General features: G+C 40.6%; 2 protein-coding genes across 2 annotated transcripts in view; one reads left to right on the top strand and one right to left on the bottom strand.

The window, feature by feature from the left end:
• LOC308117672 (putative cytochrome P450 120) overlaps nt 1–10669 on the bottom strand; it is a 25064-nt gene extending 14395 nt beyond the window's left edge. Inside the window, exons 1-9 of the mRNA XM_080476715.1 lie at nt 10284–10669; nt 8915–8992; nt 8525–8609; nt 8269–8304; nt 7197–7336; nt 6665–6788; nt 6303–6447; nt 5091–5201; nt 1008–1135 (exon numbers count right to left, since the gene is read on the bottom strand). Coding sequence (XP_080332841.1) covers nt 1008–1135; nt 5091–5201; nt 6303–6447; nt 6665–6788; nt 7197–7336; nt 8269–8304; nt 8525–8609; nt 8915–8992; nt 10284–10473 — 1037 coding nt within the window. The 5' untranslated portion in view covers nt 10474–10669. The remainder of the gene's footprint in view (nt 1–1007; nt 1136–5090; nt 5202–6302; nt 6448–6664; nt 6789–7196; nt 7337–8268; nt 8305–8524; nt 8610–8914; nt 8993–10283) is intronic.
• Nucleotides 10670–13140: 2471 nt separating this feature from the next.
• Nucleotides 13141–66871, top strand: LOC308118091 (5-hydroxytryptamine receptor 4). The gene is made up of 7 exons (XM_080477325.1): nt 13141–13298; nt 28846–28927; nt 29387–29560; nt 31703–31903; nt 32172–32325; nt 34613–35277; nt 65263–66871. Exons 2-7 carry the CDS (start codon nt 28905–28907, stop codon nt 65354–65356), a joined length of 1311 nt encoding a protein of 436 aa, XP_080333451.1. The 5' UTR covers nt 13141–13298; nt 28846–28904; the 3' UTR covers nt 65357–66871.
• Nucleotides 66872–70772: the final 3901 nt, after the last annotated feature.

Raw genomic sequence — 70772 nt, 5'->3', positions numbered from 1 at the left:
AGCAGCTCCCTACCTACATACATACATACATACATACATTCATAGATTTCCTCGCCCCTCTGAGCCCCCCGCTGCTCTATCTCTCTCTCTCTCGCTCTCTCTTCCTCCACCGGGTGAACGAACATGAATGAGAATAAACAGGTGAATGGAGGAAGGGCATGAATAGGAAAATGGCTGACAAACAGCATGAATGAGTGAAGGAGACAGATCAGATAGCATTATGGGGTCTATCTTGGGTCTCGGGCTCTAGAATCTGATATTTTATAGGTGATTGCGGGGGTTTATGAAAAATGAATACATTTATTTGCACGAGATATTGGCAATATATTTCTAATTATATATATTCATGCTGGAATCCACTGGAAATGCTTTTTTCTTTTGTTTGTTTTGAGAACGGCTCCCAAGGTGCAACTTTTCAAAAACCCTCAGATCCCATCGTCATGTAAACGGGGGTGAAAAACTTCATTTAAAAAAACGAAGAAAAAAAAAAAGTTTGCACTAAATGGTGACCAAACACTTCTCCCACAAGATTCTATGAGTACTCGTACAGACTCCTGCTGAAGACATTTGTTTTGGGTTTGAACGTCTGGAATTCAGATGGGGAACATTAGGATGTTAAATCTCATTCTGGAGCAGAAATATAGAAATAATCTGTGTGACACTTTAAATATCAACTTTCATAGCACTCAGAGAGACACGCGGCGTCTGTGACTTCATCAGTTTCTTTTGGTTCCATTTAATTCAGATGGTTCTGTTTAATGCATGTCTTATCTCTTCATATGGTGTACCTGTCCAGATGTGCTCAGTCTGATCAGAATATTAATTCAAATAAGGAAGGGTGGTGGTGTGTGTTGATGGAGCTTCTCCTCCGTTTCCTCTTTCCCATGTTTCGGGCCTGGATGCCCGAACTGACGCCGCCATGAGTGTGAACCCACTCTGGAGAGGCGGGAAGGCTCCAAAGCTCTTTCTGCAAAGAGGTGGAAAGGAAACGTCCCGGGCATCCTCACCTTCCGCTCCATCTCTCCGGCAGGAAGGCGTCGGGCTGCTGAAACACCTCGGGGTCCCGGTGGACGGCGTGGCTGATATAGATCGCACCGTAGCCTTTTGGGACGTGAAACCCAGCGAGGGTGCAGTCCTGCAGCAACACACACACAATCACACGTCACATGACTTTATCTGATGTAATTCAGTTTCAACGCCTCTCCCCAGCACGTCTGAAGGTTGTACAGCTGTGATACGACCGACTCGACTTTATTAAAAAGTAGAAAACAGTTGCATAATGGCTTTGTTCACCGGTTGCTATGCTAACAGCTAACTACCCGCGCTTCAGTTGAATTACATAATGAGAAACATGGATTTTTGGAAGATTTGTTTGACTGCATAAGATGTCTGAAAACACTAATATGAAACAAGGCCGCACTCTCCCTAACTGGAGTATGTTTGTACCCCGACTGAAAAGCCAAAGTATGCTTTCAATAAAAGTTCTTTAGTCCTCCTTCTCTTCCCTTTAAGCTCTGGTCACCTTGGGGGCAAAAAGACTACTCGTCCAATTGTTGCGCTTTTAATTCATCTATTCACCACGTCCATTAGTAGCTGCACTAATGGCCCCGCTGCACCTCCTCCCCTCCGCCGTCATTTCTCTCTCCGCCTCTCTCTCTGCTGGAGTGGAAAATCTTTTACAAATCTCTCTCTTTTTTCTCTTGTTGAGCGATGCCTCTGCCCTCAATGACTTCACTCTCTCTGTCACACACACACACACACACACACACACCCATACACAGTGACACACACACACACACACACACACACACACACACACACACACACACACACACACACACACACACACACACACACACACACACACACACACACACACACACACACACACACACACACACACACACACACACACACACACACACACACACACACAGTGACACACACACACACTGCTGCATATCTTTGTTCCACCTGAAGGAGATTCCCCCTTTTTCCACCTGATGGTGAATACTAATCACCTCTCTGACACACATCAACATCTCACTGGCTCCTTTCAGAGGAGACAAAGCACCTTCCTTGTGCTTTTCTACTTCTCACTTGAAGTTCTTTAAAGATAAATTTGCGGGAGACGTGATAACTTCTTACTAATTAACTTTTAATGTTAGATCTCATATTTCTCAATCCAAATCACTGGCAATTGGTTTTTAAATATTCTAATGCTCTCTCCGAATCTGGCGGAAACACATGTGAAGCAATAACTGTACTTCAATAATTCCTCACCATGATAGTAAAATGTTTAACGCAGTGTCTTAACATCCATCACTTCTTTTAGTAACACACATCTCAACTTGTTTAAATAATGGATTTTGTCTATGTTTGATCTCATTATACCTGATATAATGCTTTCGTTAACATATTTCATTACATATATAGAAAATATTTAATACTTAGTTACTTACAGTTAATGGTGACCAAATATCAGATTCAATAAATAAACAAACAAACAGGTCGAAATTTGTGTCTTATTTGTTCACAAATCAAAAATGCAAAAACGACAGAAGTTAAGCTAACTAAAGAAAATCCAATTATATGTCTTGTAATACCACTTTGTACCTGAAGATGGTGCATTGAGTCAATTGAATATTTGGTATTTTCACATTAAAATGAGAGGAGTAACAGGTAATAACTAATCTGCAAATTCACCATAAACAAGACCTTTTAACCAAACATCATTTAAAGCATTTTTTATTTTTTTTTTCAAACTGCTACTGCAGTCCTGGACATGAAATGTTGAACCAGAACACCAAAGGAGAAATCTCTACAGCATCATTTTCACCCTCACATGACAGGTCATCTTTAGGTTGGCTCATTTGGATCATGTTTTCTGGGTATACCGATGCTAGGAGAGCGTCGCGGTCCCCATGGCAACCATCACCTTTCAATGAGAGAATGAGGCTGCGGGACAATAAACAATGCTGCTGCACTACATGTTCAACCAAGAGTCGCGGAACACGAGGGGTCTCCGGAAAAAATGAGAGAGAGAAGAATCAGGCCGTTCTTTCTCTGTCGTGCGCATGGCGAAGGCTCCTGTTAAAGGTTAACTTCTGGCCTGTGGGTGGCGAAAGATGTGTAATGCAAATTGTCTTGACTATTATGTAACACTGTTAAAAAAACAAAACAGCACATGGATTTCTTCCTTAGCAGCTTTCAGAATCCTGCTATTGCTGTATATAGTCATAGTTTAAGTGTCACACCGCATCATACATTAAAAAGTGATTTTTCTATGACAGGTTTCACTTTAACTTATAAAGGGTAGGAACAAAACAGGACTTTACTTTGGTTTCTAACTCTGAAGACAGTTAAGAAATCCACTTTAATGTTTAACTCAAAAGTCTCGCTTTAACTTTTGTGTAAACGGATGTTAATGCCAACATAGCTACCAGGACGTACCGACCATGGATGAACAATTTGTGAATTTGCTGCTGCAGTTTTCTTGGTACAAAGGTGTCGGTGTTGTCTGAGGCGAGAGGACTTTAATGTGAATGTTAAGCGGATGCCATATGAGAGGAAGATTGGTAATAGAATTCATAGTTGGCCGTGAAAATTCAATGCTTTGTTTGAAATTCTAACAATTTGTTTGGTGGTTTGGCGGGTCAGATTAGAGGCTCTTGCAGGCTGGTGTTGGCCCACGGGCCTTATGTTTGACACCCCTGCCACTTCCTTTGTCATTCCTTCCTTTCCTGAAACACTCCACAAGCTTGCGCGTCATGAAGCCGTGTCCCACCAGGGCCGCCATGAATCAACACTGCGTTTCCTAGAAGTGTCAAAACTTTCCACTCGGCCTCACAGCACCAACCCCCACCCCCCCACCCCATCAAAACACCCACACTTCCCTCCGCTGCCGTCCTTCCTTCCGGGGGGAAGCGGAGACGATCAATCACAGAAAGGGGTCGATGCCTGTGATTGGGAGGTTGCGTAAGCCGGTTTGATGAGGTCACAGTGATCGCTGATGGGTTTATGTGGGAGGAGGCAGCGGTGCCCTGAACGCATTGCCGTCAGAATGCATGGAATCCTATTGGCTTGTGTTTCTTTAATGAAAGAAAATCTAAAGTTTCAACATACGCAGTCGAGAATATAAGTATAGTGTGCCTTATACGTAAAGTAGGTACATTTTCAACCAGACTGCAACAACTATACATCCGAAAGATCACATTACAATGAAAGAGTAAATCTTTAAACAAGCTCATCGTGTGTGATTCTCAGGGCCTGTATTATTTTGCCTAATGATGTCTCGTGTGTGGCGTTTCCTTGAAAACACATGGAGGCACGCACACACACCGAGTACAGCTAAGTACACGCTAATTAGTAAACAACTCGCTTGAGTAGCTTCTCTAATCGATGTAGATTAAAACTGGACTTGCATGAACCCCCCTCCTTAAAATAAAACTATATGAGGACACATTTAAAACAGAAATGAATCACATCTTCAGAGATGCTCAAGACAAACTGAACCTTGTGTGTTTCTCCAGTTGGTAGAAAGGAGCACACACTGTCATTAAAAAACTGTTTTTGAAACACACACACAGCAGAGCAGAGCAGAGCCGAACCTGTCTCTCAATTAGTCATCTGTCGCCATCTAGAGGCCAACGCGATATCACAACTACTATTTTAACGCCACAAAACAAGACATAGGTAGTAATTAGAAAATGAGCAATAATGTAAATCACAGCATACAACAGGCGCTTCTATAATAACTAACTATATATTTAATAATAACTTTGTAAAGGTTTAACAAGTACATCAACAACATTTAACATATTTTGTGCCACAAATGAGCATTAAAAAAAGAGAAACTACAGTATTGCAACGGCAAGATGTTATTACTTGATTGATCATATGCATCAACTCTAAACTTATACTGTTATAAATACTTGAACTGACATCTAAAGCCGCACTGTCGAGACAAAACAGCACTCACAAGAGTTTACCCTTCGTGTAAATCTGTGAAATGACTAATTTTGTGGGCGATTACGCTGCAATCAAAGTGAAATGTGGCATGAAAGTGGTCACTGGGTGACCGATCGTACCTGTTCAGCTATCCTGCGTCCACCAACACACGGCGGCCATAACCTCTGCACCTCCAGCAAGACTCTGTGCAGGTAATCTGGGTCTTCCGTGGCTTGACGACGAGTTTCCACCTGGACGTGAAGAGAAAAGTTTCTTCTTAAAACAGAGTTTTTATTTTTCTATTTTATTTTTCCAAATAAAGCAGAAAAAACTAAGCCAACAATTATTTATCATGAATTGATCTGCAGGCCAGGCAAATTGATTCCTGTAGCACCACTCAGACACAAGGTAATTCACAGTGCTTTACAGAGGAATGCATTAAAACAATTATAGAATTTGGCACAAAGCGAACAATTAATAAAGCAAAAGCTTTATTAAGATGAAGACAACAAAAAAAGGTCAAATCTATTGTTTAAATTAAAGCTTGAGCAGATAATAGTGTTTTAAATTCTGATTTAAAAGAAGTGCATGAACAAAATCATTTACCTCCATTTTTTCTGGCTGAAGTTGTAAAAAAAGGTTCTGACACTTCCACTCATTCATTTCATTCATGCACTCACTCACTCAGCAGGTCATTCATCTTAGTAATTCTCCTCCAGTACTTGTTAACTCGTAAAATCCTGAGGTAATTTTCTTTTAACATAAATGCATCTTGATATTTGTTAGAAACAGAACAAAGCATTCTTTTACATTCATCTATTAACTTTAATTGAGGGGAAAAAAGATCTTTGAACATATAAATTTGAATGTAAATCTCTCTTCAAGTACAAGAGAGTAAAGTTGGGCCCAAACTTGTTGGGGAAAAAAAAATTTAATCAAAAAATACCGGATTAATTCAGGAAAAAAGATGACAGCTCTCCTTTTATCATAAATGTAACTTGTTATTCTGAAATTCAGCACTAAAAAGTATATCCATCATTCAAAAGCAAACCTAGTCTTACAAATTTGATTCCATCCATCCATCCATGGTTATTGGACGCTGTGGCGCACATGCGTCTCCTCCGTCTCCATGGAGACGGAGAGCGAGCATTTTCAGAAAGTCGCATTTTCAGTGGCTCTGACCAACACTGTAGTGTAAACGGACACACAAAAGTTTGGCGTTTTTGACTTGAAAACGGGACTTAAACCTTTTCTTCCCCTTCATCTTATAATCAAATCAACAGCGTCCACCTGCCACATTCATCCCTTGCATGAGGATCTTTGTCCTCGGTTCTTCTTCCAGCCTGGCGTACCTGCTGGTTCCCGCTGAGTGCCAGCGTGAAGGAGGTGAGCAGCGACGCCAGCGCTTTGGGGATCAGGGCGGAGATGAAGAGCAGGAGATGCTGGGCGGCACAACTGGAGTCGGGCAGAGGCAGAGACCCCAGAGAGCCCATGAACCTGGACGGAGAGACCACATGTTAGGCACGACAGACGATTAAAAGCAGACAGACAAACAAACAAAGCACAGATCAGAAGCCTCTGCTGGGCTTTGATTTGTAGAAAAAAGAAAGAAAGAAAAAACAAAAAGAGCTTCATGCATGAGAAATCCTTATTTTACAGCCATTCAGTTGTTCATCTTTGCTATAAAGCAAATTGTGTGCGTGTGTTGTCTCACCCCTCTCTGTCGTTCTGCAGTTTGTCTTTGATGATGTCCATCAGTTTGTCCCGGGCCTCCAGAGCCGTGGATAAACCCGACGACCACAGAGGAACCTTCACGTTCACCGGTGCAGAGATCAGACCTACACGCACACGCGCGCACACGCACACACACACACACACACACACACACACACACACACACACACACACACACACACACACACACACACACACACACACACACACACACACACACACACACACACACACACACACACACACACACACACACACACACACACACACACACACACACACACACACACACACACACACACACACACACACACACACACACACACACACACACACACACACACACACACAATATTATGTTTTTGAAGAGGAAGTGGCTGATTTGGCAACAAAGGTTACTCAAGTCTGTGAAGATGCTCGCACATGGTGAGGTGCAGCGTTTTACAAGCACTACAATAGTTGATGAAGAGTGATTGGAGGGTCTTCGGTGTGTGGTGTGAGCTGAGCTCTACCGTGCCAGTGTTGGGTGCAGAGCTGCATGATTTCCTGGAAGAGTTGGGGCTGCTCGTCCGCTCGCACGTTCAGAAAGAGGCCCAAGACCAGCTCGGTTCCCAGAAGCTTAAAGAGAGAGTACACACACTCTGGCCTCCCTCTGCACACACATATAGACGCAGACACTTTAAATCTATGACACCAAGACACGATCAAAGACGTTTATTGTCCGGTGCAAAATACAGTGAAATGTCAATGTCCTATAGCTGTTGCATTATTATTACTTAATAACAAGGTAGAGCGCTTTCACGGCAGTACCACAGATATCCCCCGCCCCGGGCTCAGTGTTGAGCCTGTTTAAACTTGTTTGAATAAAATGAGAAATTATTTGCGAAATCCCGCAACAGTATCAAAACACTAAGAATCGACCGCCCCGTGTTTATTCTACAAACACAGACTGTTTGGACTTTTAACTTCACGGCTACACAAACACCAATTTTCCTTGCTCAGCAGTTTTTTGATCAAACTTTCATGCAGAGGGAAAGTTTGGACTGACCGACAAGGTCGAGAAAACCCTGTGGTGTGTGTTCACCCACCAGGAGCCAGGTCAGGTGATTGGTCGTTGAGGTGGTTGTATTCTAAAGACACAACGCTTGTTTTTATTATAAAACCAATACCATTGACATATTGATAGTCTGTGCTCTTGGTGGCACAAATTGAGACTTTTCTCAATCAATTCTATCAACATATGTCGAACTTGTGTGTTTATATTTGATCTTACATATCTGAACCTGAGCTTTTCCAGATGATTTTCTGAATTTATTTGGTTTTAAACATCAGACATTCACTCTTATTAAACAAATGTTTGCCATTCCAATCGACAATCTCTCATCATGTGTTTTTAACAATATGTGCTTTAATGACTTGTTGATGTCCTGCGGCGGACTCTGAACGAGCTCTTTCCACCGTTCCACTTTCCATGTCAAACTATTTAATAAAACAAAAGAGGGGAAAGTCGCAACACTTGTATAAATAGAAACGAACGCGTGCAAACAGGAGCAGAAATACTGGTTGCTTTGAGGATCCTGTTACCTGATGGAGAGATCCTTCAGGCTGCGTTCACACACTCTGCCGAGAGAAACAAGAGCAGTTCAGCAGAAGATCTCCATTTCTGTAACAGGGATTCGTTCTCATGCGCCACAAATGTTGACACAATCACTTTGCAATGTCACGGCTTACATTTGAGGAACAGGAAGTAGCACGAGCTCTAGTTAAATGTCTATTGTTCACATCATAACGACACAGGCGTCACACAAAATACCATAAATAACTTTGATAACTTCTTTACCTGGTGATATAATCACTTGATGAATGCAAACATTGTCCTGTGAACAGGTTGTTGAGGGAAAGACGGAGAAGACATGCCTCCTCGCCTACAACACACACGTTAAGGACTTTGACAGAATCGTGTCATGTACAGTATTTAAATAGAGTACAGAGTCAATACAAGTATGGTGGTTGGAGTGTGTCAAATATGCATCCATATGCAAATACATCAATACTGTAAGGCGGCACACTGCGGGGAAGTAAGGCCTGAGAAACATTGCGATTATAGATAGTGTTTGTACGATTACGATCAGGGGCTTGGTTGTACGTGTGTGTGTGTGTGTGTGTGTGTGTGTGTGTGTGTGTGTGTGTGTGTGTGTGTGTGTGTGTGTGTGTGTGTGTGTGTGTTTACCATTTGTGGTAACAACGGTGTCACCGTACACGTTGGTCATCAGGTCGGTTGGATCCTTCAGAAACACACCGGACTTCTCTGAAAGACACCGCAGAGCATTATGACACTCAGAAACGTGTGCATGGTTCACAATTTGAATCGTTTGAAGTTTCACATGAATCCATTTCACATGTCATTAAATACCACAATTCATTCAACTCAGTGATTCTACTCCAAAAAACAGCTTCATTCTTCCCTGGTTCTCAGTTCCTCTCACAATCAGGTGCTGGTAAGCTGATTGTTGCCTGTATTTTATTGTGTGCATGATTTATTCTCTGTCTCTGTGTGTTAGACCTGTTCGACTGGTGACCTGCTCAGGGTGTAAACTTCCCTTTGGATAGCATTCAGCTCGTCAGGTACCCAGGTACGATTTGATACAAATGACCACATAAAACATCAGTTTGGCCCTAAAAGGTTCCAATTGGTACAATTTTGTTAGAAAGCTTCACATGCCTTTACATCAATGTAATTACACATTTACCAATTGCATCTAATATTCCAGCCCATCTTTCTTTATTTAGCAAGAAGCAAAAACTATCAGGTTACTATTTGAGGTTCACATTTAGAACAGCAATCATGATAGTCCAAAGATAACAATCTGCTTACAAAGAGTAAACGTTGAAATTAAAACAGTAACTTTAACCAAAGTAAGTGTTGACAAATTTGAACTGAAACCCAAATGAGAACAAAGGAGTGGACGTTTATTGTAGACCGTTTTGCTATTAATTCCCTATTGGGGTTGTTCGTGACCCCTGAGGTAACAAACCTGGTCTCGGCACCGTTAGCGCGACATGGCTTTAAAGTAAAAACGTAAAACTTTCTTTGCGCTTAGGGTGACCGTTTGCATGACAACAGTCCTCGGCCTCATACTGAAGAGCGATCGGAAGGAAATTAAAAAACCGACGAAATTAGTGTAAGACATCATGGATCCGACGGCGACTCAATACTGCCTCCTCATGGACGGATGTGGTTTTAATCAAACTTTACATGATGCACCTTTAAGGCAAATGGAGGGGGTAAAAAGAGACTTTATTGATGTCACTGTCCAGCTGCATCACGAGTTTCTCCCATGAGAGATCACACTAATCCCAAGGGGATTTTTTTTTCCCTCTCCTTCACATAGAGAACTGTTTTTTCTTTTATTCTTTTTTCCCAAAACCAAAGTGATAAAGTAACAAACTCAAACGAATAAAACTTGCCGAGTTAAACTGATATAATGAAAACATGTGATCTGTTAGTTTGTATAAACGTGAGCTAATGAAGCCTCCTCGCTGAGCAGCACGCACACACTCACACACACGCGCGCGCCGTCCTGTGCGGACGTACGTACCACCCAGCAGCTCCCGCATCCCTCGCACGGAGCACACCAGTACCGTGGGTCGGTTGAGCAGCCGGCTGTAGAACACCCTGCCGCCGTATTTGTCGGTCCTCTGCCGGCAGAAGCTCACCGGGTCCCGGTAGAATTCCAGGGACTTGTCCCCGAGCACCGACACACCTGCATTTCCCGGTAGTTTAGACATTCAGGACCGCGGAGGACTTTCTGCACCTGATCCAGGTGCCGCAGAGACTTTTCACTCAAACAACAAGCGGCTGGGAAGTTCAGTCCAAGTCCCTCCAGGTGTCCACTGTCTGCACCTGGTAATCTGTTTAATCCGAGCCGACCTGAGCGTCTCAGATTACCGCCATCTCATTGTTGGCGCTGCCTTTTCTGAGGGAACGTGAAGTAAGCACAGCGGAGCGTGAGGCGTTCACGTGCTGCTCGTAATCCAGCCCACCTGCTGATAACAGTGAAGAGTGCAGGACAACCTTCTTCACAGGCTTCCAAGTCCTTCAAAAACTGTATATAACTAGAGGTTTGCATTTCCACAAGAAAATGCAAGGCTGGATAAGGCTGATCTCCTGTGATCTCAGAGGCTCCATGGCGTCTCCAGTGCCAAGATCAAATTGTGTGAATGCCTTCACAAACAGGTTTCCATTATAAATAACATGGAGACCCACGAATAAACCCAAATATTGCATTACAAAGAAGCTGGATTTAAATCAACTTCTGCACATGCAGCATGTTCCATCCATCCATCCATCTCCGACACTGCCTCATCTGGTTCAGTGTAGTGGAGAGCTGAAGCCGATCTAAACTGACCATGGGCAAGGGCAGAATACACCCTGAACAGATCGGCAGTCCATCACAGGACAACCAGAAACAGACAACCACACACACTCACATTCAAACCTAGATGCAATTTAAGGTCACCCAATTAACATGTTTTTGGACTGCGGGAAATTGGAGTCCTTTGAGACAGCCCACTCACACACAGAGAACATGCAAACTCCACACAGAGCCTGGCCAGTATTTGAACCCATGACCCTCTCACTGTGAGATGACAGAGCTCACCACTGCTTCACCTGCACTACAGTACTTGAAGTAAGCATACATACATCCAAATATTCAGGTTAAGGAAATTGATTGGGATGACCACTACAGAAAGTGGGAAATAGATGGTCAAATGTATTAGTGTGTGTGTGTGTGTGTGTGTGTGTGTGTGTGTGTGTGTGTGTGTGTGTGTGTGTGTGTGTGTGTGTGTGTGTGTGTGTGTGTGTGTGTGTGTGTGTGTGTGTGTGTGTGTGTGTGTGTGTGTGTGTGTGTGTGTGTGTGTGTGTGTGTGTGTGTGTGTTTCTCTCAAACATAAATGCCACTAAAAACCAAAGTACAACAGTAAAGTCCTGGAGAAGTAACCCTACAAACTGCCCTAAAAAGTCAGACGTTTTCACAACCTTAACATTTAATCACACATTAGGGTTCTCTACCTGTTTCCCTGCACTGATATTCTTTCCATGAAGATGATTAGATTAAATATTCCTTATTGTAAACATCATGTACTCCTGTGCAACACCAGATCCCACTACATCCCCTGTGGTGCACAGAAAGAAGAATAAAGCAAAAAACTGCTGTAGACTTTGTAAAAGTAGAATTTATCACACAGTTGCAAGGTTGGATGACATCGCACATGTGGTTCAAGGCAAATACCTAATGAGCATTTATAGCAATGAGAAGAGATATTTGTAGCACGTGATTCGTCCATCTTTCTTACAATTGTTGGTATTGAGAGGAAATTAGAAAAATTAATTAGCAAGTAAAAGTAATATAGTAAAATGTATAATTATAAATATAGCTGAACGTTTGGGTGAAATTCATTCAAATACATGACACAGTTGTTATTTATTACACTATAAGTGCAAGTTGTCAGCTTCATATAAAAACATAAAGTCGCTGTTGTAAAAGTAGATTTAGCTTTCACCTTGTAGCCAATGGGTCCCAACAGCCATTAACAATAATATCTCATCTGAATCAGACATTATGGGAACCATTGGATTTGGATTTCACCTACATAGTGCTTTTCAACTGCTTCAGTGGTCCTGAAGCGTTTACAACATTAGTCACATTCACCCAGTCACACATTAAAGGAGGCAGTCGCCATGCAAGGCGCCCAATCCGTCCATTGAGGGGCCATATACAGCACAATGTCATCATGAGTGGCCGGACCGGCAAAGTGACATGATCACCATTAGATTTAAACTTCAAAGTTTATATTTGTTGTGGTATGGAGTCAGAATATACATGATGAAAATGCCTATTTTCACAAAACCAAAGAATTTCTACTGAAAATGACTACTACCTTCTGGTGCAAAATACAATGGAATGTCCCAAAAACTTTTCCTATCTTTTTAAAATGTTGCATGTTTTTACAAATTCACCCTGCCAGCATGGCTTTGAGGCGAGTCTGATCGCAACCCAACGAGGTAGTTATCTTTCATGGCAGTATCACGGGTGTCCAAACACCCTTGTCTATATTGTGTTGTAACTATGGTTGTTCCAGTAAATAACAGTTTAAAGTTTTATGAGGACCGTAAACTGTTTTTATGAAGTGGACACAACGGATCTGTGGCCCCACTTCATGTCTAACCTGACATATTTGCGTTATACACCAGTGTTCTAATTCAAATAAGACAACACTACAAAGCACGTGCAAGTGCAAAGTGCACCTGCGATAATTAATAACCCGCACACAGTCTCGGTCGTTGCATTACATAACCACGCGGTGGCGGCATTGAGCATTAATACTCTCTCTCTCTCTCTCTCTCTCTCTCTCTCTCTCTCTCGCTCTCTCGCACTCTCGCTCTCTAACTCTCTCTCTCTCTCTGTCACACCGCGGCTCGTGCAGCTGAGACCCTCTGTGTGCGTGGGGCACGCGGCGGCGGGTCTGCGTGAGGGTTTTCAGTTGGAATAGGAGAATAGGAGGAGGTCACCTGCGCGTGCTGGACGGAGGAGGCGAGGAGCCCGACACCGGTGAGACAAAATGTCAAAGTTTCATAGATAATAATATTTTAGAAAAGAAAGACATTAAAAAGACTTGTCAGTACATTAAAAAAAAATGAAAGTAAAAGTACGTTTAATCCAGAATTACTGTATATTGGTCATCATAACCACAAAAAGATTACCTTTTTTTATTTTCTTTTTTACTATATTTCATTGTTGCATCTTATACCTCTCAGTGTTGATCTTTAAATGGCACAACTTATCGAAATTGATTAATCCTTTAAAGTCATCTGTGTTTTATTATTTGTTAATTTGACCCAAATTACTTAATTAAAACGTTAAAATGCCATTTAAAAAAATAGCTTAGAGCTTTATTTGCCTTGAAAGACACTGGATGCACTTCATTTGTATAGTATTAGCTAATATTTACTTTTTCCTGTGCCCTAATTAGTTTATTCTGGTTGTATTTCCTTGAAAGGTGTGTGATTGGAATAGAAGATGAGAAACTAAGATGCTGGAAATGAGTGGTTCGACTGTTGTTGAACTTCCTATGCTGCAGTGTTGTCTTCTTTTATTACTTGCTCTCTGTCATTTGAGTTGAGGTGTGTCACCCAGACTTTACAGGTGGGTAAACACACAGTAGGATTGTATAAGTGTATTAGGCCAGGGGAAAAAGTGAAAGAAAAAGGAGATGAGGGAACAAAACGAAAAGAGTCCAGGAAAATCTGACCCGGTATTAAGAATTCAGCGAAATCCTCAGTAAGATTAATGAGATTTACATGTCAGGCTTCCTAAAAAGGAGGCATGAAAAGTTGTTTTATGTGTTTAAACTGTCAAGTGATGTTTTACTATCTCAATAGTTCAACTTGTTCTTTGTTACTGTATTCGCCATTGAGTTTAAGAACATGACACACATATTTGAGTACATATCCACACGTTTTTAAGCAAATGCACTGCTGTGGGACAGGCCGCTGCTGGATGCTTTTTAACCAATTAAGCTTGTAATTGGCTGCAAACAGTGTAGCAGAACTGTAGATAATCATGAGAATAGGGTCAAAGAGCTGCTGTGAGGCCTTGTAAATGTGGCTGCTCGCTTGTGAGCATTCTTGTGTGAGAGAAAGAGATAAGCGGAGATGAAGAAAAGCAAGACGAAGAACTGTTTTCATACGAGCTTAATAATCTAAGCAGTTGTAAAACAAGAGGGAAAGTTAACTTTTCAGCAAGGTGCAGATTGGACACTGAAGACATATTCAGACAGCAATATAAATGTAACTTCTCTTATAAATAAGATTCTCAGAGCTGAAACTTACACAGATTATCCATTCGTCCATCTTTTATACCGCATTATGTATTTTAGGGTCATGGGAACCAATCCCGGCTGAGTCCAGGTGAAGTTAATCAGATTATTTGCTTTAATAATCCATAAAGACCTTGATTCTTTGGACTTAATATCCAGATAAGATGATTGAACACTTTATAATTTACATTAAGTTGTCGAGGAACGTCTGCGTGTGGGTCTGGATGGTAGATATGCGTTCAGTCCATAGAAGCATTATCTCCTGCTGTAAAAGTTCCTGTACTGTAGAAAAGAGATTTCAGGTCTTCGTGTTGGTATTCGGTCTCATTGCAATGTGAATAAAAACACGAAATATCTAGAAAAAAGCTGAGAATCTATATTCAGCAAATCCAGCTTTCTGAAAGTTCAGTTGGTGCAGAAGTTGGGGGTCACAAAAACAATAAAAAAAACCCATCTGGTCAAAGCTAGTTCCTTAAACTAACTCTCAGTCCCCGCCCCTTTCCCCTCATCAACCAATCACTGGAAAGCACAGGTGGCTGAAGATAGATTGATTGACAGGTCGAACAATTTTGGCTTCAAACTTTGTTTCCCTGTTTATCTGAGCCAGACAGCGCTCACATAATTGAGCCAGAAACCGGGAATTAAGTGACTGAAACATTAAATACGGAGAAGTGGATTGTGATTTTATTTACTGACTCTGCCAGTAAAGACAATGATGTCACTCTGGATCCAGCTCGGGAAAGTGAGTCAGTTTATTTTAGTATATATTGGTTGTATCTGCCTCGCTCCGCTTTCCAAATCGTCGACTTGAAAACTGGCACAAGTGTCCACATGTGACATATTTCTGCCCTCAGCGCGTCTCACCATCCAGAGGGCGGCGCTGGTACATAGTTCTAGACGACGGGACCAAAGAAATTATGCAAATTGTTTCGGTCTGCTTCGCCCACAAAGGCATCAATCAGGAAAAAGCGGTCGTTGATGTCAGCGTGCAGTGTGGGCTCAGGAAATGGGAGTCAGACTGATGTTTGATTGTGTATATTTTTGTATTTCCTGTAATAACACCTCAAAGTATATGAGGACATGTTCAGCTGCCAGGTGGACTGAAAGTCTGTTACACATGCTCACAAGTTTCTCACTGCTTCTGAACATCGGATTTTTTACAAAGAATTGATTAGTTTTTTCGATAATTCATTATATTTCGCCTATTTTGATGGACACAGACTAAAGAGAGGCTGTTGGTCTATTGCGGCCTGGTCACAGAAGGAGTGCATGTTTTGACAAACTCACCTTGACAACATGACTTTGAGGCCAGTTTGATAGCAATGAGGTGGCCATCTTTCATGGCAGCTTCACCAGTATCTCAGCTCGGGTCTCAGTGTTCCGTTGTGTCTGCTACTCCTGAAGAAATGTGTTTAAAATATCATTATTTTCTTTGAAAAATCCTCCTGCGGGCCGCGTTTGGCCCATGGGCCTTATGTTTGACACAACCTGACTTAGATTGATAAAAACCCACCGTATTGTTGTGATAATTCAAGGCATTTGTTAAATTTGGGAATTCCCATGTCTATAGAGTGTGTTGCAACTATGGTTGTTACGATCAATGATGGTTTCAAGTTCTATGAGGACAGCATGCTGCTTTTATGAAGTTTACACAAGTGGACACGACCGGCTCTGTGGTCCCACTTCATGATCTCACCTGACATATTTTCTATTTCAGTGCTTGAATGAAACGTAATCGAAGTATCCAACCCTGCTCTGAATCGCTGCCAAGCAAGATTTAGCGAAGCACAGACGTCCAAAATGAACAGTTCGTATATAATTAAATCGACTGGCACGAACTGCAGCCATCACACGCCGATATGAAGCGTATTCATCCGGCCGCCGGTTAACTCCGGGCTCAGGAGAGAAATCGCTTTCATGACTTCTCAGCTAACTTTGTCCAATCCAGCACTGGCTTGCCAACGTCTTTTGGCTCGCCGACGTGTACAAAACATTTTTACAAGGAGCAAGCACTGTGTAATCCTTAAACACACAGCGCTGATCCAAGTCGGCATCAAAAAAAGTGGAGCTGCTTGATCCTCATCGCCTGTTTCCCAGGAAGACATAGTCCCAGTTGTGCAACTTCTGCCAGCATCTGGAAAGAAGATGAATTAGATAGAAAAAAAAAAAAAAAAAAAAGTGGAAACAGTCACAGTGATTTACAGTTATTAGATGATTTATTGCATGAAATTTTGAATCTGGATGTAATTCTAATCCGATTTTGATTATCTTTGAAGTAAATAAGTGTGCGGGAGATGAAATCTCAAGTGAGGGATATTTCCAGTGCTGGGAAGACTCGGAGCAGACCAGTTCTCAGGTGGAAGCGCTTGTAAATTCATCAGAGAGGCAAAGAGTTTACAGGAGGAGCCTCACCCCTTTGGTAATTCGCCATTTCAGCCACAGAAAAAGGGATTCTGGGGATGAGTTCAGTTCATTTCCAGTCCCGGCCATCACCTGCTGCGCTGTCCTTATTAGCCACTCCCCGCAGACATGTAAGAGACAGATGCTAATTTTAGGGCCATCTGTACCAACCACACCTCATTAGCCTGATTCCCAGCACGAACCGGGACTCACTATCAGTGTCACCTCACCCACATCCGTCTATACCTTCTGCGTCTTGGCTATTGAGATAAGGGATCTTGTGAGGTGGGTTGATTCAACACGGAAAGGACCTGATGCAAATTTGACCTGCTTCTTGCAGTCATTACAGAGTGGAGGGTTTTATTCACTGACTAATGCTGATGACACACGCTGAAGCACAGCTGTCATCCATTTGAGTATCTGGCTGTGTTCGCTTGGTCTGAAGGTCCAGGTGAACAACATTGTGACTCCCAACTCAGTGTGGGTGCGGGCGTGCTCATCATCATTCGTTGATTCTTCTTTATCATGAATTCTTCAAAACATTGAAGGTACAACATATATAACTACATATTTAATATATAGGATTCAGGAAGCAGGGTAATTATGCATTTTGATTATTGATGATTTCATGTTATAAATGTAATTGTTGAATATTGGAGAAGGGGTAGGATAAATGTGTGTGTGTCTGTCTGTCTGTGTCTTTCTACTTATGTAAGTATGTGTATATTTGTGCTTGCATATAGATAGATAGATAGATAGATAGATAGATAGGAGTGTAAATCATTTTTAGATTGTCATTGCGATCATTTTTAAATAAGAAATGACTTCTCGTCAGTTTGATGGTCTTCATCAGACTTTATTCATTTAAAAAAAACAAAAAACATGCTTTAAAGCAGAGGTCTCCAACCCTGGTCCTCCAGGGCCCCTGTCCTGCATGTTTCAGCTCTCTCCCAGTTGCAACACACCTGATATCAATGAGGGGCTCGATATTGGGCTTTTTCACAACCTGGGTGATGACATCATCATTATCGTCAGGTATTGTGAAGCAGGGAGAGAGCTAAAACATGCAGGACAGGGGCCCTTGAGGACCAGGGTTGGAGACCTCTGCTTTAAAGTCTTAAAGCCTTGATGTATCCTTCAATTACACAATGGTGGTGGACTTCCAAAGGAACTCCGACAGAGTTCAGACTGAAGGTCAAAATTAGCCATTTCTTAATTAATCAGAGAGGAACTATCGTCATTTTAAAAAGTTCTCTTCAAATGATCCCGAAGTCGGGATTCAATCATGCATTCTGTTGGTGTCTGTCTTTTTTTGGCCGCTATTCCCCGGCGGAGTTTGTGTCGATGGAAATATTGACGCTATGTCACTGTCACGATGAGAAAGTGGAAAACTGATCAGTCCTAAGTAAATCCATAGGGAAGCTGCAGTCAGGGGGTTAGGCCCCTTGGTAGATGCTATATTTCCACGTCCTGCCCGCTGTCTTTCATGTTTGTCCACAGAAGGCCGTGTGCATGTGGGCGTGGGCTTGTGCGTGCGTCGCTCAGCCCAGTCTTTAGTCATTCTCTTCCTTTTGCCCCCTGAGCTGGCACCCTCACTGTGACTCGCACGCTCAATTACCCGCTCACAACCCATTACCCTCACCCACACTGCTCCATCCCCACCAGACGCTCCGCTCACTCAAGAGTCGCTCCAGCTCGCTCCGATCATGCGTGCTGGGAGCTAGTGTGTGATTTAGTGCATCCCCGTGAGCATGTGGAACAGTCCCCGGCACCTCTCCACAACGGGTGAAGATTGGGGTAATTAAGGGTATTTAAATATTCAGCGATTGAATGTGTGTGTTGGTGGAATGACACCTTGGAGTTTTGGATGAGCGGCTTGTTGATTTTGTTGACTTCAATATGTGATCCATGGAAGGAAATGAATGTAAAGCAGGTAAGAGTCCTTTTTCCTCAAGAATTAACCTTCTCTGATATCGTACACAAAGTGTTGGGAAAGCATGTGCTGGCTGCCAAATGATGTATTCAAACCCGTGCTGCTTTTCAGCTCCCCGAAGGCTTCGACATCCGTTTTGTTTTTTTCCTGAGTAGTTTTCATGTTCATCTCCGAAAGCTAAAATGAGGTCACCGCAAGGATCCTGAAGATTGTTTTCAGTAAGACGGCACCATGTCGGGTGAACATGCCATTTGCAATGTTGAGTGTTGTTATAATATGATTTGTGATAAAGAAGAACGCTAAAACAGGTCACGTCAAGTGTCTTTGTGCTTTCAGACTTGTTGTTCTGATCAAGGCCCCGTTTACACGACAATGTCCTCATGGGAAAATTAAGAACTTCTTTTGCGTTTCGGGTGTCCGTTTACACGGCGCTCCGAGCCGCTGAAAATGCAACGTTTTAGAAAACGGCTCCCGAGGTGGAACTTTTAGAAAACAGTCCGACCCCTTCGCCGTGAAGGCGGTGGGGAATGCCGCCACTGTGCACGCACACCACAGTCGTGGTAAAAATGTCGTCTGTATGTGCACAAAAACAACAATGTTTTCCTCCAGAGTGTCATGACTCCCAGTCCATGTTCCCCTGGGATTTGGTAGTTTCTTTGTTGAGAGTCGCCCGTAAGAGTATTCCAGCGTCATCGTCCGTCCGTATACTTGACATTAATGTTCATAGCGTATTCTTCTCTTTGTGCATTTGAGTGTGGTTTCATTCCAAAAACATCAGATCGACATCGTTTTCAGCGTTTCTGCCAGATGTTTTCAAAACGCTGGCGTAAGTACGTGCAACCTTTCTAAAACGAAAACACACGAGCGATGCGTTTTCACTAGAAACGTTGTGTAAACGGGCTCCATCAGTGCTCTTTCTCTTGAAACTAATTTACACCAGCTGCGACTGAGCCGGGTTTCAACACTTCATTGACTTTGTTGTTATGGGCAATTTCTGGCCAAATCTTTTGGACACCCGGTAGGAAATCATTCGTGCGGTTAATCCTTTCTTTTTTCTTTAGTTTTTTATACTAAACACAATTTTTGTGAAATATCTACAATTAATCCCACTTTTTCCCTACATATAAAAACTTGTGTTATTTTGAATTTTGCTGGGAAAGAATGTGGAGGACACATTTATCATGATGCAGGGGATTATTTTAATGAGCCTGAAAGAGATCACACAAGAACAGCACGGTAGTGCACGCCGTAGGAAACTGAAACGCCACAACCTGGTTTTTACTGAACTGATCTTACTCCAAATCAGGAACTCGGAGCGCTGAAGCACCATAAAAAGCTTCCCGATGCCAACTAGTTATTAGGTCCTGCAAGATTTACCGTCCTCTATGCGAATGATATGTCTCATGTACGGAGCAATTGACTGTGATTTAATGCGTGCCTTTAAGTTCCTGGCTAACATTTGGCAGTGGTTAGAAAATAATCAGTTAATTCTCTGGGGACTTTGTCCAACAGGAATCACAGCAGCTATTCCAGGCTGATGGCCCAGTTGTCCTCACAGAGTTCAACGTTCGCTGCTGTCACTGTGGAAAGATCCTATTTTTCTGCACCTTCATATCCTCCCTGGATAAATTATTGCCCCGAGCGCTGCGAGAGGGTCCGTCTTGTTCCCATGTCGAGAAGTGCCAGGTGATTTGAGTGACTGATGCGGTAGTTGGTGAAAGTAGCTTTAGAGCTTTAAGTCCAAGACTTTTATCAGACTTTGGAGAACAAGGTCACGCTTTCCAGGAAACGTAACATCACATCACAAATTAATTTTAGCCTGAAACAAACCTGTATTCCTCAAACAAACCATTTGTTTTTGGAGCTGACAACTTACCAACCTGTAATTGATTTAGCAAAAGTTCCTTTGTTTGCACTCTTTATCCTTCGTAATTGTGCTGCTCTGCGTGAAGGATAAGTTCACACCTTCTTCTCCTGTAATAAAAAACAGCCTATCAATAACTTTTGTTTGATTTGCCAAGTAGAATGATGTGATTCAATTGACAGTAGTAGAAGAACTTAGAATTGTAATATAACGATGTGAAGCAGACCTACGGTGAATTAATCAGTTTATTCAGTTTTCTCTTTTTGCAGGATATTATATCCTGCCACAAGATAAACTTTAAGGTGTTGACTTGAGAGCCAAATTTCCCAGATATAAATCCAATTTCGCATGTGTAGGAAGCTTTGAGTCGATTCTGTGTGAATTTGCATGTTGTCTCTGTGTGTGTGTGTGTGCGTGTATTTTTCTTTCCCACAGTCAATGCACATTTGAGACGGCAACATGTAACCTGCTGTCACTAAACATCACACTTTGTCCAGGTGGAGTTGGGAAAACTAGACAGTGACTTTTTGCTCATTTGGAAAAGTTCTGCTTCCTTTTTTTGGTTTGTTTTTTTAAGTTCAAAAGAATGATGGCCCAGCCTATTTGTAATCTTTCCAACAGCATTAAATCAATTAATACTTCTGGACTAGTCTGAATTTCTTTGTTTGCTTTCGATGAATGTAAGCTTTACCTAATTTTAAGGTTTAGAAATACAGCAAAAATATTTTCTGAAGATGTTAATATAGTTCCTCGCTCATTTCTCTTCGTTAAAAAGTACTCCTATCCTGCTGATATCCTTGTACGGACACATGAGCATCATAACTTACTGAGGCCCCGTTTACACGACAGAGTGAAAAACAAAAAAACACTTCCGTAGTGTCTTGAGTGTCCGTTGTCACGACAGCAGTGCTCAGAACCAGTGTAAAGGTAACTTTTTGAAAACAGTTCCCAATCTCCCGTGCAGATGTTCAAAAACTCAAGTTTTTTTAAAACGCTCTAACTCCATCTGTGGAGATGGAGGACAGCACAGGTTTTCCTTAACTGTCGTAGTAAATAGGTTTTTCTGCACACGTGTGAGTCGACGGACTATTTTCAGTTGCTCCGAGCCCCATTGTCGTGTAAACGGAAACTCAAAACACAAGGAAAGTTCTGCGTTTTCACTTGAAAATGGCCTAAAAGTCAGGCCAGCGAGAAAAGGTTTCGAAACCACTGCGCTGGTTAAATATCCCACCCTTCCTTCAGGAAAAGAAAACTGTTGTTTTCAGTCTACAATGCCGAGCAGTTTATGTTCAACTGACTCTTGTTGACGCATCTTGATGGTTCATGAAGCTCCCATGCTTGATTAGATTATGTCTTTGGATTTCCTGGTGCCGAAATTGTTTTTCCAGTCGATTGAGGTGAGAACATCCGTTTGAGGACGAGTTTGTTTAAGAGGCAAGTAGCGAAAATCAAACTTGTAAAACGACAGACACGAGAGCATGATGTGTGTCCTTGGCAACAGTTCCAGAGACTCCTCCTCCATGCACACACGCGCACACACACACACACACACACACGCACACTGAAGTGTGAGATTTGGTGTGAAGTGTTTACTTCCCACCTGAAAAAGAAAAATAAGCAAGAAAATTAAATGAGCTGTATCTTTACTGATGTCTTCCACACGGCCACATATAATTTCAATAACATTTTTCCCAATGGTCTCATGAACGTACACATTTGTACAAACGTTCTTTTTATGATCAATTAAATATTTATGGAAATGTTTTTCCATGTGTGGAGACAAGATGCAATGTTTAATAACGCGGGCTGATTATTTTAGTAAAGCTTTGTCTTAAATGTTTGACGTATTTCTTTTGTTTTACATTAAATGCATTAGTGTTTTTTTGTTGAAGGATGAGCAAGAGCAGGGACATCAGGAAGAATTACATAGAAAAGTGGAACCTTTAGTGTCATTTGCACAACTCAAAAATTGATTCAGGGGGCGCGGGGGGTGAAAGAAAAGGGGTTCATGGTAGAGCTACTGAGCATTTGCTCAGACCTTATAGCAAGAATAATGACTGATTAAGATAATAGATTTACCTAAACTTACATAAGTTGGTTTTTGAGGAAGACGCGCTGTAATCCGGACGTTACCGCTTCTTGAAAGAAACAGGAGGACTGACATAATTCTGGATTAAGAGTGTCTCCCGCCAATAAATAGAAGTTTACCAAAACATAAAAAAAACAGTCTACACTAACGGTCAGCTCAAAATGCAACATCTGTTTTCACATATATTAATACTGAGCCCATGAAAACTTAATTATGATAATGTGGAAAATTAAGTGCCAGTGCAGACAAACATTATTTTGATAATCGTTTACATTAACGTTTAATATTTTGATTTTGTTGAACACCATAAATATCACATTTATTCACAAATACACATATTTCTATAATACACTGGGATTTTTTTTTTGTATGAAAAGTACTGCAGAGAAAATCAGATAACGCGATCTGGACAGGTACTGATATTTTAGTTTGTTATACAATCACGAAAGATATAATAAAATGATTAAAAATGACAAAAGTACATTTCATTCTCTTTTTAGAAAATATCACGTATAGTAGGTATTAAGGTAGTACAGCTTCAAAAGGAAACGATCATGCTGCGAGTATCCTGCTTGACCCCCCCATCTCCCAGCAGAGGCCAGATGCACACTTTGAGAACCGCTGCTGAATATGATATAGGCGTTACAATAATAGATCTTTTAAAGAGACCCTTGAGTAAGTTATGTTTCACATTCTCAAGCGGGTTTTTTTCACTGATCCCTAACTTTATATTTACCCATTTAAATACCTTTCGTTGTTGACTGAAATAAGGCATGATTCAATCTTGTTATGGACATCTCTGAAAGGAACTTTGACTTTCTTTGGGAATCAAAAGATGTGCATCAGTTAGATGGCCCCCAGGGTAAGAGAGACATCCAGATGGTGCTTCAGATCACAACTTGCTTAAAATCAGTCAGTTTTCTTTATCCGTCGGCCTTTAAAAAATCTATCTATCTATCTATCTATCTATCTAAAGTAATTAGGATTGCTGATTTGTTCCTCGTTGGCTAATTGCAGATGCGGATATATGCACATATTTTTTCACCTATTTGAGGAGGACATCAAGTCTCTCCTGTAGTGGACGCTTCCTCTGCCTTTATGGAAACATAAAACGCAACACTTTTTCAAACGAGAACATTCTCTGAGCAAAATATGAGGACTGCGTTATTCAGGTCACGTGAAACATGCTAAATATATATTTATGCAACAATTTATTGCATCCTCGGTAACGTGGTTGGTGTTCTGCTCTGCCTGAGACAGTCTTGGCATTTTCGACAGCCGGATCTGATGTAACCTGTTGGATTTCGTCATGCAGCGAGCATAATTGAAGTGTCATTCTATCAAGCTGTCACATCTGCAGAAATGTCCATTCCTGGCTGACACCGGTGATCTGCCGATAATGTTATGCATTCCTCACTGAAATATCTCCGTGACGAATGGATTGATGTTGTTTACTGCCCACAGAGTGTGAATCCAAGTGACTTTAGTAACATCCTGGCTACTTCTCCTCTAAGATCACTAGTATGCTGACAAGAGGAGGTCAGAGGCCAGATTAAACACCATAGAAGCTACGAGAGATTGCACCATCGCATAAACTCCAGGTAGCACTGCGACCTCACAGATTGGCACCACTGACTGAGTTTCCCATAATCCCAATTTGCATTTCAGTAAAGTCATTGAGCAGGTTGTAGTTCTAGTCCTCTCATGGTATTTCAGCAGCTTTGATCATAATTAAAAACAGGTTCAAGAGTGACTAACAGTAAAAACTGTAGGCTATACGGCAAATATCAAACGTGGACAGAAAAGCATTGTGGCGTTCTCGTGCGCTCCAGAGTTCATCCTGTCCAGTTCAGCTCAGTGTCGGTCAGATGTGAAATGGAGACGGTGAGCTGTGAAAACCCGCCTTGCTGGACTCACATCACAGGAGAGGACCACAGAGGCCAGTCAGAAATATGCTTCCTCGCTCCATCCGTCTTTCCTTTCTTAGAAATCGAGCAAATATTATCTCATTCTTAAGTCATGTGAGTGGCCCCCGTGTGTGACGAGCAGCGGGCCGGCGCTGCTGATCCGTCAATGATTGTGTTTGTGGGAGACAGGACCAGGAGGGTAATAATGCTGATTACAGCCTCCGTTTGCGCTGTAATCAGTAGTTTTTTCAGTGGTGTTGAAAATTAGAGTGGCATGTCAAAGCCATCTAATCTGGGCACTATTGATGGGCTGATTTATTCCTTCATGAAAATGACATTTAATTAGGTTTTCTGTGCTTATAATCAGTGTTATTGTGTCCCAATCAATGAAGTGTTAAAGAAGGTTCCTAATGGGTCAGGGACTTTCTTAAAGGGCTTATTAAATTTGGCAAAGCGTGAGCTTGTGTGGCATCTTGGGATGTGAATCACTGTCTCAAACTGACTTATTTCATTCTTTTTAAAACATTTACCTACACTCCTTTTTTTTTTCCTGTTGTAAAAAGTAAATCATTACGTTTATGATTTCCCCACATTGTTTTTGTCCTATTATGAATGCTCGATAGTTTCAACTGCATGCACTCCTGCAACACCGTTTCCTCGATGCATGAGCTTAAAGAGGACAAGAAGCAGAGAGAAAACATACAGTATCCGACTCGTCTGATAAATGCAATATAAGGTCTATATCTGGCTGCAAACAAGAAAAAAAAAAAAGCTTTAGTGCTAAAGCTAACAGCCGGAGCAGGGAGATGGGAAGAGGCAGCAGCTGTTTATATGTACCGGGAAAAAGAGGAGGAACAAAGCTCACTGAATTTACCCCGATTTTAATTGCATTATCCATCTCATAAGAGTAATCAGCCACAAGCATGTTCCCGACAAAAATACTGATTATTCATAATGTGCACTTTCCAGCCCCAACGACCAGAGAAATGACCGTTCAAAAGTCCAATCATTAACACTTCATTATGTTTACAGCATGAATGCAGTTTGTGCAACAGCACAAAAAAAGGGATATATCCAGTATTTTGAATTGACGATATGTCGTTATATTTCAATACCTGCTTCACCCAGCATAGGACTGTGCCAACCTGGAGACCGTCATATCCAACAATACATGCATTTAAGTATTAATCAATGCCTGCTCACTTCTCCTTGTTTTAACGACAGAGGATTGTGACCACAAATGTGGCGATATTCAACTGAAAAATTAGTTAGTGATGTGTAAATCGATACCAAATCATTGATGCTTTCAACACCATACCGTTTCGGTCCTATTTTCTGCTCGTTGGCATTATTAGCTCTTATTCCACATGTGATAAGTGAAGCTTCTAAATAAATTTTCCAACACCTGCCGGAGCTCAAAATGTCAGAGTCACGAGATGTGTTCGGGTAAAGACTGACTACTAACTCAGTCATGTTTAGAGCTGGGAAATAGAATAAAAAGAAATATATTTTGCTCATGTCTCAAACCACATAAGCTCAGTTACCCTCACGCATTAGGCGTTTGTACGAATTCTTTCCCAATCCAACACCAGTAAGTAGAATTTTGAATGTTTTCTGAATGGTTATAAGTCTGGGTGGGAGTGAACATAGATACAGCGGGACTCGCAAATACCCCAGCAGCAGGTGTAAACATCAGAAATTCACTAGAAGCAGGACTTTTAAAAACTCTAAACGTTAATGACTTAGGTGATAGATGGCTGGAAAACGAATCTGCTGCTTTTCATTGTCCCTCTTTGCATCTTTGAAAGTTCCTCCTTCTCTTAAGGATTAAAGAATTCATATGGTAAATCATGTTCAATTTGGTCATTGAGGATCCCATGATAAGATTACTTAATCAATACTTGACCATCAGATGAGATTCTTTACATCTATTCTGCTCTATAATTTTACAGTCCCTCCTCACATGGCCTTCCTGGGATCAGGCTGTTGTCAGTACAGATGGTGTGTGATGTATGCGCTTCACCCAAATACAATGAGGCTGTGATGTAATATACCCGGGTTGCGTTATCGCTTTCAGCTCCCCTGGAAGATACGGAGCCTTCGATAGGAAACTCTTCTTGTCACATGTGGTTTGCTTCAGCTTGGCCATGTTATCTTCAAAACCCAGCCAATAATTTTTTGCGCGTTGAAGACACGAGTTTGGACAAGTCCAAGCTAGAAAATCTCCGATCACAGATTCTCAATCTTCATGGTCTTTTGGGACCTCCAAACAAATTGAAATCAGTCACGTAGGCCCACACTGTAATCCTCCACATGTCTGTATTTATCCTCCAAACTGCTAAATTTCTTCCAGCCAAGATGCGGTCATAGCTCATGATATTTGAACGAGAACATAGGATTAAAACAAAAAGGTTGTTGTCGCCGGTGCCACAGCACCAGGTAACAGAGAATCGAGAGTTAGATGACACATATAAAACTGAGTTGTGCAGGAAGTGAATGTTACCGACAGGATTCCCGGTTTTCACAGTCTGTCAGGTGTTGTTACAGGCGTCACCCGCGATAAGAGCAGGCGCCCTCATAAAAGGCAGAAACACAGATGTTGTAATTGGGGCCGAGTGCTGATAAGACATCTACAGTGGGAACGATGAGAGGCTCCTCTCTGTCACTCTTAAATGCAAATTTATTCTTACATGACTGAGCAAATAGTGACATAATAACCTTTAAATTTAAACGTTCAAGACCTTGAGTTATACAGTTTTCTAACAATTTCACATAGTTGCCAGAGGTCCGACAACACTGTATTCAAATCTCGTTTCTCAAATCCAGCCTTAGTCCTGAATTTCAGCCAGTCTAAAAGTCCCTCTCGTGAGCTCTACTGACAACAGGCTTTTTCTGTGTCTGTACCTTTAAATGCTAATGCACTGTGTGTTCACACCTACTCCATGCCTGTTATATGGTAGCTTTTGTGAGGAGAAAAAAATGGAGTCCACATGTTATTTTAGGAGGCAGAGCTCATCTACCTGTGGGAGGGTCAAAGTGCGTATCCACTACCAGAGGGAGTGGTTATTTCCCCTCATGACATCATGAAGGGTAAATCTGTGATACGTCTGTACCAGCATGCATTTGCTAAAAAATTTATTTTTTCTTTGTTGTGCTGATGAAAATGTCTATATTTTCACCAAACCAAACAAATACTATGGGGAATTACTACAATTTCAACATAAAGCCAATTTTAACAAACTCAACCCTGAGAGCATGGATTTGAGGCTGATGCTAATTTGCGTTTTCACAGCTAGGTACCTATCTTTCATGACACCTCGGGTCTCACTGTGTTGAGTCCTCTACTCTTAACAAATTAGCAAAACAAAAAAATCAATGTTTTCTTTGAAATTTATTATTTGCTTGTTGGTTTGGTTTGCTTGGAGCCTCTTGTGGGCTGGTTTTGGACCATGGGCCTTATCTTTTACAACCTTGCATTGGGTATTTCACCCTATCTTGTAAAGCAGATGGAATGTTTCCATTCACAAAACACAGGAAATGGAAGCATGTTAATACGAAATGGCAGCATTAGAAAATAAAGCACTTGCAATCAGCTAATTAGTTTTAGTCAGCTAATGTCGGCTGAGGCCTGTTTTGATTTGAGCAAGCTAAATGTTAATATCTAGCATTAGCATTTATCTATAAACAGATGACACAATTTGATTGAGTCACTGAAAACAAGAAAATGAAAGGCTGAGTTCGGTTCAGGTCTCTGCCGGCCTCAGCAGTGCATTTCAGGAGCCGATACTGAACCTCTGACCTTTCTCAACAAGGAGGAAGGAAGAATTTCCCTCGTTGTTTTCAGTAAACCGCAGTATTATTGCTGCATTACGAAGAAAAGCTGATTTGATCTGACATTCACAGCTGCTGTCTGTTGCCGGCAATTCACTCGAGAAATGCCTTGCATATTGGAGCTGTGATTGAGTGACTTTTTTGAGGTATTGAATGTTTGGCTCCGGACAGCCACTATAAGATGATCATGCGGGTTTGAGATGGCGCCAAAGAAATACTGACTTGATGTATGACTTGTGTGTGTGTGTGTCAACAGGGCCATAGAATGGGGTGATGAGGACTCTCCTCTGCTGACCTCAGTGCAGATGACTAGTGATGGCCACAGCATCACCTCAACAGTAAGTCGGAAAACTTCCCATTATGATTCACAGTTTTCTTCACAGAAAGTTACAAGCCAATACTCACATTTCCACAAGATACTATACAATACCATGTGTTGACTAGAATGAGGCAGCATGATTGTGAAAAACCTGAAGACTTCCAGTGATAAATTTAGCTAATTTGGAGATTTTGTTTTTATACTTTTAAGTTGTGAAATATGATGTAATTGTGGTCAGTTTTACACTTTACATTAAAATAACCTTCATCTGTGTTTAAGACATATGGAAAGGTCCTGATATATTCCTTAACAACACCTATTGTATCGTGTTAGATCATCTTTATTTCTGAATAAATGAATGTGCATTATAAAAACTTGCAAAGCAGTGGATGAACAAATGCACAAGACGAGCACCTTTTTGTGATCACGTTTGTGTTTGTCTTTCATTTGGGGTCGGTTGGTTTACCTTTTCTTGCAGTCCGTTGGAAGACTTGATAAACACCGAACAACAACAGGAGCGACAGGAGCAGCAGGAATTTGTGAACTCGCTGGAGACGATCATTCTCACCATCTTCCTCTCCATCATCATTATCATGACGGTGTTTGGAAACCTGTTGGTCATGGTGGCCCTCTGCAAAGACAGACACCTACGGTGAGCCGGCTGTTTCTGTCTCTGCTGGCACAGCAGCCAAAACATTATAACCACCGCCCTAATAAGTCACACATGTGACTGCTGAATTATGCCTGATCCAATAACGCCACTCGATCTCTGAAGAGTCGCAAAGTGAAGTGGTAATTGATTTAACGTTTTGTGATGTTTTAAAATTAGATGACTTGGCATTTGATTAATCTAGCTAACAAAACTACTCAGCACTTGTGAAGTGTGTCATTTATTTAAGAAAAGAAAAAGAAACAAATACTACTTAAAAATATCCACAGTATACACACAGGTAGGCTCACAAAGCAAGCAGTGGGAGAAAAAGAAGGTGCATCAGGCAAAAGAGGAGGCTGAATCTGTCAAAAAGGAACAAAGAGTGTACCAAGAGAGGTACAGAGAATATGACTTCATAAGAGCAATGGACAAAATTAGAGCTGAATGCATCTTTTTGCGGCGAAAAACTGTCAAACTAACTAGGCTTAGATCTGACAACAAACCTGCTCTTCCAACTGTGTTCCTGTCTAACGTCCACTCCCTGGACAACAAGATTGCTCTGCTCCGGTTGAGACTGAACTTCCACTCCACAGATTACCTGGACGGACTACTTTTACTACTAAAAGCCGTGGTGGAGGGCATGCTGCCTATATTAACAGGGACTGGTGCACAAACTGTGTCCTGGTAAGCCAGCATTACCCCGAATCTGTGGAGTTCATGTCACTAAAGTGTCGCCCGCATCACCTGCTGTGGGAGTTTACCGAGGTGCTGCTGGTGACTGTTTATATTCCTCTGAGCAAGCACGCCGCTGGCGATTGCCGGGTACTGTAATTACGCCCGACTGACTAACTGTCTGCCTGGTTTTCATGAAAACATAGACAATGCAACCAGAGGAGACGGTACTCTGGACCAGGTCTACACAAACAAACAATAAGCCCTAATGCTGCCCCACACCTTAATATTTGCACTATTTAGTTATCCCTCTGTAAAAAGTACCTATCTTGCACACTTTTTTTTCTTTTTTTGTTGTCGATTGCTGCACTATTTTATTCCTAGATTTATATTCTTTAAATGTTATGCCTATGTTGCTGGTCCTAAAAAAATAAAAATAAAAAATTATTTACATGTGAAGACATAGAAATGACAAAAAAAAGCCTTTGCAACTACAAGCTGAAGCATCTAAATTTCCAATGATAAAAATTGGGATCCTGCAACAAAAATGTTGGGAGCCACTGCTTTAAGTACTGGAAGTTGGAGGCCCACGTGAATAAATGAACGTCAGCTGCATACGACCTTGTTGAAGGTTTGCAGGTTTTCTCTCCTTGGATAACCTAAACACCCCATGACCGCCTCTTTTCCTGCCTCCAGGAGATCAGCCTTAAGAATAAATTATTCACCAGCAGGTACCATCACAAGGAAAGTGTCACTCACCTCCACCCTCTAATGGTCGTAATTTTTTGACTGATGGATGTCGTCCAGTCTGGCATAAAGTTACACAAACTAATGTTGTTTCTTGGTCATTTACAATGTAGTAGCAGTATTTCTGCCATCTACACAAAGACGGAGCCTGAGCGTTTTTGAAAAGTTGCGTTATCCCCCGTTTACAATGGAGTCGGAGCATTTTCGAAAAGTTCCACTTTGGGACCCGTTTTCAAAAAGCTGCATTTTCAGTGGCGGCAAGCGCTGTTGTCATGTAAACAGATACCCAAAACGCAACGAAGGTTTGGCATTTTTCCTTTAAAACTACTGAGACCTGAACAGGGCCTGAGGTGCCACTAAAAGGATTTATTTGAGGATCTACTTTTGTTTGTGTGAGACTGCAGGACATATTGAAACAAACCCATAAAATACCAAAACACTCATTTTGCACACAACATTTTGAAAGAAAACTCTGGCTGGACGGGTAGGAAGAAGCTTAGAAAAAGGTACATGTGTGTTTTACTTAATTGGTCGGATTCACTGATGTCGCTTTTTTTAAAGACCAATTATGAGTTCAAGTACTTTAATTTGGGTACTTGTCAGTATGAGTACTTAGTTTGTATCAGGGGTTCAACCAATACCCCACACTCTTTAAGAATTGTGAGGTTGTTGGAATGGAACGCGGCAAACAATTTTCTTCTCTTCTCTTTTCCTCACTCACAGAAAGAAAAAAACTAACTACTTCATTGTGTCCCTGGCATTTGCTGACTTGCTGGTCGCACTAGTGGTGATGCCCTTCGCTGCGATCGAACTGACTACAGGCCAGTGGCGCTACGGGGAGATTTTCTGCCTGGTGCGGACGTCGCTGGACGTCTTGTTGACGACAGCGTCCATCCTGCATCTCTGCTGCATCGCACTGGACAGGTTTGACACACTGCAGTCATAGATACTATGTCTACTTTTAAAAATCACCGGCAGGTTTCATTAAAATTGGCTTCATGTTGAGATTTTTGTAATTATCGGTCGTATTTTCTTTTGTTTTCCGAAAGAAATGAACACTAAAAGGTTCTTATGGCACTTTTTTAAAGATACAGGCCACTGAAGATGAAATCGGGCTGCATGTGGCTCCTGAGCTGACCCTGTACACAATATGCAAACTAGTGTGTGTGTGTGTGTGTGTGTGTCATTGCAGGTATTACGCTATCTGCTGCCAGCCACTGGTCTACAGACACAAGATGACCCCGCTGAGAGTGGCAGTCATGCTCAGTGGCTGTTGGCTCATCCCCACATTCATCTCCTTCCTACCCATCATGCAAAGCTGGAATGCCATCGGCATCGAGGACATTGTGAGTCCTCAGTGTCTTAAACTCAAAGAAAGCATGGAGATTAGCAAGAAGTGATACAGTGATGAACTTTGCCGATTTCATTGTTGATATTACGAAAACCCCAATTGCGGTAAAGATTTCATCCGCCTCCCTCAGATGCCTAAAGATAGCTGTGTTCTGTCTGCAAGGGTAAAAGCAGCATTAACCTCTCCAGTTGAATATTCTCTGATTCTAATAACATGTCCAATCCCCTGAACAATGACACGGTAATGCAGTGATCACAAAACAATTCCAGTCCCAGTGGAGGGTTTTCAGGCTGCCAGCGAAAGGCAGCACTTCAACAAGCATTTTCTTGTGGTTTGGATATGTTTTGGCGCGAGGATAATTCAGGGCTGCCTTGAAATGAGCAGCAGGACTCCCAGAGGCAGAGGGGGGAGAGATGAATTTATTCATCCAGACTTAATGAAACACGCAGCTCTCTTCTGTTGTCTTTCAGTCTGGCTGCATCAAAACAGCATTCTGGCTTCTTTTTATCTTTTACAGCTGGCTGGATGTCAAAAAAATCAAAACTTTTTAGGACTTAAGAAGAATTTACTTGTATATCAACAGTGAGATTCCAGTTTATTGCTTTATATACTTTGTGTTTGCTTTTCCTTGGATTGTCTTTCTTCAAAACATTTAGAAAATGTACCCAGTTTTGCCCCAAAAAGGAATTGTTTAAAATTACCAACGCTGTCAAAAGAATCCAATAACTGATTCTTTAACTGTGATGCAAGTCACACAATTATTGCCTGTGAGCCTCTACATACCTGCTGGCATAATGTGTTGAAACCTGAGTGGCCTCTGCTCTTCTATGAAGAAAAGTTATGAGATTTCTACCCTATATTTAATGCAGGGATGCACCGATACTTAGATAGAAGTTGTTTGGAATACATATAAGGATCAAGCACGAAGCTTTCTGTAGCTTTTTAAATTCATCTTTGCCTTTTTAATGGTAAACATCGACATTAACTGCTTAGTTATACCATTCCTCTGGAGGGAAATCTATCTTGCTCAGCTCAACTGGGAGTCGATATCGACGACTGTATATCCACAGTGAGAGTCGGCCTTAAATGAAAACCAACCAGCTCATGTCACACAATAGTCCAATTAGCATTGTCGTGCATCCACGTCCAGCTGGACTCCAAAAAGCTTGAGGTCTAAATACTTTTTCAGAGCAGTGCAATCAGTTCTCTCTGACCTACATTCTCCAGCCAGAACTATAGCTGTGTTTACATGGACATAAATAATGGGAATGAAAGCCTGATCAGGATGAAAATGCTTCATGTAAACATGTATATTGTACAAGTCTGGTCTGGCTTCATTTGGAAGGAAATTCATTTCAAATGGGAGGGATGTTTTATACCAATCGTTGTTCTGCACTGAATCCATTTGCAGACTTGTTCCATTCACGTCTCTCGAGCTGGGGTCAAATTATCCTATCTTGCATATTGTCACCATGGGATGCTTCAGGCGTGTTTTTTTCAGAAAAAATGTCAGTAGAAAGGCACAATTGTTCTATCAATGAGGCGACGCTGTCACATTTCTTAAAAACTGGTCTGTGCCCGTCTCTTTCTGATTATTCTTTTAACAGGAAGAGCACTTTGGGGAGTTCCAGATTTGAATGAACCACAAAATGAAACACAAGAACTTGATTAGTCCAGATAACAAAAAGTATCTCTAATACTGGTGGGCTTCCAGGTAAAGTTGGATGTGGGATCATGTGAGCAATCACAAATGGCCCACGGCACAGGGCAAAGCATTGTGGGATTACTCGACTGACAAAATTGGATTATAGTCTTGGTGCATATAAACCTACACAATCCGACCACTTTATTCAGTGTTCATGTGAAATAGAACACTCTGATCTGTCAATTGGAAATAATTTTTAACAGATGTACAAAAACATGCCCATGTAAACACAGCTAGTGATCCAGTTGTGTGTAATGTGACATGGTTGTTGGTGCAACGGAGGATTTCCATCAAGATCTTTGAGGAAAACCAATCTGTACAAACTGTGATTCTACCACGTCAATATGTGCCAATATTTGAAAGTGATGACAACTAGTCTTTATGTTTTAGGCACTACTTGACTTATCTAACGACAGAAAAGGTTACAAGAAAAAACATTATTATATAGTTGTGAGAAGTGGCAAGTTTGGATCTTTACAGAGTTCTAAACTTGATGTAACCTTTGTCCAGGGTTCAGCTCTTCACATGAGAAATGTCTCATTTGTAATATTTGTTCCCGGATCTCTTCTTGTTCCAGATTGAAGAGAGACGAGCCCTGTCAGGAGGCTCCAACGACACAAGCTGTGTCTTTCTCGTCAATCGGCCGTACGCCCTCGTCTGTTCTGCAGTGGCATTCTACGTCCCGTTGGCACTCATGATCCTGGCGTACCAGCGAATCTATGTCACCGCCATGACCCACGTGAGGCAGATCGAGACGCTGCAGCGCGCCGGCTCCGCCCCCGTCACCGGCACACTCCCGGTCATCACCGTGAGGCCGTCCACTTCCTCGGACCCACTGGAGCACTGTCGCTTCAGGACCGCGACGGGTTCATCCTCCTCAGAGCAGACTCCCGCAGCCAACAGCCGCATGCGCATCGAGACCAAAGCGGCAAAGACGCTGGCGGTCATAATGGGTTGTTTCTGCCTGTGCTGGGCGCCCTTCTTCATCACTAACATTGTGGACCCCTTCATCCACTACTCCGTACCATGGCAGCTGTGGACAGCCTGGCTGTGGTTGGGGTACATTAACTCAGGGTTGAACCCCTTCCTGTACGCCTTCCTGAACCGTGCCTTCCGGAGGGCGTTCCTGGTGATCCTCTGCTGCGGGGACGAGCGGTACACGCGGCAGGGGAGCTGCTCCTATGGACAAACCAACAGAGCGTGCTCAGCCGCATCCGCCAACGGCACATCCATGGCTTTGAGGTAAACACACGGCAAGGGCACAGTCATTCTGCACCAGTTTGTCATCATTTGTTGGTATAACGAATACAAAGAGGCATTTTTAAAAAAATCACATTTCTTTTATTTTTGGAGGTCAACAGAACCTGTACTTTTGTCCGAGGATTGATTGGAGTTGCGAGAAGGAGGTTGAAAATTGTTCACAGCGACTGAGTGAGTGTTGCTGTTGGCAGTTGAAAGTCAAAAAGAAACAAACAGTGTTTACCGGACACAAGATTAATCTAGTGTCTGAATCCACAGAGATACAGATCCACGTCACCTTTCTACATAAAGTCCTGACAGTGGATTGTAAAACTGAAAATCTACATGTCGGTTCCAGTTGCATGAGTAAATGCCTCGTGCGATGAGGCTTGAATTACTCGGCGAAACAGTTCTGCTTAAGAGAGAAAGACGCGTTGTGTGCATTGTGAAAAAGGAACAAAAATGGCTGTGGTTCGACAAGCTGCACAAAATGCCTGCGGAGAGATTATTCTGAGCCACGAAAACAGACCACTGCCCATGTTGACAAGCTTCGTCATGAGGCATCGAGTTTACTTTTTGATCGGCAACAAATGTGTCCATTTGTCCACATTAATAACTGTGAAAGATTAATAATGGACTTGTCCAGTTGCACTTGCACACTTTTGGAGAGGTTTAGTCATTTCAACGACCTCAGAGATCTTTAATTTCATCCATCTCCGTGTCGCCTTACTCTTCATGTCTTTGACGGTCTTAATGATGAAGACATTTGCAACTCCTTGATTGTTTTGTCATTGTCGTATCGCTGTATCTCTCCAGTCACTTTCACTTTGCATGACCGATTACAACGTTCCACCTTTCCCCACAAAACCGTCATAACCACAACCAGGGGACCAAAGTATGGCCCAGTACTTCCACCACAACGATGTAAACGCACAATAGTCATTATTCATTTAAAAATCCTTACTATATGACCGCAAATCAAAAATATTAAATCAAAGAGTTGGGACAGGTGTTACGAGTCGCTCAAGGACAATAGATTTGGGTCAGACGATGTTCCTGTGATGGAATCTGAACATGTTTATTGGTGGATGTTTTTGCAAAGTGAAGTGGATTTGAATCCAACAGTGTTGAAAACAGAAGAGCATGCATGAGCAATGACTTTCCAGGTAGTGAATTTATCAAGTTTCACTAACTCGTTTTTCCATTATAAATATCTTGTGTGAACTTAATATTTTTTTGGCTGCACATTTATTGCCTTGACAAGGAGGCCAGTTTTAAAAAATATATTCACTCCTTACACAATGCTTTAAAAAAAGAAGCAAACCTTATGTAGCTGATAAGTCATCTGAAGTCATTTATCTGTGAAGTTTTTTGTTTTATGGGCTTTGATCCTCTGAAGTTCTCCTTGGCCTGAATTTTTAAAAAAAACAAACATATTTTTCTAAATGTGTATTTTTTGAGAGAAAATGATCTCTTATCTTATTACAAAATCACACTAATAGTCCTGCGGTGCGTCTGTCGGTGTTAATGGTGGTGATTTAGTTGACGGCTGTGTTTGTGCTCTCAGCTCCTTCCAGTTGGGAGGATGATGGAGGAGGTGACCTGCCTGCATCTGCACTGTTTAAGTTTAACACAAGTACTTCACTGCTGGAGAGAAACAAAAGGCACACTCGTATGCGCTTACGCACACAAACTCGCGGTCACACACACAAAATCTGCTGGAGCGCTGGCGTGCCAGTGACACCCTCTGCTGCCCGAAAACCTCCTGCATGTGCTCAAAACGTGTGTCATCCTCTTCTTTCTGGTCCATTACTGAATCATTTTTGCAAAGAAATTAATTCTTTGTTGAGTTGTGCCACTGCTCCGCCGTGTGTGGTGCGGTGTTGAATCAAAAAGCAGCCCAGTAATATAATAAAACAGTGATGTGACATCTTTAAACCACTTAAGCTGGAAAGGAAATGAAACGTAATGCCCAAGTTACTTTTCTTTACTTTTATTTTCAGTAATTAATGAAGTAACCACTACTTTTAACTCATACCTAGTATAGCAACTACCAACTTTAAGCAACTTTCAAAACACTGAAGTAATGCAGACATAGGTACTGTAATAAGTACTAAAACCACATACGGCTCCGTCCTTATACATTGTGACCCACTAGTTAATTTCACAGCAAATGGACCATATTTAAATCATTCTATACTTCAAATTATTGTGCTACCGGGTTTATTTCAAGGTTTAAATGATGCTCAAAATGATGTAGTTAGTATGTTAGGCCACTAGCAGGTGCTGTTTGTGTTTGTGATGAAACCACACACACACACACACACACATACGCAGAGAACAATATGCTATAATCATCAACAGCAGCGAGTACACAGACATTCACGATGAAGTTGGGTTGTTATTACGGTGACTCTCAACTATAAAACTACCAGGTATGGAGTATGGACTGGGAGTTAGATGCTCTAGAGCAGGGGCGTCCAACCTTGGTCCTCGAGAGCCAGAAAGTTGCGGTTTTCCCCGTTCACCCAGAGACAGAGTTGGTGCGTTGTCAAAAAATTCCACCTTGGGAGCAGTTTTCAAAAACTTGTGTTTTCAGCGATGCTGAGCACCGTTGTCATGTGAAAACGCAAAGAAAGTTTTGCATATTCACTTGAAATCATTGTTGTGTGTGTGTGTGTGTGTGTGTGTGTGTGTGTGTGTGTGTGTGTGTGTGTGTGTGTGTGTGTGTGTGTGTGTGTGTGTGTGTGTGTGTGTGTGTGTGTGTGTGTGTGTGTGTGTGTGTGTGTGTGTGTGTGTGTGTGTGTGTGAACGCCAATCTGATGCCCTCTCCTACAATCAGCCTCCAACAGAGAGCAGACTCAGACATTCAGATTAGTGCCGACGACGTACTGGAAACTGAAATCACTGCGGGAATCCTTCTCATATTATTTAGTCAGCGAGCTGGAGGCATGTAGGAGGACTCCGTGGGTGGATGGTGGGTTTGTTGGTCTGAGTGTTTTGAGATATTTGAAGTCACAAACAAGAAGCTGCCTCTGTGCTTCAGCGAGGGCACACGTGCCAAAACTTTGTGGTATCGGAGCCAATAAAGGACAGAAAGGCTTTCAAGAAAATGTTCCAGTGAGTTCTGAGAGAGATTCTTAACAACACTGGGACACCTTGCAGTACTACTGCGCCACCTCACAGCTGTTGCGAATGCAGTACGTGACATGACTCTGGTTAATATACTGGCTATTTGTTTTTTTTCCTCTGGTTGCACATGGAGTAAATCATAGAAATGAATTGGCCCAATTTAAAGGAGCGGAAGTCATCGTGATGTAGATTTACAGTGCCCAATAAATGTGCACAAGCACTGCTGTGTTGTTTGCGTAGTGGTGGATATATTTGTGTTGGCAGAGTTAAAACTATTAAGTAAAGAAACAAATTCTTTGTTTTTGTAAGACATTCAATAAACAGTTTTGATGAAACTGGTGGTGAACCTGTTGCACTGAACTGAATCACCACAGCTCTCCCTCTCCTGTGACGTTGGTCAAATTGGGGATGTCAAACATAAGGCGCACGGGACAAAAACCAGCCTGCAACAGGCTCCAATGCGGCCCACCAAAACTACCAAGCAAAGTGTACAAAACACAAACTTCCTAAGAGGAGACAAAACAGCACTGAGACCTTGAGCTCATTGTGAGCTAACTAGCATTAGCCTCAAAGCCAGGCTGTCTATAGGTGAAGTTTTTGGAAAAATTTAATTTCATTGTATTTTGCACCAGAAGGTTTTATTAAAATTGGCTTTATGTTGAGATCATAGTCATTTTCCGTAGTAGTTGTTTGGTTTTGTGGAAATATAGACATTCTCGTCACGTATACTCTGCACCACAAAAACAACTAAAATATTAGAGATTAAAAGTAAAGGTTATTGTTGCACTATTTTACTGGTCAAGCCCACTCAAGATGAAACTGAGCTGTTTGTGGCCCCTGAACTAAAAATTAGTTTGACACCCCAGTCTTAAATAATGGTATTTTTTATTATTTTTACAAAGTAATTAATGCCCTTTCAGTGTTTTTCATCTTGTCACTTGTAGTTTTGTACTCTGTGGCGTTGCCACATTTTCTTTGATAACAAAACACTCTCCTCACTGTATTGTGGAGTAAATAAGTTCTCCTGCCACTTTATTCTATTTCCAGCCACAGTTCTTTTGTGGTAGCCAAGTCGTGGATTAGTCATTTTCCACCAGTTTTGTGGAGGAGCGTTTTTACTTGGGGCTCGACATGTTTTGAAACTGCACGGCAATTGTAATTTTGCCCCGCTCCGTATTATATTGCATTAATTAGGATTTAATGTTTCCTTTCTGAAAATAACTCAAGCCAGTTTTTGCCTGAAGACACAGAAAATAAAACTTGTGTTCATAGAAGAAAATGTATTATTGTAATTTTGTAGGGTTTGGAGATTTTTCTTTCTTTCTTTCTTCTTCTTCTTCTTCTCTGAAATCCCTGGAGTCCTTTTCCAGACACACGTACCACAGACACACACACAAAGCTCCAGCAGTGGATAGTCGACACTTGTTTGTGATTAGAGTCATAACACAGACGTCGTGTTGTACCCGCTAGTAGCCGAGGTAGGAAAGAAATCAGGAGCATCTGAAACAGGTTGGATCTGTTGAGTAAATACTGTCACATCATTCCTCATGTCCTTCTGTTGCCCCAGTGGCTACGACATTTGTTTACAGTATTGTCGTCTTTGTTCACCGTTTGTACCGTTTCATTTTTTTTAATTGAAGTTTTACCTTGTACCCAGAAGTAACCGTCATATTTGCTGCATACAAGGAGGCTAAATTCTTGAATTTAGCATTGAACAGGGGGAAACACTAGAAATCGTGTTCAATTCAATGTTGACTTTTTTGGTTTTTCTACATAGTAAGTTTAAGAAATGTAATTAAAATCGGTGACGCAGTAGTGAATGTGATCGGACTTTAACACACCCACACACAAAATGTTATAGACTACCCAGCTAAATCTGAATAATTAAAAATCCAGAATGTAAAATAATTTCTCATAATGATGAAAGACTTTGCCGTTTGTGATTGAATTGTGTAGCGCAGGTGTGTCAGCTAATAACACTGAGACCAGAAGTGAAACTAAACCCTGTTGAATGCAAATTCAGTCCAGTCGGTGGTAAATTTACAGTTTTAACTGGACCGCCAGAGGTGGAAAGTAACAACACCTTTTCACCCATCTATACTTGAGTACTCAATTTCCTGATTTTTACTCTGTTTTCCTTCATTCACACACGATTATCTTTACTCAAAACTGGCTCGGTGGACATTTTAATGTCTGTAGAAGATCTAACTAAAGAGTCATAACAATACAGAGTGGATAGGTCAGCTGGAGAGAAGGTGCTTTACAGTTTGTGATACAGAGAGGAACAATGGTAGCGACATAAATGTACTTTATGTTGGTTAAAATGTCCTCCCCCACTACACTTCGTTTTAAATCATAGTCTACAGCGATGCTATCAAAATAGCCTCAAAGTCAGGATGACTTTGTAAAAACATGTGTAACCCACTTTAGAGTATGTACACATCGCTATTAGGCTCGTAGGAGCTGGGAGTAAAGCAATATCCACTGGACACAGGTATATGTAGTTTTTTTTTTAATGTTTTCGTTTGAACAGCTGTTTGAAGAATAACAAAATACAACTACAATACAATACCTATGAGCTCAATAACTAAGACAAATGACAAATAAAATAAATTGTCCCTTCAAAAATGTCTGTTGTGGATCCAATCAAAGTTTAGGTCAAGTCAGTAAGTCGGGGGAAAAAGTCAAGGGTAAGGGAAATATCCAACGTAGGCTCTCGTTGGTGTTGGTCTGTGGGACTGACGCAATCCTACCACGAGATCCGTTGAATGATGTGGTGATGGGGTTTTCATACCTTTTTCTCACTCTGACCGGAGAAACAAAATGTGCTCCATGTTTTTGTAAAAATATAGGCATTTTCAACTCATATACTCTGCGCCACAACAAAGAAAAACCTAAAAGGTTCATTCTAAATGTTGTTATTGCACTATTTTACCAGTCCAGCCGACTAAAGATGAAATAGGTCTGCATGTGGCCTCTGAAATAAAATGTATATGTGTGTATAACCTCTTGTCTATTAATTCTCAAACTGTGGAAAATGTACCACAAGTAGTGAATGAGCTCCCTCTAGTGGTACATATAATTAGATGTTTTTAATAAGATATTCAAACATAACGAAAGTTTTCTGTCTTCACTTGAAAATGTTGTGTAAACGGGGCTGTAACAGTTAAAATCAACACTTTGCTGGTTTCCTGAGATGAAACTTACTGAAGCTCCTGTTATGCTGATCCTGACATCCAGGAAGAACGCCCAGGTCACTGATTATTTTACATCTGAACAGAAATATGGAGCCAAATTTCAAAAATCATAACTACATCGATTGATGGCAGTCTTTGTTTTGTTTTTCATAACCCCAATGAAGTGAAAACAAATATCTGCATTTTGTTCCAAGAGGAACTTTGACATGATAATAGATCGATTTATCCATGCATGAGAAGTAGTTTGTATCTAAAACTAGATAAGTCATCTATAACACTTTTCATTTCGAGCTGGTGTTTAAAGTCGTATGTATCTTCGGTGTTTCTTTCACACTTAGACTTAAAAACTAGAGAAAATCCCCGGACAACTGCTCTGTGAAGGTTAGGATCAAAAAATAATATAGAAGAAAACAGACACAAAGCAAGACAGTGACTTGATTCAAAGCTGGGTCTGCCTCTGCTTCATCTTTGTTCCCTCTTTCCAAAGTAAGAGAAGAGAAGTTTTTTCCAAGTTAAATCTCACCTTTCTGCTTTCCCACCACCTTCAGAGCTGCTGACATCAATACTTAAAACAGTGTGGGCTGGATGTGTGAGCTTCAACTCAGAAATAAAAGCACGAGAGCACGTTGAACAGTGAAAGGTGTCAGGAGATAATATAGGGCCAGATTGAAAATTAACTACTGATCTTTTACTTGTGAAACTCTGAGCCCACTACAAGCATGTTTAAATTACCGAGCCTGGACCAGTGATGTGATGTAATGGTGATATGTGGACATTAAACTTCAATGAAATAGCAATCACCGGTTTTCTTTGATTAAAAAATTTAAAGGATTTATGATCATGTAAACATAATTTAAGCTTGTTTAATCCAAGAGCCGAGTTTTTCTCCATTCCTATTACGAATGTGTGTAATTCCAGAAATATATACATTTTTGAACAAACATGTATTTAAAAACTTCCTATTTCAAACATGATTGTAGACAATGAAACTTAAAATGTGAAGTCGACAGAGAACACTGACTTTGTAAGCACCTTTTCAGACATTGCTCGCTGCTCACCTGCAGTTTTTACATTCTCAACAGTCTGACGTGGGAATTTTCTTCAAGTTCGTGGCTCTGTTAGGAGACTAATACGTCACACCCATTAAAAATAACCTCTACTTTGTCAGTGACAACAACACTCAAGTGTTAAACTCTGCACAAACATTATTCTGCACTCCCACAAACGGTAGGAACACGAGGCGAAACACATTTTGAAGTGGATCTCAAAACATTTAGAGGAAACCGAAGCGCCATAAAATGAAAACTTGCTTTGGCAAGAAAAGAAGAAAGTGAAAAAACCCCAAAACAAGCTACAACTCATATTGTCAGCGGCTTCCTGCGACCCTAAAAAAGTTTGGGTTTGATTCGTCCCCTTCGGATATCAGAAGTGTTGGATCGAGTCAACACGGACGCCGCTCCCATAAACTCTGTGAATGTTAGTGATTGTAAGTAGCTGGAAGTCGTTGCCGCAGCGCAGCTGCCTCGTGGCTCGAAAACAACAGAATTGGACAGTGAAAGTCATCTGGGAGACACGTTAGATGTCTCCTTGGGTCAAGGCCACGCTGTCGTGTTCAATCAGTGTTCGTGTCTCCGCTGTTTTTTTTTCCGTCCTCGATGTTTGCTGCTCTGAATGTCGAGATAAGATTAAACTCTCAGCTCCATATAGGGAAATTAGGTCCATGCACAGGGATTCATCAGGGAAGGGCCACAAATAAGAGAAGAAAATGCGCTCCAGATGAGAGTAAAGATGGTCTTTGACGCAGTACAACTTTCTGGGTTGCATTAAAGAGGCACTTCTTTACACAGGTTCCGTAGTACTCAGACTCCACTTGTTCTGACAAATGCATTTCTGTGGCACCTTTGTCAAGTCAGCTCAGGCTTTATCTTTGGTTACAAAAAGAATTTGTAATATTGTAATTGTCATTACTGACAGGTTGTTTGGCTGTCATTGTAATTATCAGTCGCAGATGAGATCAAATTTGGCTGAATTGCAATGACATTAAGTGAAATTCTAAGCCAACTTTAATTTAGAATGAAGATGATGATGACAATGATTACTACAAAATTGAAAGTGAAATTGTATGTGCCTGCCGCTCGCTACCCACTAATATCCCCTCCACTTTGTGTTTTTCACCAAAATCCCATCTGATTTGACCGGCCAATTTTTTGCAGTTTTTGTAGAAAATATTTTGCCGAATTATTAACCAAAGTCATAGCACACTATTCCAGAAGTTTTCAAATGTTTTGATGGGTTTTTTGTGTGCATGCTCCCAATGCACCAAAAATCCGACACAAACATTTTTTTTTTTTTTTTATAAGATTTAAATTAAACTGGCGTCTGGGATCGTCATCTTTGCGCTTCACCTCTTAAAGAGACAGGCCCACAGAATAAGGGGTTATCATAAACTGTTATTTGCATGAAAACCATGTACTAGAATATTAATGAGCAACTCAAAACATCTAAGAAAACACCATATATCAAAAAATTAAACCACTGACCTGAAAAGTAAGTAAGTCAGTTATAAAAATTGGTTTATAAAGCAAATGTGACAAATAAAAAATCACAAAGTGCTTCACACCATTAGTAGCAAAAAGATAAAAACAGAAATAATGTTATTAACAATATAAGTATTTGTCGTAATACTGATAGAACAGGTGAGCAACAGCTGAGATATAGAGCAGCACAAACAAAAAAAGTACATCTATATATGAAATATAGTAAAAAAAAAAAAATAGGTGAGATTTTGTCCAAAGATGACAGGAAGGTGAATGATTTGACCACTTTGAATAACTTATAGTTGATCCCAGCTTCTCCCTGTTGGCTTTTTCTTCTTGCCCACATCTGATATTAGGCATGTCAAGTAAAATCAGTGCATGACGATATAAATAACAGTCCCACCATCTCTGTGTGGATGAAGAAAGGGGTGTCTGGTTGAAAACAGCAAGTTTTTTTTGGGATGCTTTGTTTAGACTGACAGAGCAGGACAGTGCAAACACTCTCCTCTGTGATTTATTGGGCGATCTCAGTGATTTATTATTGTTTGATTGAAACCTCAGATCCTCCAGCTGCTCCTCCCTTCACATCTCACTGCTCTCACTCCGTTTCTGACATTTCTATCTTTCCATTGTTCCTGTTAAACGTGGTGTGAAATGTTGTTGTTGTTTTTTGTCTGTATGTCTGTTATCGCCTTTCTTTTCCCTCTATTCCTCACCTATTGCCTGCATTTTTTTTTTCCTTTTCAATCATCTAATAAGAATTTTCACTTAATATCATAACAGGATCTTTAGTTTTGTTTGTTTTTTCCAAACGTTGAGAGTAAAGTGGGCAACAACTCATATTGAGAGAGGGGGAAAAAAGTGGAACGTAAACTGCGACTGCTTATTTTGATAATTTTTTGTTTTCTTACGTGTGGAGGAAATCTGCTCTCGTCCTGTCAGCCTGGACCTGAACTCATCTGTTGTCACTAAATCAAACCCATCTTTGCTTCCCTGTCTGTTTCTGGCTTTGCTCTCCTGTGTAATACGAACCCAGTTTCCCTGCCGACAAGCTGGGATTCACCCAGCGTGAACTCCGGGAGCGACAAGGGGCTACTTTCACTGGAGAGGATACAGATGCATGTGCGAGTTACAGACAATTAGCCCCTGATCACACTTATAAGTTAAAAACAATGACAAGTAATCCGGTAGTGTAACTTTCTCTATTAGTTGGATCACTCCTAATAATGTGTACAAGTCATTAAGATATCATTTTGGTGTTTGAGCTGTTGTGGTTGGTCTTATCATGATTAATCTCACATTTATTATTATTGGATTCGAAGTAACTGAATAAAGACATGGTTATTTATAGTTGGTCATATTTCACATTGCTGTCAGAAGGACTCATTGGTTTATGGAGGCCCTTCTCCTGCTGTGAACGGGCATTTACTGAAATAGTAACCAGTGCAACGTCTTCAGCGAGCACCACTATGACTCTATATCTATTGCACTTTTAATTTTAAAGAAAGTGAATGTGGGGTAAAACAAGGTAAACTAATAAGATGATTTAGAAACAGCAGCTCCGCAGCTTTTCCAGGAAACTCATTGAACCGCCAGTAACGTTAACATTCCTCATGTCATAATGGTTATTAGTTACTAAATTCTAACTGCCAAAAAAGTTATTTTTAGCTATAGAGTGTCACTCCTAACACCATTGGGGAGATTACAGCCCAAATTCAACACAAATATATGTCTTTGTATCTTAAGACAGTTGAAGATACACTCCACCAAGATTATATCTTCAGAGATTATGTGACAGAGCAGAAAGACTTTTCATTTCAAGAGTGTTAGTCTGATCAAATGACTGTAACAAAATATAAACATAAAATAAAAGCATGCTGTGGCAAAGCGGGACTGATGACGAGCGGCTCACCATCACACTCATAATGACATTTTGAAGCAGTAAATCTTTCAGTTTGTCTTAAACAGTTTGTGCCACTTACAGAAATCAGAAACTGACACTAAGGTGAACGTCACAGGTTGATTAGCAGAGTAGCACCACAACAAGGTAAAGCCAGTACCATGAGAAGACTCAAGAATCGACAAGACGTGAACCTTTTCATGAGAGCAGGTCCGGTTTTCCAACAGAGATTAGATGGCCCTACTACACACACACACACACACACACACACACACACACACACACACACACACACACACACACACACATTGACACGTCCGTCAATTTTCATCATGTACTGTATACTCTGTGCCACGACAACGAAAAACTTTACAGTTCAAATTAAAAGGATATTATGACACTATCTTTACACTCGAGATGAAATAGGGCTGATGGTCCCTGAACTGAAATGTGTTTGACACCGACATTCACTTGGCTACGTATCAATGAAATTTATGAAAACCATAAATATTGTCATTAATTTGCATAAATCATAGAGTAAAAACATTTAGTGTCGCGATGAAAACTAGAAACTAGCTCTTAGTGGCACCGAGGACTGATAACAGCGACAACGCAAAGGAGAAGAAGTGTTTATCGACTCTACGTGTTGATGAGAAAATGCATCATGACACCTGCCAAAAAGGCTTCTTGAAATGTCAACTGGCTGCCTCTTGGGTTTCCATGTGCTCGCAGGGTTTTCTCACAGATTTCAGCTCATAAACAAATATAGCACCATTGAACCATTATTGGATGTAGTTCTGCTAACCTGTCGTCCAGCCAAGTCTGCATCAGAAGAGTCCAAACTAACGTCCAGGATCGTTTTTCCTTTTAACGTTTCAGGTTTAGAGCACCAGCTGCCAATCAGGTGGTAGCACCATTCGTCTGTGAGCAGTGGGTAATAGCTACAGACATAATTTACAGAATAGTATGTTAATGTGCATGTATAATTACCGTAATTTTCGGACTATAAACTTTTTTCCACACGCGTTGAACCCTGCGGCTTAAACAATGACACGGCTAATTTATGTGTTTTTACGGGTTAACAAGCTTCATGCCACCAATACATTCAGGTGCATCACGTAACTCCGACCTTTCTTTACTTTTCTTTTTTTTTTCTTCTTAAATTTGGTGAGTGCAGCTTATATTCAGGTGTGCTCAATAGTCCAAAAATTACGGTACGTTTGGGCCGTTGGATGCAGAATTGTAATATTGTTCCTGAAAACTGGATTGAACATCAAGAACATGAGTTTGTCATATTTTTTCCCAGTTTATATAAAAACACATGCAATTAGAGATAGTTCAATGTGTGAGTACCTTTTTTTTTTCTTTTTTTACAACTGTTCAGTTGAATCAGCATTCAAAAGAGTGTGCAATATACTCACCTTTCAATAAGTTAGTTTTTTCAATGTTTTATTTTTGTTTGTTTGTTTGTTTTGTTTTTTTTCAAGGACAAGCTAAATTGTGTCATAATATAATATCTTGACAAAAGTCCCTGTTTACACGACAACATTTCCCAAGTGAAAATGCAAAACTTTCATTGCGTTGTGGGGGTCTGTTTACATCACAACGGTGCTCAGAGCCACTGAAAATTAAATGAAAATGAAACAGCACCAACTAGTGGCCCAACATGGTAACTAAAAGTTGCAAAACCTTTCTGAAACAAAAATGCACAAAACGATGCATTTTCATTTGAAACGTTGTGTGAACAGGGTCTGAAATGGCTCGAAGATCAGAATGTGTCCGAGATGGTTAAATAAATGTTTTGCCTGCAAATTTTGATGCCAGCATTAGAACAGACGTCAGGCAACATGTCTGACAGGGCAGAAAAAGTGAAAAAGAAAAGAAAGTAAACCATTAATCCATGTCCATATTAAACAAGAGATAAGCAACAAAATGTTCTCTTTACTATTTCTATTTAAAGTTATCTGCATATGTCCTTTGTACTTTACCCGTGTTTGGTGGTCATGACTTTATATATTTTACATCTTTTAAGACATACAAATTTAAGAATACAGAACAAATATATCTTACATATCTTATAAATGACAAAATGCTCTCTGTATCAAACAATTCAGGAAGATATTTGGCTGCAGTTATTCTATATTATAAATCTTTATGGGGGTGAAATTAGTGGGACTCTAAATGGAGCTTTGCGGCTCTATTTCAGTATTTGAAACAAGAAGTTTAGGTTTTCAATTCAAACAAAGATTCGAATTAACTCTTTGCTGTATGTGTTTGCATGCATCTCTTATCCACACTACAGTTTTATGAACTGAAACTCTCATCTGCATCGGGATGATCAGTTTGAAGGAAACAGAGGAACTTTCTCAAGTGCTGAGAAACTTCAAACAGCAAAAAATATATTTGTCTTTTTTTTTTCTGTAGTTAGTCGATTGACATACACATAATAAATCCGCTTGGTGTAATAAAAAGACTACAATGACGCAGTTTTGCCAAGCGAAGTTGAACAATCTGGTCTATTTTCCTGCCTCTGTATGTGGTGTAGGACGACTTTATGAGCACAGTTGTGTTTCACCATTCTTTTTTAGCTTCAGGTGAGTCACATACTTTAAATTTCTCAGTCTGCCCGAGTCGTGTCTGATACAGACGATAGAAAGGCTCAGGTTAAATCTGACAAAAAGGCAGGCGGTGACCGAAGGGGCCAGAATTAAATTTGAGGTCGAGGCTCAGGCGTTCTGCGGATTTGTTTGGTTCATTACATGTTATCATTGGTCCAATCATGTGTTTTTACTTTAAACTCTGGCTGCCGAGCAAATTTTCCCTCGAGAGGATCTGAAAAGATGTGATTGAATTCAGCTCAGCTGAAATTGTTTTCTGGAAAACTGCTGGTTGTGTCCTCGGTTCGGACTTCAGTAGCCTCTCCCTGCATGCCAAACCAAACACCACTTCACTACCCCTCCATGCCTGATGGGCTATAAACCCTGTGTGTGTGTGTGTGTGTGTGTGTGTGTGTGTGTGTGTGTGTGTGTGTGTGTGTGTGTGTGTGTGTGTGTGTGTGTGTGTGTGTGTGTGTGTGTGTGTGTGTGTGTGTGTGTGTGTGTGTGTGTGTGTGTGTGTGTGTGTGTGTGTGTGTGTGTGTGTGTGTTTTACAGGCTGTAAAATGTACAGCGAGATAGAAAGCAGGGAAGGAACAGCTCTAAGAAAGTTACGAGGGACATAACTTGACTTAACTCCCAGGTGTCAGTGGAACAAAAAAATGTCCAAACTGCTACAAAGTTGCTATGAAACCTTTTCGAATTTTCTTTTTTTTTTTTCAGCCCAAAAATCTTAATCAACATCAGCAATGCGCAAAACCACTGTGCATTAAATCATTTCGTGGATCCGAAAACCAAGTTAACAACCAAAACTGGCCCACCAAAGAGTTTGCAAAGAGAATGAGTTTTAATAAAAGCAACTGCCTTTTCCCAATAAGTCCACTTTGATTTGCGCCTGTTTGAGTGATGAACAAACCGAACACTGGTGCTAATACAGGTCAGGTCGAAAAGGCTGTCATGATGCAAAGTCATACTGTGAGCCTGAGTTGATGAAAACAACCACAAAGAAAACTGTAGAAATGTCATAGACTGATATTCAGCAGGTGACACGCTAACATTAGGCTGAAGAGAAACACTGCGAGCTTTCAGATACTTTCAGTTTTTTTATTCTTCAAATTATTATTATCATTAAAGACACTTCACTTAATTTGACCCAAAAAATGATTAATTGCAGATTTTCTGGATGCACAAGTACAAGAGTTCCCAGAAGTTATAAAATGTGATGAATACTTTTGTCACTCTTAATACAGTACACTGAAAATACAGTAAACTCACTTCAAATATTTAATAAATACTTCCTGGACAATTGTGGATTGTTTGGGATGAACATGCAACATGTCGCTTCTTTGTGATCATCCGGCTGACATCAGCTGGAGGTGAGCCGATCCGGCCGAGGCAAACGGGGTCACCAACCAATCTGATTAATGTGTGTCATACTTCCTTCATTACACCACCTCAACACCACCACATGCTCGGCCGGCCGGCCGGCCGCTTATCTTCTCAGGTTCTTTCTGGTCGGTTTTAATCAGAAAAGTTTTTATTGTGCCTCTCGGCTCGGTTTACCTCCAGGCCGCCGAGTCGCACCCCTGATGAAAATATGCGTCGGATTCCGCGGGTCTGAACTTTGGGCTGTTTTATCTGGGTGCTGTGACACTGTACACACTATCCAATCTGAACGACTGAGGGGGGAAAGACAAGAACATCCTCTCAGCAGTTGAAGTGGGTCACAGGCTGATTCTGATCTGGATCGATAATTAAATAACACAATCATGTCTGGCAGCCTTTTGACCCGGAGAAACTTGGGATCAGCCTTCTGAAATTAGAGGTCACCTGTAGAAGGTTGGCCGCATCGTGACGGGACAGTCGAAAGTAACGTCTGCAGAGCTGCCACAACGCATCAGCGCTGATGATCCTCTGATGCTGCTGATCAAGTTTCTGTTGCAGCTTCAGCCAGAAAATCTAAACTGGACAGGCGAGTTTTTTGTTGTTTTCAAAAATCAACAATGTTTGTAGGTTGTCGGTGCTTCTTGTTACGCCCTGGATTAGATTTTTTTGTTTAAATTCTGAATTAATGACATTTGAACTTGAATACTGAAGATATCGCCTTATTAAATTAATAACTTAAAGGTTTTGTCCGTTATTTATACACTCATAGCACATAAGCTATGCAGACTAAAGAATTAAATCACTCTGAATTTTGATTGTAATAATTTTTTTCCTGTAAAAAATATTTTTAGGGAAAGTTATCTAATCTTACAAAATACATATTTTTAGTTTGTCATGACTTAAACTATGAAGGATTTTATTAAGACATGATGCGATCATTAAGTTAATGTGCAGTATAATATGAAATGTTATATCTTTTACATAGTGAAGTATCTCTCTCAGTGCAGAAACAATAGATTTGTTGGTCTGCCATCACTGCTGCAGCCAAGTAAAACCACGTTCAATCACTTATTTAATAAAGGCATTTAACCAAGTTTAATAGGATAAAAGCCTCATTCTGATTTAATCACAGATAAATTTGATGAGGGGGTTTTTGAGGACACAGACGCTTGAACGTGAACCATTTACTCTTCTCCTCAAACCAGAAATGTTGCGCTTTTCCAGAATACAATGCAAAACGCATATACATAGGTAAAGCATTAAGAATTAGTACAGATGCACCGATACCAGTATCGGGTTCAATACTGCACGGAGTACTCGTGAAAGCTCCCTGAAACAAGCCGGTGAATATCTCGTGGCGTCGCACGCAGATTCTTTAATGATAATGACAATAACAAAAGTAAGACGGACGGTAGTTTCTGTTCCGCCAAATTATCAAGAGGAAGTGAAAGCTGGGTCGTACAACACCAGCAACTTAATCACCAGAGACATTTGGACCAGCAGAAGAAGTCAGAGGGATGTCGCCCATTAGTTTCACCGCTCAGTGGATTTTATTTGTGCTACATGTTTTATGCTACATGCTAAAGAGTGTCACACACCAGCCATGTTACATGCTTCAAATACTGGAATGAGACATTTTCGGTGAGTATTTTCTTTTATTAATAAATCACATTAGTAAAAGGACTCACACAAAATGTGTTTTTCTTTGCTCAAGTTTTTTTTATTTCCTCCTCACTCTGCGCTCCCTGGATTGTGGCACAAATCTAATTCCATGAAATTGACCCCGAACTGATCAATTCATTTCATGGAAATGAACATGATTGACCACAGACCTGCTTGAAATGAAATATATTTAAATATTGGACCACATTTTCAATCCATTTCTATTTGTTTTGTTAGATAATCAGGGAAACTTAAACTTTAATGGAACATGCGTCACTGTTGCAGCTTTTGGACAGTTTTCCTCATTAGAGGACTCAGCAGTGAGTCTGAAATTGGAGAAATAGCACTTATTCACACACTCTTCCTTTTTTTCCTTTCAGTTGATGAATTATCCAATGTTTCACTTTAATATCTTCAATAACGTGCACGACGCCTGAAGTAGACTTTCATCAGTAGCCCCATCCGTGTGCAGGAAGTGACGGAGACGAGAGAGAACCAGCTCCAACATTTCGGTCAGACAAAAGCGCCGTCTCTCGTCTCAAACAAAACACGCTGCTGTGTTTGGAAGGCCTTTCTTTGCTTTCTCTGTGCGAGACGGCCAGACGCACGGGGATATCACATGATATCCAGAACCACGTTAAAAATAGCTGAATGTATCGCATCCAGGTGAATAGTGCAGCCACATTTTTAGACAATTTTATCACTTCTCATAATATGAGAAGAAAGTGGACGTTGTTCTTGGAGGATAATTTTACCTCAGATTTGTCAGCGTGGAGCGCCTACTAACATGCCACTACTGAAGATGATCCATATGTTATCTGGTGTGTTTATAATAGGATGTGTTGATTCAGACATTTCTCCCTTGGGACTGGCAGCGTTTTGATCCATAGCAAACAACACGTCCACATACTCCACACTGGATGGTGATCATAACGTGCTCTTTGAGATGTTCATTGTCCGATATTTTGAAGTTACTTTGTACCACCAGTTCACGTTTTAAGTCCGTTATTCAAATAAAATGTCTTTGTGTTGCTGAAATTTGCATAAATGCTACTTGAGAAAGTTAAAGGAAATGTTTTTCGAGGATGAAGGAATCCGTTTAATCTAATGTCTGTCTTTGGGTCTTATCAGTGAAATAGATATGCTGCAGAACAGATTTCCTCTTTGTTGGTTTGCCACGAGCTGCACTGCCTGGATAACAATATTATTTCATGGTTGATCTTTTTGTGGGGTTCAGAAATACACATTAACGTCTCATGTCTATTGTGATTATTCCACACTTTTTAATGTGATTATCAGTATTACTGCCATATAGTTTGTTTAGTTCCCAAAATACTTGATCAGGTTTAGAAAAACTTGAGAGAACTATATTCATTCCAGATCAGGGGTATCGAACACATTTTAGTTCAGGGGACACATACAGATCAATTTCATCTTGGGTTGGCCAGACTGGTGAATTAATATCATATTAACCTTAAAAGTTAAACTTTGAAGTTCTTTTTCTTTGTTGTGGTGCAGCGTTTATGTGATGAAAATATGAACATTTTAACTAAACCAAACAATCACTATGGAAAATTACTCCAATCTCAACATAAAGCCTGATTTTTTTTTTTTTACTTTTACAAATAGTTTGGTGATTTGTATTGGAGCCACTTGCGAACCAGTTTTGGCTCACGTGCCTTATGTTTGACACCCGTTTGAGAAGATATCTTTACTTTTTCAAGTAACTTAAAACTGTTTCTGCTCTTTTTATTTGTGCTTCTAAGAAAGGCTGTAGACCCCCACTCTGATCTCTGATTTATCAAAATAACAGTGAAGCCAAACATTCACCGATCAGTCCCACCAATATACAAAAAAAACAAATAAAACAATTAGTTTTTACCTCCCCCTTTTTATATTTCTGTTTTATGATTGTATTATATTGTGTGCATGCTCATTCTTCCTCCCGCCCCTCCATGTTTCCTCCCATGTGCGGTTTTCTTTTTCTCTTTGGCCTCAGGAAGAGACACAAAAGCTCTTCAGTTTAGAATTACTTGCCCTTCTTTGTATGAAAAAAAAAAAAAAACAGACTGAAATTGGGTGAGCCTGGATGCGGCCAGCAGATATATATTTCATGCATTTACTACCTGAGGCAAAACAAATCTCAGAAAGGATCGAGGAACTCTGACATTGTTTATAGTGGTGGAGGAGACCAGACGGTAACATGTGGCTTCCTAAAAGCACTGATGGATTATTAATGTGGCCCAGTGTCCTGGATCCTGGCCATAACTATACATGTCAAAACGGAAATAAATCAAACTGTAATATACAGCGCAGCTCTACTGAGTAAAGCATAACATGGAGCCAGCAGATCCGAGAATAGAGGCTCACATGTCAGCACTGTTCAGGTCAGCTCAGGTGATCCTGAACTATAAAAATGACATTAACAGTGAGTTTTGACGAGCCGGGTTTCTCTGGATTTAATAAGTAATAGATACTTAAAGCAGGATTGTCTAACACATTTTAAATCAGAGGACACATACATCCATATTTCATCTGGATTGGGGACTAGTAAAGTAGTGCTATGATAACATTTAAAGTAAAAGTATTTGTTTAAATAACTGTAATGTTACTTATAATTACCTCTTCCAGTCAGATGTGTCCTGTTTCTATGCTTCTGCCTATATATTGTAGTTTTCATGTGACACATGAGTTGAGCTGTCTTCACTGTGTGGATCAAGGAAGAGGAAGATACTCTGTCGTCTGGATATTTGCGATTCTTAAAAAAACGAATGATAAGCCTTATAACTAGAAACTAGCGTGTTGATAAATCTACTAATGCCTCACTGGCCTAGGTTAATGAAAGGTTATTATGGCACTATTTTACTGGTCCGCCCAACTCAAAATGCTATTGGGCTGTATGTGGCCCCTGAGCTAGTTGTGTTTGACACACATTTTTTTTTTTTAACTTATGAGCATATTTAAATTTCTTAGCTTCTTGAATTTTAGGTCACCAGAAAAAGTCCTTCCTGCCAATTTCCCTGGAGCACGAGAGGTTTTCAAAGCATTACTCAGTGTCTTGTTTTTGTGTGAGAACGGGCAAGTTGCGGTTCATTTAACATCCAGCACTCGATGTGACAGTACGGTGTTTTGGTACATTTCTGTGCTAATGTGGAGTTGACATGGTTTATTTAAGACAACCAGCGAGATAACTTTGAAAGCAGGATAGAGATAGTTTGTAAGGAAGGAGAAAGCGGAAGTCGCTCCGACGATAACATTTGCTCACCTCATAAGTAGGGCTGGGCGATACATCGAATATACGCGATGCGTCGCGGCTTGTTCTCTGTGCGATATAGAAAATGACCATGTTGTGAATATTCAAGTGTCACTCAGTAGCTTTTAGCTGCGGGCATTCAATTGCCGGCAGCAGCCGTTTCGCAGACGAAACGAGCGCTCCTACAGACGTCCCGTACTCTCGCGAGAGCTACGTCATACACTTTAGCTCAGAACAGTGCTCGCAGCGGGTAGCGGATTGTGCAAACCAACAGAAAATGGAAGAAGACGAGTTAATTCCAAAGAAAAAGAGCACGGGAGCCATCGTGTGGCTGTAGTTTGGATTTAAGAAGTAATGTGTTGAACAAACAACGGAGTGAATATGCTGCAGTAACGTCGCCACTAAAAGTAGCACTGCACCGTTAACAAATCCAGCCACTAGAAAATGAAGAGCTCCTAGTTAGTGTGGTTGAAAAGTCCGGATTCAGAAAACTCATCAACACACTTGACCCAAGATATAATCTGCCTTGTTGCAAATATTTTGCAGAGAAAGCTCTACCTGCAATGTATATTCAAGTGAGAGAAGAAAAGAAAAAAAAAAAGACAATTTCATGATTTTGACATTTAATAAATACTGTTTTGGCAAGATTCGATTTGTTGTAATTTCCTCCTCCTTGCCTCCAAGTTCTATATCGAGATATGGCCTAAGAATATCGAGATACCGATAAAAGGCAATATCGCCCAGCACCTAATACGTTGGCATTATTCTGCTAATGTGTTCCCCGATGTTCATGTGGGAAAACATCCTCTATCTGCCATCCCCATCGGCCCTCTGTCCTCTCCTCTGCAGTTATGAAAGTGAGGAGATAAGAGTGAAATCTGATTATTTAATGTCCCTGAAAAGTGATTAGCGCAAAATTAAAGGAACACAAACCACTCCTCTATCTTGTGTTGATCTCTCTTAAGGTCACGTTAGAGATCAGATGATGTTTTTTTAGCGAGCGAGTCAGTGTCTGTTATGCAGGACAGTGATGTTGTTCTGTGGGTCAGAAACAGACCAGGAATGTTCGGAGTTCACGCTGGATAATACAAGAGGAGACTTTTAATAGCAATCACACAAACTCGTACAGTGGAAAAAGTGACTGTCAAGGTTTTGAACCTCGCTTCTATTGTCAGCTCGTTTTTGGGCAGTTTCAAGCGAAAAGATATAAAACACTCAATTTCCATCTGAAAAGGTTTCGAAAAGTCTCAAATTTGATTGTTTAAAATGGTGAATATTCTCTAATGAGTGAACGTCTGGGATGAACCCGCTCATCATCAGGCGGCAGTTCAACAGCCTGAAGCGAAAGAAAGCGTCGACGCAGCGCAGTGAGAAGCAAGGGAAGGCTGCCAAAACACACAAACAACCGTGAGAATAAAATTAATACAATAAACAGAGCTTCAAAAGCCTCATCTGGATCGCCTGCTGCCAGTTAAAACCTCATCTTTCCTCCAGAAAAGAACTGAAATCCCTTTAAAAATTTGATCTAGGAGACAAAATTCTTTCCTCGCTCACGGTCCTTTATGAAGCTTTTTGATCTAAAGTTTCAATTTGTCAGACTGGAACTGATCCACAGATTCGCGCTGACTGACGGATAATGCAACGCTGGCAGCGTATGAGACGCCAGCTGCCGTTATGAACCGTTACTGTACCGGGCTGTTTTTAACTTTCCGCCTCAGGAACTCAGACCTGTCTCCAAGAAATGAGAGGTAACGCAATGAAATCAGTGAAACATTTATTTAAAGGTCCACACAGCACAACGTATTAACATGGTTTGTTTGTTTACGTCACAGAATATGAAGTAAATGAGTTTATTACAAAAACAAAACTATAGGGATGATAAAAAGTGCAGGATTTGGAGATAATGCCAATAAACTACATCTATTGTCACATGTATTCAGTTTATTGACCTGGTGAATCCATAACAACATGAACATTATACAAAACAAGAAATATTTCACTTCCATCTGACATGCATAAACTATTTCTACACAGGGAGAGTGGTTACAGTTATGGAGGGAAACCACTTTTCAAGCAACACAGTCTAAAACGTATATGCATTTCAGATTGAACAAGATGAATTAAAATATTCAATATATATTCAAATGAAATAAAAAGAAATAAAAATAATAGATGAAAGTTACATATTTTAAATGAGTTTTTGAGGAACAGGTGTGTAATGGTTAGAGCATCTTATTTGCATGTCTTTACTGATTTTTATTTTGACCTGAATATAATAATACTGAGGCAGGGTAACATGAGCACAGCTTCTTCCAACCCTACGGCTGGAAAATATGGAAGAAAGAAAGTGTGTGAGGATGAAGGCTGAATAATGTTTCCTGTGCCAGGACTACAATGATTTGGTCTTCTCGCTTGAACTAATGAGAAATGTCTGTGATGATGGCCGACTGAACCACATAGGTCCAACTGGCGTAGATCTATTGGGTTGAAGGTTATTGTGTTGGGCTGATTGAGAGCAGGTAGAGAATGGCTCGGTTGAGCAGCCCCTTATATGTACAGATTCCATTACAGAGCCAGAACCAAGCCCCAGGTCTACTGAGGCTTTTCAGCTATTCACAAGGAGTCAAGCAAAGGTAACGTGAAACGGAGTGCTGCACGGTTTTAAATGTGACGTTTTTCCTCATGTGAGGATGAGTGTCGTTCCACTGTGCCGACACCTCTGCCCCCAGACGCCAGACTCGTCGTCACAAAGGGCCAAGCTATAACTTACTCTCCATTCTCCATTCATTAATATAATTAACACGTCTCTTAATAACAAGAATGTTTAGCTGGTTCACGATTTCTGCTGTGTATCTGTGACGTTTTTGCCTTTGTGTGATTGGTTAGAGTTAGAATTCTTAAAAACAGTGATCTGCACACGGCTTGAGGTTCAACCTAATGAATAAAGGAGTAGATGCTCATGTTTTGTTTAGAAAAAGAAGATCTACGTTCTGCATTAATCTCTTTATTTATCGAGACCAGAAAGCTTTTTGTTTCATGTTATATATTTCGTAGGAAATACCTGCATTAAAGATGGACCTTTTTTTGTGTGTGTGCGCCTGCCTCTTTAAGAGGCAAAGATTGCTATCCTAGGTGCCCATTATTATTATTATCATCATTATTATTATTATTATTATTATCATGCTTCCACCAGATTTTCAATGTGGGTCGTGGAGCACATACACAAAAAGCACATTAAAATTCTGTAATAGTGTGCTATGACTTTTGTTAATGATTCGTGGAACAGTTTCTGTAAAAATCACATAAAATGGCAAAAAGAAGTTGCCAGTCAAAGATGATGGAATTTTGGTGAAAATGGGAATACGTACAAAACAAACCACATCAAAACATGAGAAATCCTGGAATAGTGTGCTATGACTTTTGTTAACAATTCGCCAAACTGTTTCAGCTGAAATCGCAGAACAATGCAAAAACCTTGCATGCTTTTATTTCAGACTGCTGACCTGTTGTGGTTAAAGCGGTGTCGATGACCGATGGATAATCCAGTGAGATGTGAACCATCAACATGTACATGTGTCCATGTCCAAGAGAGTCTCTATTATCGTAGGACACGAACAACAATAAAGTATAAACTCTCAAAATGAGCAAAACAGTCATTTTTCTTCGACCTTACGATCATGCTCAGGGCTGCGTTACAAACATCAGACACAATAAGGCCCTGAAACAAACTGCCAGAGGTTAATTAGTGCTGGTTGAATCCCGTACAAGAAGGTTATTACCATGATATGTTCAAATCAACTTTGAAACTCTTACGTAATGTTTAAAATGTCTACATACATCAGTTCTGATGTATTTTCCCACAGTGGTTCCATTCTGCAACTTAAGGTATCAAAATAGAAACAGATATTTTCCACATATTTGAATCTTCCCATGAGAAGAAAGAAAAAAATAAATGCCCACAGGGCATTTCTCTGCTTTGTTGTTGTCTCCAAGTTGTCATTTTTATCATAATGGACAGCTGCCACGGGCTCATAAAATATTTCACTGCTTTCAAAGCTACCAAGAAAATAAATACAAAATATGGAGGATCACCAAAATGTACATGTAATGCTGGAAAAATTCTATTTGTTTGCCCTCCCACCTTTTGTTGGACGGCAGAAAGTGAGACAGATGAGGGGAGACTGAGCCCTGGAGGGAGTTCACCATTAAACTAACTCTCGACTAACTGTCACCCTGTGGATTCTGCAATAGTCTGACTCAACTAGTGGGAAAACATCCAATACCCTCTGCCTCTTATTACAGAAACGTTTTCTAACGTGGAGGTAAAAACAATCTTTTTTTAAAAGAATAAAACTGACGTTTCAATTATTGTCGAAAGCCGCCAAATTGAAGCCACACGGCTGGCGGTTAAAAAGCTGAATGTCCGAGCGCGAAGACGTGCAGCGTAGGTGGACTCCAATATACTTAATGCGAGTGGGTTTAGGTCCCGTATATCATCTGATACACTCAGTCAAAACATTTGCTTCAGCTATTCGTGTCTGATTTGAAGATAGCGCGTTCACGTTGGGCCTACGAACACGGCCATATATGTAAGTTTGGAAATGTGAGCTGCAATTTGTAGCAATAAGAAGTCGGAGCGACGTCTTTGCGGGGTCAGCAGTGCGTCTGTCAAATTGCATGTTTGAGGCAGAATAGATGAAACTTAATACAAATTACCCCCACATGCCAAGGAAAGCATCAATTTTAGGTTCTGATGGCACGGACGTGGGTTTGATCTTCATCCTTGCTAAGATGCTGCAAGTAGTTTACATTATAATGTCTTCCAGGTTCAGCGCTCCAGGAAAAGAACAACTTTGTGTTGTCTCATGGAGTGCAACAGAGAAAGATCCGTTTGAGGATTTCTGAGTTACTATTCAATTGAAATAAACTCAATAAAGTTCTAAATCTGCCTCAAGGCAAGAGGGGGAGCTCTCACTGGCAGAGCTGGGAAACCACCTCCAACTGGTATTGTTCGGAGTACAAAGCAGAAGAATCCCGAGGGGACGAAGTATCCAGAAAACTTTGTAGGACATTGTATTCATCACTGCAACTCATCCTTTTTTTTTTAGGGGGGGGAAATCCTTAAATAACTAAAACCCTTAAAAACAGCCTCGAAGTCAATGCTGGCCCATTTCCATTCATGATTATTCATGTAAACAATCCCTGTTTGAAAAAATGCTCTTAATAATAAATAACTCATGTCGTGTTTACTTTCATTTTCCTGAAATCCAGGGCGGTGGTAGATCTGGGTTCATGTTTTCATTCTGGAAATGAAGAAAAGGCCTTCAAGGAGCGTACTAACTAACTTGGACTCCAAATACATCGTGCTGCTGGTTTAATTGTGCTCAATATGCTACTTTCTCTTCTTTATCCCTGATATCCCAATAACGTGAAGCTTCTTTTCCCCAATTAGTTTGATATGTAGGTTTTCAAAAAGGTACAATATATAAAATAACGTTTTGTGTGACATGTAAATAGCTGTTGTGTCCAGTGCGTCGTTTCTGTGGTTTCGTTACAGAAAAGTTTCCCGATTGCAAAGCAACGTTTAGAAAACAGTTCCCCTTGACATGGCAGAAACACTGAAAATGATGTAGTTTTCATGTTGGGCCACTAGTGGGTGGAAATTTCTTTTTGTCATGAAACCACACTCGGCGAGAACAAAACACGCTATAAACATCAACAATGGCGAGTACAAAGACATCCATATAGACAAACAACAAAATTGGATTGTTGGTACAGGTGAACGTCAACTATAAACCTGGCAAGTCCCAGGAGAATATGGACTGGGAGTTATGGCATTCTCCAAGCTCCAGCTACTTGCACATGTGCAGGACTATTTACTACCGTGGTAGCAGCGTTTCAGACATTTAGTATTTTCCCCTGATTGAGCTTTTTCAAAAAGTTCAACCTTGGGAGTTATTTTTAAACAGTTTTGTTTTCAGTGGCTCTGAGCACTATTGTCATGTAATGGGCATCCAAAACACAATTAAAAGTTTTGTGTTTTTCACTTGAAAATCTCACGTAAACAGGGCCTTACAGGGAACGTGTAAATAATCTGCTGTTTCTATTGTGTCCTGCAGGGGTCGCAGTGTAGCGAGACACAGGCAGATCGTTATTGTTCAGAATGACACTCGGACAGGTACACGACACGGTTCAGTTCAGGATGTCGTTGTTTTTTTTTTTTACTTAAAACTAAGAAGAAATTTGGAGTTGTCACTATTTATTGGTTACTAAACTGTCATTTTACTAGTGTGGTCCAAATGAGATGAAATTAGGCTGTATGTGACCCTTTAAATAAGTCATATCCCGAGGTTAGTTGGCAAGTGTTCCCACTGTTCTACCTATTGAAGTTGGTACCTGCCTCTTTTAGTCAGAGTACAAACTAGATCTTAAAGTACCACTGACAGAGCAATAATTCAGGACTGGAGCCATCTTCAGCCGATATCCCTGTGGCTCATACATATTTGTTTTGAGATTCCACAACTTTAATTTATAGTTTGGTTTACTTCTAAATGGTTTCAATTTTATCCAGCTTTTGCTTATTTTCTAATATACAACATGTAACCGTTTATTTGAGTTGATGTAGCATCCAGTGAGTGTATACGTTTTAGACAGAAGCCAAAAAGAGCCAAAAGTCTTATTTTATGTGTGTATGCTGTTGTTATGAAGCCAAGAAGAGGCCCAAAATGTCCATTATCAAACTGTCCTGTCTTCCTATATTCTGTTTTGCTGTAGCCCATGAAGCTGATTGGCATCAGAGTGCTGTGAGTCAGCATTTAATTCAATTATGTCCCAAAGCTACTCACTTTAAGCATTTACATTAAAGTGTTATCATTTATTTTGAAATATATATATTAAAAAAATACTGTATGAAAGTGTCTGCAAAATACACAAAAGTAAGCAGCGGGAGAAAACAATGTCGTCGTGTCAGACTAAAGAAAGATAATTTGATCAAAAAGAAGAAAAGAGTGTACCAACAGAGATACATAGCACATTTCTTCATTGATAATATGAAATTGGAGCTGAATGCATCGTTTGTGGTGAATACTGGCAAATGAAAGTTTGAAACGTCAAGCTGAAGCAGGTCTTCCACCGAACACCCCAAGACAGAGTGTCAACCCAAAGAATTTATCCTCAGAGAAAAGGAACTCATCATTCCAGAATAGGACAAAGAAACTGTATTTCACATATAGTGTGTCAGGACTCAGAGGAGTTTTTTTTTTTTAATATTAATCAGGGTTTAGTGGGGGGTTGCGGTTTACAATGGTAACAATTTGGTTCCCTCAAGAAAAATGTTTGGAACCGCTGACTTAGAGCAATAAGTCAGGACAGTTCCATTAAAAATAAAAACAAAAAGACAAAAATACACACTTACATATTTCTCCTCCTGTTTACATGCAAAATGCTTCCCTTCTTTTCCCCAAACAGTTACGTCCTGGTATGTCCATCCAAATAATAGTTTCAATTTGATGTTTATGCCACCGAGATCACAGTCTTGGTCATGGTCCTTTTGCGAGCCAACACAAGCCAATAATAGTGTGAGAGGAAATTCATCATTAGCCCAAACCACACCTAAGGTTTGAATCTTCAACTATGAAAACATTGTACTAGTTCCATTGTTACTATACTGAAAGTCAATTTAATATTCATGAATCTCAAATAGTGTTGACAAGCGCTCTGGCCCCCCTCTGCCATTTGGTGTATTGTGACCCGGATGCCTGTTACCCAGAGTATCCTGGTCCCGATCCCTCCCTCCGGCGGCTGGTGAACGATAGGAATCTCTTCCTCGTCTGTGACAGACGGAGGGAGACGGAGCCGTGTTTGGATAGTAAACAAACCCGTCGTACGGAAAACACACAAAACAGAGGAGCAGAAGCTGCAGAACATTTCTGTTTATCTTTTCCACCGTCGCCTCCTCACCCAGGACATGCCACCACATAGGACTGCGTGTGTGTGTGTGTGTGTGTGTGTGTGTGTGTGTGTGTGTGTGTGTGTGTGTGTGGCAAGTCAGCAGTCCTGCTGGTCCTGTCTAGGGGTTTTAGACATGTACAGTAATTATTCATCCACTAATGGGTATGAAGATTTATGTCTCTCCATAAGAGTTAAACCACTATACTGTACATTTAAAAGAACTTGTACAGTTTCTATAGCATCACTTTTGACACCTGTCTAATCAGAGTTCATAGTAAACAACAATGACCACCTATTTTAATTAGTAGCTCTCTTTATTTTATACCTGATAAGTTACTGTGACTGTTTCCATTACAGATCTGTGGGGGGGTCCTGCTGCATTCTATTCTGCTTAGCACTTTTTTACTTCAACATGGCTCCAGTGCTGTCGTTAACTACAATGATGACATATTGTAATGGTTCCAAAAAGGGTTATGGCTGGATGGATGGATGGATTGACTCACAACCCCATCTTGTGGTACAAACTGGTACATGCCAATACAGAGTCAGAACTGACTTAGTCATTTACCTAATTAAGTGTATGTGTGTGTGTGTGTGTGTGTGTTTTGATTGACTTGATCATTTGTACTTCTTTCACGCATTTTCTATCCAGTCTACTTTGTATTTTATGTTTAAGAGTCAAGTTCTTTTTTTCTTTTTTTTCCTGTGAAGCATTTGTTTATAAAAAAAAATAATCTGCTCCGACTCAGTTGAAACCCGGTTAGGGTTTCTCGTGGAGCATAACTTCATTTCATGAGAAAATGTATGTCTTTGCACTGCTTACAGACTGAGACGTAAAACAGGTGAATCATATCTGGTGCCAGCATTGAAGTGGTTGGTTTGTTTCCTACTGGTCAAAGTGACCGACTTTGAAGCTCTGACATCCTGGCGTTCCTTTGAAATGTTGGGTTTAATGTGGAAAAATTAGAGAAAAGTGAAAATATCACTAAAAGCGAGAATGAAAATGGTTCAGCTCAAGCTGCTCTTTAAGGACACCCTTTAATCTAGAAAGTGCATTCAAACTAAGAGAACATGTTGGTGTCGTTGGTGATCTGCTGTTCCAAGAGGGAGGATGTGGTACCTGAGCTTCTGTATGAGGCTGATGTCTGTGAAAGCACCAGAACATCATAATCCATTCAACTTGTAAACAAATATATTTTGCAGATGTTTTTTTTTTTTTTTAACTCTGTCCAGCTGGCTATAAACAAGACCAAGGAAAGCATGCAGCCTGCATCAATAAGGATCTTCCCTTTTTGTTCTCTCAAGCATTTTTGCATCTGAGATTTAATTCGAACATTAAACAAACAGCCACTATAATAACAAATGGTAAACTCCTCCTTTTACCATTTTAAACCAGCCATCTGTGCTTGGAAGCTTTCTCTCATGTCGCTCCTCTTCCTCCCTGTTTGCAGAAGACTTTGTTGCGTCTTTGAGAAGAATGTAGACGGCAGTTCCCATTCGCTCTCGTCTGATTTCTCATGACTTTGCCTCCGCAGTTCTCAGTGACTCTGTCACAAACGCTCTTCTGCTTAAGTCTACCACACAACTCTTTGTCTTAAAGTTCAGGAAGTTCCAGATGTTCTTTGACAGGATATCTGACAAAATTATGCAAGTGTTCACAACCTAAAAGTGAAAAGGGACATTTGTGTTTAGTGTGAAATAGCAGCGTTTCGGCCGTCTACACTGAGATGGAGTCAGAGTGTTTTTGAAAAGTTCCACCTTGGGAGCCATTTTTGAAAAATAATGTTTTCAATGACTCTGGGCACCATTGTCAGGGTTAAAGCTGGGGCAACATTGTGGTGAACAGCACAGTGAATCCCAGATGTTTTTACACCTCAAGTCCCTGGCAATGACACTAAAGGCGTGAATATGTTCAAAAGTTGCCTTCATGCTCCCATGTGTCCCTTACATTTGGTGTTGGTGAGGCATACTGCACAACACTGCCCCCGCAGGTCATCAGTGTTATTACTCCATTCGCCATGTATTCGTAAGCTTCCTAAAAACCCACCAAGTTACACATGCTCTGTCTTCAAATCTAATCAAAACCTGGTAGACACACTCAGTCTCTTCAACAAAACAAGTTTCTTTGAGACAACCAAAAAACTGTTTTCCAGATGTGTGATCTGTGTTATGATTTTCTTTGACGTGCAAATTAATTCTGATCGGAAAAAGCTTTAGACCTCCATTGTGTTGACCCTGTCGTGTACCGATGACCTGCACTTGGCCCAACGTCTGCTGGAATTGGTTACAGCCTTCCTTGGATTAAAAGGGGACAGAAGATGAATAGGTGGTGAAACACGGAAGATCACAAGATAAAGTCTTGCTCTCTCTCTTTCAGATTGTCCTTCTTGCCAAACCGAAGCTACAGCGACAACGGGCGGACAATCCTAGCCAACGAACAGGAGTCCCAGGACTCTCTTGGACCACTATGAGTAACAGAACTGTGGAACTGCTACCAGATGTGGGAGGACTGATGAGTTGGACTTTTGGACATAAACAATACTGTGAAATGAACCTGCCTGATCCAGTAATGAGGATACTCGACGTTTAAGTCCACAGTCCAGCATCATGATGCAAATGTTGATCCGTGCAAGGAAAATTTAAAGGCTCATCACACATGTCCTACTCATCGACCGAGCGCAGAAGGTGAAATCTAATTCATCTGAACTGCAAATGACCAAAAAGGAAACGAGCTGATGCAGAATTACAGTGATGATCACAAAATGCCTGCATCATGGGACTGTCGACAAGGTTGGCTACTAAAAACCTAAACAACTGTTTGGTTTAGTCCAATGTCTGGGTCACAGGATGGAAAATTCGAGTCAGCAGTTCAAGTGAAGTTGAGCCAAACTCTACTAACGACATGTGAGATGGAGGGAGGCCTTTGTTTTCTTCACCTTTCAGATGACATTCAACATCGCTTTGACCGAACTTAAAACAACTTGATATAACAGAGCTTGCTGCCAGCCATTCGTACAGATGCCTGGTTTCATTAAACGTCTTTTCATTGTACAGCAGTTTGCTCACAGTCCTTTTTATTAACATCTACTGTCTTCAACGATAACAGAATCTTTAAGTTACTTCTTTCCAGGGGTCTGCAACCTGCAGCCACATGTGGCTCTTTGGCCCCTCCGTAGGGCCTCATGTGTCGCGTCTACAAAATTACATGTCCATAAACACTTAAGTTATCTTTTTTTTTTTTTTTAATGGTGCACAGTGGAATTTTAAGTTTTAGGAGACAAGTGTGACGTTTGAATAAAAGATGTTAATGCTCAAGAATCTTCCACCAGGGGATAATTACTTCTGTAGACAGTGACACAAGAAACAAAACATAGTAACAAAATGATTGTTTGCAAAAGCCTTTTAAAAAAAACTAATGACCAATGTTTTTTGTTAGGAGGTTTTAAATCCATTATTTCTGGATTTGGGCTTCAGGTATCTTGGTCCAGTGAGAAGCAGCTGGAGAGGTGGTGGACTGGGTATCATGGATCTGCTCGAGTCAGTCTGGCTTTATTGATTTCATTTTGAGCAGGTCAGTGAGGTCCAAAAAAAGCTGTGCCAGCACATGTTTACGCATATTTTTGCAATGCCCAACAGTTATGGTTAAATTAGTGAGTAAAGAAATGATCACATCCTTACATGTCACTTGTCTGTCTTTCACTGCAGGTGATTTACATTGAGTTTCCACTAGTAACGGGGGATTTTCTGTGGTACTGTAGCAGCATTCTGGTATCATACAGTGACATCTGGTGGTCACAGATGGAATTTATTGATATATTTTGATTTCTATGTCACATGACCAACCAAACAACTACAGTGAACAGAAGTGCCACTTATATTCCATAAAATAAGGTATGCAGGGCGAAATTAGCAAATAACAGAAAAAGCCACTCTGACAGAGGCTGAATAGGGTAAATACAGCTAAAATGGCTACAATTGCAACACACAAAAAAAAAGCAATGAAATATAAGCGGTTCCCATTTTAAGGCCAGTTTTTACTTTTATGAATGTGACATCAGCCACAGTTTTTGTACAGATATCGCTCAATCACTACCAATTTTTAAACTGTGTTCTCGTTTTGAAAGTTAAACACAGGTCGGCAAAAAACATTCTTTCAATGGTAAATGGTGCTGACTAAACCAATATGGATCTGTTTAAAAATTCATCAAACATTCATGGCCAACAACATACAGAACATTTGTCTGTGGGCTATCAATATTAAACCGTTTCCTGTGGCTGTCATCAACATCTGTTTGCAATTAGCACTAGACAGGAAATACTCCTTACATTCTGTAAGTGGCAAAGGTTTAGTGATGCCCAGAAGCACAGGAAAGACATGCATGAACAAATTCAGGACAGTAAAGTTACATGACATGATTCTGAGAAGCTAAAAGGTTCAGGAGATTTTAAACCTGGTGGTTGACGTTTGTGAAGGGAGCATATTTTTGTATCCAGTCATCGTGCAGATGGACACTTACGACCTTTGGTCACTCTGCCAGTTTATCCAACAGTTTGTCCCGAATGCCGCTGAAAATGTTCTGAATCATAACATTTGTTTCTGTAACACGCAAGATGTGAGATTTAATACCGGTACTTTCATTTATTTATTAAGAATCTGGTATAAAACTCATTTCATCTTTTTTTTTAAGGTTTTAGAAATAAAGTTGTTTTTTGTTGGTTTTTTTTAAATAAGATATGACTGATTGTAATTTCATCCAAAAAAAAGCATTGGACTCAAAATAAAGTTTTGTAACGAAAGTAGTTTGGTTCATGAATGCATATATCTGTTTAACGATCCATCCATCCATCCATCCATCCTTGTATAACTGGTAATAATGTCAGTTTATTATTTGGCCATGATATTCTTGCCAGTTAATATACAAATTCTAGGTAACTTTTGTTTTGAAACTTCTTGACATTTCCTTGTAAAAATTACATCCAGAATCCCTTATCAGAACATTTTCATGTGGTTGAAAGCTCAAAACTTTACTTTCTATCCCCAAAACATCATTTTCTCTATTGTCTAGCGCTGTTGAAATATTAGAGGAATCAAAACACAAAGTGAGCTCATTTTGCACTGACGCCATTGATTTATAGCGAACATTTCCCCCCGGAGTCTCACCCGATCGCCTTTCAGTGAGGCTGCGGACTCCATCACTGATGTCCGATCGGTCAAAACTTTACAGTGAAGCCAAAACTCAGCAGGACACACCCACTCTCATCAAAATATAAAAACAGCACCTCAGCTCTAGACTGTAAACACTATTTTTTTTTTTTTTTTTTTATGGTTTCCTTAAACAAATGCAAAAACAACGGGGATCTCTGGCGGGTCCGAGGCCACAAAGTGGGAACCACTGATTTCGAGGACAAACTGTCCTGGCTGATGAAGTGATTTTTGACCACTGGAGAGCAGAGAAACTAAAACACTGGTTTTGTTGGCGTGTGATGACAAATCAAAATTGCCAGATGTGATCGCCCAGTGGGTAAACGCTGTATGGGGAACTCGAGTTAAGGCAACAATGTTTAATCTCCTTTTCTTTGCTTCATGTAGCAGTTTAATAGAAGGATTTGTGTCTTCCCGGCGCTCTCCGTCCACCACAACACCTTTAGGTGATTGACTTGCAGAGCTGTGAAACCAGCTCAGCTGCCTTCTGTCTGTTATCACTCAGATCTGCATTTCCATTCGCCTTCTGCCACAGAGACCAACCTGACTCATCGCTGCCTCTTCTTCTCTTACTTATTCCGGATACCTGCATTCATGTTTACTGTGACTGATAAGGTGGATAAATGAGTCATTTTTATGAAGTGTAAAGGTTTTAAGTGAGATGTCACACACAAATTGACACAGATCTGTCTCATATTGCATTATTTTCATATTGAGCGACATTGATTAATAGAAATATTAAGAGTGGGACACTGACTTCAGCTCCTAATGTTCATTGCTCTGTCAATGTTTTATCCAACAACTGCATCGGTGTGAGTTACTGGAAATAATTGATCACAGTAAGAGATAACTTTAACTTCTACTTTAACAAATATTCATGCGCCTGGTTGAGTTTTTATTCTTTGCTATTATTAATTGAATTAAGAGGTTGTGGTTTGCGATTGTTGTGTTATTGTGTTTTTGTTTGTTTGTTTGTTTATTTAACCTTTTATTAACCAAGTGAGTACCATTTGCGATTACAGGTTCTCTTTTCCAAGGGAGCCGTGGCAAAGTTGGCACCAGCAGTTATAATTACATTTTACAAACACACATTAAAAAAAAACACATATTACAAAAAAAAATTATAAAAATCATGTACACTATAAAATATACAACAATAATTTCAGAAATCCGAAGAACGATCGAGTTGGGCAGTTTTTATCTTATGTTTAGACTGGAAACTATCAGGCAGATCTGGCAACCCCATCTCTCTCTCTCTCTAGTTATCATCTTACAGGTTACAACAAATACTGAGCCGATTTTGAGACGAGGAGTAAAAAGTAGGTTGTAAAAGCAGAAAGTCATCAGAAAAGTATTATTGTTTGTAATCTCCAACTATTTTAACATGCTGTTGTAGTCTTGGCTGTGCTGTCAACACTTTAGATCAATGAGTTGGAGGAAGATGCTCTATAATCTTGAACTCTGCAGTGTTCAGGCCTTAAACGGGCTGCTAATGGTGCAATTGCAGGTTAATAGTAATGTTATTTACACATGCACATCTTGTACTTCGGTGAAGAGTTAGTTCAGTTGTAATAAGGTGCATTTAAAAAGAGGAGTTAAGAGAAGTAGCTACTTACAGTCGTTGCTTTCCAAGGGAGACTGTGGCTCCTGCCAATATTAAAAGTAACATCAGCAGCTACAACTGGAACTCCGTAAAACATTCAACACGTCACTTATTTCATTGAGAACAGTGAGCTCCTAACACCTTACTGCTAAAAGTTGTGGTTTTTTTGTCATCTGTAAATCTGAACACTGCTCAGCAAAGAATTGGCCAGAAATCAGCGGAATGTCAGAGTACTCACACTTTATTTTCTATTATTCGAGGGTCAGAGGAGCCCGCATGTTCAACCTTATGACAGTCTGACAGAGCCAACTTTCTCTCTCTCTTCCCCATTTTAGGAAGGAAGAGGACTCTTTTAGTCTTCCCACACTATCTGTTGAAGATTAAAACCTGAGCCCTGCGATTTGCTCCCGTCTTCCATTAAGACAACAAGGAGAATCATCATTTCTCTGTGTGGGCTTTTTTTTTTTTTTTTTTTTAACAAGTCTTTATTCTCTGCAAAATTAAGCAGCAATCACACACAAAGCTCCTCATCATGAAGCCTGCATGCAACAGCAAAAGAGACAACTGGAATCTATACCGTGGTGTTTAAGGTCATTGGCACTGACCCGAGTGTCTGTTGGCCATTAACCAATCAGGCCAATATCCAAAGGAGGAATTCTTTATTCTGTGATCTTTGCACGATCTCTAAGGGATTAAATCCTGTCCAAAGCATGAAACTCTCTAAACGTCCCAGCACCAGAGCTGCCCCTTAGTTTTCTGAAAGCATCTTAGCTCAAAGATTAATCTGATTCCAACACAAAATATCTTTAACCCCATGTGACACAGATTCAAAACTTTTCCCTTGTATGGGCCCGGAGAAACCAGTCGGGTAAGTTCCAACAGGAGATGTTTTTATTCTTGGGCGAATCCCGTCTAATCTGCGTTTCCAACAAAAAGCTTCAATGCAAAAACAATTTGCTCTCAGATTTAAGATGGGATTTATATCTTTTTTTGGGAGGGGGAGAAGCCTTACAAGGGATTTATTACTTCTTATCTCTTTCACATGAAGGTACGGGGGTCGGCCTCGGCTTCAAAGCAGAGG

Source organism: Lipophrys pholis (genome assembly GCF_963383615.2).
Source record: "Lipophrys pholis genome assembly, chromosome: 12".
Taxonomy (NCBI): Eukaryota; Metazoa; Chordata; class Actinopteri; order Blenniiformes; family Blenniidae; genus Lipophrys; species Lipophrys pholis.
The sequence above is the reverse complement of the archived record's forward strand: the minus strand, read 5'-3'. Positions and strand labels throughout refer to the sequence as shown.

Excerpts from the sequence above, each read along its gene's own strand:
- LOC308118091 (XM_080477325.1), top strand. The coding sequence starts at position 28,905 with ATGGCCACAGCATCACCTCAACA. Across the intron at positions 32,326-34,612 it reads CCATCGGCATCGAGGACATT|ATTGAAGAGAGACGAGCCCT; the intron begins GTGAGTCCTCAG and ends TTCTTGTTCCAG. Across the intron at positions 35,278-65,262 it reads GGCACATCCATGGCTTTGAG|ATTGTCCTTCTTGCCAAACC; the intron begins GTAAACACACGG and ends TCTCTCTTTCAG.